The following is a 72,089-nucleotide window of genomic DNA, read 5'->3' as shown; positions in this document are numbered from 1 at the left end:
GCAACAAACACAACACAGCCTTGACATTTTCAGATTTCAGGCCCCATAGCTACAGCATCACCCATAAGATATCTTGTTGGGGCAAAGTGGCATGAGTTACTTAATGAACAGGAATGCCTGTGGCCTTTGAGAGCACCTCTGAAGGCACCGATGCCACTTTTGACACATTAGTTTATTTTAGCTCTCCTACAATATATTAAACCTCAAAAATTAACTCATGACCAACATTAAATATAAATACCATAAAACTGATGATTTTGTTAAAGAGGACCACTTGGCATAATAGAAAGTTTAGGAGCAATATACTTTCCATTTATTCCTCTACTAGGAGGAAGTTTTTACCCCATAACATGAAAATAATAATATTCATGTTGTCAAGTCTCCGATATTCTCAGTATTAACTGAAAACACTTAGTGTCTGCGAACATAAATTTATGTGTCAAATTGGCTAGTCCACAGTACCTAGATTTGGCCAAACACTAGTCTATATGCTGCTGTAAAGGTATTTTCTAGATGCTATTCATATTTAAGCCAGTAGATAGAATAAAGCAGATTGCCCACCATAAGGTAAGGGGGACTCATCCAATCAATTGATGTCTTAAAAGAAAAAAGACACAAGAATCCCCACCTCCTCAAAAAGGAATTCTGTCTCTAGATTGCCTTATGACTTGGGCTGCAATATCTACCCTTCCTCGGTCACCAGCCTACCATACTTCCCTACAGATTTTGGATTCTCACCCACCATAAATGTATAAATTAATTCCTTAAGATCTATCTATTGAATGATGTGTCTACACGTACATAATATTGATTCTGTTTCTCTGGAGAACCCTGACTATTACAGTATCTAGGAATGTACTTGTACAGGTTAGTTTCAAAGTGCTTCTGAGCAGAAAAACAATTGCCTCACTTCCCACCCCTGGGAATAAATGAGAGTTACCTGAGCTGGGAGGGAACAAAGCACAGCAGAGGGGAGTACATATTGTAGGTGATGAGAGTGAGAACAAACCAGATTTGGACACCGTGCAGAGAGCAGCACAGGATGAAGAGATTGCATAGCATCATCATCGAGCAAAATATAAGGGCACTGGGGCTGGCCCCGTGGCCGAGTGGTTAAGTTCTCGCGCTCCGCTGCAGGCAGCCCAGTGTTTCGTTGGTTCGAATCCTGGGCGCGGACATGGCACTGCTCATCAGACCACACTGAGGCAGCATCCCACATGCCACAACTAGAAGAACCCACAACGAAGAATATACAACTATGTACCGGGGGGCTTTGGGGAGAAAAAGGAAATAATAAAATCTTAAAAAAAAAAAATTGCTGACTTGTAATTATAAAAAAAATATATATATAAGGCCACTGGAATCCCATGTTAATGAGTGCAGGTTACATGTTTATTCCATTGAAGATGTGAAGTCCCCAGATGAGGCTACTGGTCACAGTTGCGTGCTACTTAACGCTACTGCATGCATATTGTCTATGGATGATCCTGCAGGTTGGATCTTCCTTATTCCCTGAGATTCTCCTCAGTACACTCAAACTTTTCACTGTGGATGGACATCTGCTTATTGATGGCCCAGCACAGCCCTGAGGCCCCAGAATTACCAGAAGGAGTGATGCTCAGTGGTTCAGAGGTGATGGGGAGAGAATAGCCCTAGAATGGATCTGCACATTGCAAGTCCACACCTGGTATCCACCCACATTTTTGAGTCCAGGATAACTTCTCTGGTTGTTTGCTGAGAAGACAGAGTGTAACTGGGAGCAACTTAAAATTTCTATATTCTCTTTACCAAAGGGCTTCATTTTAGGACCATGAGCCTCTGTTAAAAAGCAGAGTCACTCAGTATGCAGATCTGTTTGGTTGTATATGAAAATTCAGGTCTTTATTTCCTTGTAATTAGGTACTTCATCCTGAACTGGAGGACTGGACATTCCACTAAATGAGAAGATGTGAATGTCCCTGTAGATTCATTTCTCCATAATTCAAGAGCACAGATTTTAGCTAGTTAGTGACAGCCTCAGTCATTGTAACAATGGGGTGACAGGATTGCCGAGGTCAGAGGGAAAATTTAGAAGATCAATTTCCTCAATATTCCGTTGATGAGCATGGAGATATGGATGTGTACATACAGACAAACACACACACACAAACATATACTGGACGTATTCACCTTGGAATTCTTCATTTCAAAAGGTCATCCAAAGATGAGGAAGTTGGGAATTCCTGGGGACAAGCAGGGATGAGAGCAGATACCACTTGACCAATCAGTGCACTTATTATTTTTTTTAACTGTGAACTTGGTTGAGGGAAGAGTTTTGAATAAAAAATACCAGAAGACATGGGGGTCCCAACCACTTGCTGAATGAACATCCACTCAAGAAATAATTCCTCTCCTATCTCACAGAAGGTGGAGAACAGGCTTTCTTCTTCATGTCTGAGAACTTTCATTTCACCGCAAAAGTAAGGCTGACCATAGCCCACAAAACACCTACACCACTCTTAAGAAATTCCACAATTATACTTCTGACTCTTACTGTATCATTGTGACTAATAACTTTTTCAAGTTGGGTAAAGAGAGCCCAAATTGAAATTCAATTCGGTGACATAGAAGTACTTCAGAAAAAAAAAAAAAAAAAGAAAGAAAGACTGGGAGGCTAAACAGAAACATTTATTTACAATAAGCTAAAATTTAAAAAATTGTAATCCTTTAAGTTATTGTATTTCTTTTAAAAAGGCAAGGATAATAATGTTTAAAGTAAACTAATATGAATTCTTAAAATCTTTCATTTCAGTCACAGTGAGAAGGAGGCAAAAAATAATAGACACCACATCAGATTACTGCTTATGTGCTAGAAATGATGAAAATTACTGAAAACATTGTTTTTTAATTTTCACAATACTACATTCAGTAAATTTCATATTTTTTTATAATTAAAAAACCAAATCCTATAAATTTTAGTTCATTTGGTAATGGCAATTATGTAGTAGTACCAGAATTATAATAAAATTCTAATTGTGATACACACAAACACACACACATGAACACACTGCACTTATGTATCACAGGCAGAGTTGGAGAAGTCTTGACAGCAATACAGTGGTATCTGGGACCTGAAAAATGAAACTTCAGTGAAAAGAATCCTGCTGTCCCTGTAAACACAAACCTGTTTCATAAGACACTGACAGAGCTCACGTTTTTCAGCAATTAGTATAGCGAGTATGAATTATTAAGTTGAGACACTTAGGTGCTTTATACTTAATGACATTTATCTGCTCACAATGACCTAAGTATGGTGCAGTTCTTATACAAAGAGTATTCTAAGAAAATAAGCACAGCACTTAAGTATATCATTCAAGGTTACACTGCTAGTATGTGGAGAGACAGACTTGAACACAGACACTCTGGACATAAAACTTCCACTCTCAGTACATATTATTTATGATATTTTCTCTTTATGTCCTTCATGAATAAAGGGCACTGTGGGTAAACATACATACCACTAAGGACTCATTCTTTCGTGGATAACTTCTATACAAGGTCTTCCATAATACAGAAAAATTACTGAAAAGCCTTCCTTCATCTTCTCAGTCAATGGTAGAGGAAATGAGGCAGAAAAACTTTGGCAGAGGTGTTACCTCAATACTTATTTTTCTTTATGAGGCTTCAGTCTTTTTGCCTTGAGAGTAGGGCAATGATAAATTAAAACTATCTCCTAATGCCAATGTGATATTGGGAAAAATATGACACAAGGCAAACTGTACATCCTATGGGTGAATGAGGGATGTTCAAATGGAAAAAAGGGAGGCAACGAGGAAAAGATGATGAGAATGTTGCAAATTAGCTGTGTGTTAAATGCACCCAGGGTAAGAGGCACTACAAAGTGAGTAAGTGTGTAAGGAGCTTCAAGAGCTTGGCAAGCACAGTGTCATGGGGGCAGGACATGTCATAGGATTGAAATATGGAAAAATTCCCTGAGAAAAGTGACACGAAGAGAATTTATAGATGAGAAACCCGTGGTTTGTGACATTGAAAAATAAGACAGTGCCAGCCTCATAGTCTAGGAAAATTCCAACACGAAGGGGAGGAACAGTCAGGGAAAGGGTTAAGATCAAGGGATCTGAGGAGGCAGAGTTCTCAAAAGCATTATATTCAGAGTGATTCTGTAACCCTATAACCCAGTAACCATGTTTAGGTTGATATCTAGAGTAAACATTTTGATAATTTTCACCTGGTCTAAATGAAACCCTCAAGTTGAATTCAGGCAGTATTCTACTATATACCCCCAGCATCCAGGCAGTTTTCCCTGACACATCTACCTCCCAGTAATGTTTCCCTGATCTGATATCTGGGGAACCCAGAACACCATAATCATAATAATCTCCATGCTGATATACATTTGTGTTTGGTCTCAGTTGTCTCCGATCCTCAGAAAAGGAAACATTTGACAACCTAGAGTTGACAGGATCCAGTCTCATGCGAACTGTAGAAAAATTACAAAGTTGAGTTAGACATATGATGTAGCTTTATCACACATCATAAATGTATGACGTTGTGAGAGGGATGTTGAAAATAACTTGAGTGGGAATTGGGAAGAACTTTATTCTCTCCTTGGGGAGATAAATAACACTGCAGAAACATAATGTGTTTGTCTGTGTTAGAGGGGAAACATGGGTCTTAAACATGAGATCTACTAGAAAATGCACAGCTCTGAAAGATGAAGAGAAAAGGGCAGCGTGATGATACTGTGAATTCTACTTACCCCAGTAGCATTGCTTGTCTGTGAACTCTGAAATGACAAAAATCCATAATATTAAATATAAGGTAAGGAGTCTGCACTGAAATCTATTTCCTCTCCAGATTAAGGAAGGGTTGGAGACTATGTCAAGATAGTGAACTGGTGAATGAGAGGATGAACCAGACACTTGTCCACTCTCCATTAAATTTGACCATATAATCAGCATGTGATATCCATCCTTGTTTGTCTATTTTATCCACACCTAGAAATTGTACCGTCTTCCCCATTTATCCCTGCTATCACAAGATTCAAACAGCCACCCACTTGCTCTAGCATTCCTCACCTTTAAACAGCCGCAGTATCCCACTCAGATCAGGAGCTCGGAACACTCTCCTTTGTTTCATAGGAAGAGGATTTGGCTGCCTCAGAGTCAAGGTCTCACTCCTAGGGATGACAAAAATTGACCCACACAACTCTGACATTTTGTCCCTCCAAAACCATTAACTTTCTATCTTTTCACCCACTGATTCATTTGAACCTTCTTCCCTGAAAGCTCTGAGAAAGGAGATAGTAGAGTGCCGACCTGGGAGCCAGAAGAACTGTGCTCATGTCCACCTTCTCATTTACCCTCTGTGTGACCTTGGGAAGATCTTGACCTCTCAGGAACAGATTCTTACTTTCAAAATAATATCATTAGCCTCTCCCTCCCTACTTCCTAGAAATGATGTGAAATTTTATGAAAGAATAGATTTAACAGGTAAAACAAGACATTGTTATTTAAAAAAGATTAATGTATGGAAAGACAACTGCACAGATGTGGCTTCTCAAGGACGTGACCAGAAAATGACGTTGCAGAACCTGGTTACTGGGTGTTTGAAACATATCAAGTGTGGGAATACTGTCTAGAGACCAAGATCTTCACGGTCTGCTCCCCAGTAGGGAGGCCCTCGGCATAGCATCTGAGATTTCATGTTCTCAGGGAACAATTACAAACACTTGGACACTCAACATTATGAACACCAAACTGATAGTCATCTGAATTTCATGTGTTTGGAGAGAGCTCGATGCTGTCACGTAGGTGTGCAAATTACACACAAGGTTGTTGTCTTTCCATTCTGGCTTCCAAAGTATATGACAAAGACAGATCAATTGTTCGCACCTGGGCCAAAAGATTCTTTGAGATTCAAGTCTGTTTTTGGAAATCTAAACAAAACCATATAGAAAGACCTGGTTTATTCAATTGCCAGGACAGAAATTTAAATATAAAAGAAGTGTCTCCTATTCTAGATGCTTGGAAGATAAAGAAGATAGGACCTTCTCAGGAGATGTCAAGTGCCTATGAAATAAGGGAACCTGAGTTAGATATAGGGATGCAAGGTGAAAAAATTTATGAAGTTTCAGGGGTTTGATACTGCAATACCTTGTCCATAACACTGCTATTGACCCAAACTCTGCACTTCCCACCACCTAAATTCCACAGAATCTGGTCCATTCTCAGTAGTTAGAGAACACTCAAGCCATGATTTATGAAGAAAAATTTACAATAAAACTCCACCGAAATTTTCTTACCCTGAGCAATATTTAATCCTAATTGACCACCAGATAATTCTAATGGCTTTAAATCTCTCTACACAGAAGGAAAGGACCATGTCTGGTTTCTCTCACATACCTTTTCATGATGCCATTCACATCCTAGAGAGAAAAGAGGAAATATGAATCAAGAAGTGATATACCCTCCCCACTTACAAAGCTTCATCACTTCCCCACCAATCCCTGATGTGATGGGAGTAGAGATGGTCCCAATGTGAGAGCCAAAAAGTAAAGAAAAACCCAGAGCAATCATTCCTGAAGTCTCTTGAGAGGTTGTCAGATTTCCTGAAAGGTAGAAACAGATTTACCCTGATGGAAGTGCAGCACGAGGTTTCCAGATTCTGGAGCTAAGACACATTTAGGAGGAAAACAAGAGATCCAAAATTTTCTTCCTAAATGCATAAGGCTCCTCATGAGATTACTTGAATAATTCATAGGGTTTTCATTTATTCAATGGAAATTTAAAGTGATATATTACTAATTGCTAAGCATTATGCAGGGCTTTGGAGGTCCAAAGATGGTAAATATTATGATAAATAATCTTAATATTCCTCAAGAGGTTTGCATGGTTTTTGCTGAGGGAGGAAGAAAATAAATGTATTAAGACAGGCATTTCTCAGATCTCTCTTTTCTCATTTTATACACTATCTAAAAGTGACCTCATCTACTCCCTTCACTTCAACACACACATTTGCAGATGATTCCAACTGTTTATTTTTACTCAATTTTGCCTCTGAAATGCAAGTTAATACATTCAGTAGTAAAAAAGCCACAGGAACCAGTGAGTTAGGATATCCAATAGGTAACTTTCTATTCCTCAGCCAAATTGTCTCCTCTCTTATACCTCATTGTCCACGATGTTACCAATATCCACTCGGTCACTGTCTTAAAAACTACAATCTTTACCCTACATATCAGCCTCTCCCAAGCTGGTTTAATCCATATCCTTAGCAGCTGTAGCCATCTGATCTTGTGTATTATGACAGATACTTTTGTCTGTCTGTTTGTTTTATTTTGTTTGTTTGTTTGTTTTTTGCTGAGGATGATTAGCCCGGAGCTAATATCTGTGCCAATATTCCTCTATTTTGTAAGTAGGTTGCTGTGACATGATGCTCATGAGTGGTGTAAGTCCACGCCCAGTATCCAAACCCACAAACTTGGGCTGCTGATGCAGAGTGCACCCAACTTAACTACTAGGCTATAGGGCCAGCCACACAGATATTGCTTTATTTGTTTGAACAGATATGTACCAATATATTTGGTCTCTTTTACCTCAGACTTACTTCCTCTATGTCATCAAAAACTAGGCCAAGGGCTGGGTCTACACATGACATGAAAATGGGTTTGCTCTCCGTTTCAGGGTTTTTTTGGTTTTAATATGACAAAAACCAAATAAAACTAGATGAACTAGAGAAATGGATTTTGGGGGGCAGTTATAGCTTAGGTCAAGGTTAATTTTGATGCTCAAACCTCACCATCAAGATCTGGTCTATGTCTTTCTCCAAACTCTATTTATTCTCTCTATATTGACTTTATTTTCAGTTCATGAAGGATATATGCATCTCTGATATAAACATCAGAAGAAAAGAGACCTTCTCTTCTCAGTTATTACAAAAAACTCTGAGATCTGCATGGCATTTTCTGCGCTGGATCAAGTACCCATATTAACAGCATCACTGCATTGTTGCTGGAAGTCAATGAAGCTGTGTGGGAGGCAAATTTCTATATTTTACTGCAACTAAGTTTGTTTTACTCTGAAGTAGATCGTGATAGGATAGGATGCATATTCTAAGCACAAAAGCAAACACGAGGAAAACATCAAAATGTACAATTAGAAAAGAAAAAGCTAGATTTTGTACTAAGAACATTTTTGTAACACGAAGGAAACTAGTTAAGAAGAAAGAGAAGAATAAAATCTGGAGACATATAGAAAGCAAATAGCAAACTGGAGAGTTTAAATACAACAATATCAATAATTGCATTAAATATCTTTGTCTGAATACCCCAATTAAAAGGCAGATGTTGCTGGATTGGATAAAAAGCAAGATTCAATTATTACTATCTGCAAGAGACATATTTTGGATTCAAAGGCAGGGATAAGGGAAAAGGTAAAAATATAGAAAAATATATACCATAAAGTAGTAATCATAAAATTGCTCATGTGTATATTAAATTAGATGACACAGACTTTAAGAAAATAAATATTATGAGACAATGGAAAGGGAATTTCATAATGATAAAAGATCAGTGCGTCAAGAAGACATAACAATAACAAATATACATACACCTAACAACAGAGCTTCAAAATACAAAGAGTAGAATTGAAAAGAAAAACAGACAACTAAATAATAATAGGTGGAGATATCAATACTGCTCTTCCATAACTGAGAGAATTGCTTGTATAAAAACCATGAAGAATTAGAAGACATGGACTATACTATCAACCAACTTGCCGGAATTGACGTCTTTCAAACCATCTCATCCAATGAATGCAGAATATACATTCTATCAAATTTGCACAGAAAAAATTCTATGTAAAATATTTTAGTTCATAAAAAAGCTCTATATGGGCCAGCCCAGTGGCATAGTGGTTAAGTTCATGTGCTCTGCTTTAGCAGCCCTGGGGTTTATGAGTACATATTCCAGGAGCAAATCTACACACTGCTCATCAAGCCATGCTGTGGTGGCATTGTACATATGACAAATAGAGGAAAATTGGCACAGATGATACCTCAGGGCAAATTTTCTTCAAGAACAACAAGAACAAAACTTCAATATATTTAAAAGATTGAATTAATAAAATATATGTTCTCTGATTTCAGAGGAATTAAATTTGAAATCCACAGCAGAAGAAAAATTAAGAAATCACTAAAATTTTCTAGACAAAATACTTTCTAGTATCCCAAGGGTTAACAGAAAAAACAACAAAGGAAATTTTAAAATAAGTTGAACTGAGTGAAAATAAAAACTAAACAATCAAAATGTATAAAATACAACTAAAGCAATGCATTTATAATTAAACACTATATCAAAAAACACAGTCTCAAATCAGTTACCTAGGATCCACTTTAAAAAAAAAAAAAACTCGAAAAAGAGCAGTAAACGAAACCCAGCACACAAACACATGCACACCTTCATATATACACATGAGGACACAACGAAGAGATTAAAAGATGAGAGCAGAAGTAAATGATATGGAAAGGTGAAAAAACAGATAATAAATCAATGAAATAATAAAGTATGTTATTGAAAAAAAATCAACAAAATTGACCGAACTTTACTAAACTCACCACGAAAAAAAGTGAAAAAGCAAATCACCAAAATCAGGAATAAAAGAGGGAATATTACGGTGAGTGCTGTTGAAATAAAAAAGTTTATAAAGGACTATTATGATTAACTATATGAATACAAACCAGACAACTTAGACAGAATGGACAGTCTTACAGAGACATGCCTTACCAAAACCTGACTCAAGAACTGTAAAAAGTCTAAATAAACTTAATATAAAGAAAGAACATTTTTTACAGCTTTCCAACAAGACAAGCCCAGAGGGAGATAGCTTACCTTGTGAATTCTATTGAATATTTAAAGATAAATAAGATCTATTCTTCACAAATCTTTTTCAAAAAATAAAGAAAGTGTGGGAAAAACTCACCTTCATTCTATGGGGGAAAAATAACAACAACAAAATTCTTGGAATTCAAAGTGCATTTGTTCATCTGTTACTAAGCTGGATCATAAAGAGGTACCTAATAAATGCCTCACATACACCACATATAACAGTGGCCTATGGAATATCACTGTAGAAAAATGATCTTCTTTCAAATGTCAAATTTTCGCAATGCACCTGATACATTAATAAAATTGATGTTTTCCCTTGTTATTCAAGCTTTCAATTACTCCTATAACTTCTTAAATACATGCAGGGATGGGGTACTGAAGGACCCAAGGAAACTTTATGTCACCACCAGAAAGAACACAGCAACACAGAGGAGAAGCAAACAAAGCTTCAGTCTTCTCAGATCTCAGACACCAAGGTTTCTTCCCAAGTTTACCTGCAGCATCTCCAGTGTTGACCCCTGCAACCGATGCTCCACATCTGAGATGAGAGTTGTCATCAACTGCTTCTGCTCCACCAGCTCCTTCTCAGACTCAGCCAGGTTCTGTAGAATAGTTCCCTCCTCACTCGCCAGCTTGTGCAGCTCCTTCTGCTCCTCAGAGTCCAGGATGCCTCTCATTTGGGTAAACTCGGCCTGGACACTCTGTCTCTCATTTTGTATTTGATTCTTCAGGAATGAGAAAGAGAGAAATATACTCAGGTTCTCAGGCAGAGACTGGGAGCCTAAAAAAGAAATATTTTCTTCGAGAAATTTTCACAAGGAAGTGACTTAGAAGCAGGGGAGCAATGCTTGAAGAAGCCAACTTTTCCTAATATTTTCTCTTCAGCATATTCCAAAATAATGCTCAAAAATCTGTGTTATTGAGGTCAACTCTGAGCCAAAGTGGATACCTGGGTGTGGCTGAGTTTTCACACAGCTTTCCAGGACAGTCAAGCCTCCTTGCATTAGTTCTGACTCCCACCCTTAGTCTCTGCCCAAAATTGAACACTGAGGACAGAACCAAGAGCCATTGCCAAAAGTCATCCCCCAGAAGAGTCAAAGGCTCAAAACCATGAGGAAAGAAACAGAATTCACTAGCCATCCTCATCGGAGAGTGCATCTAAGTAAATACCTCCCTCCTGGTATCCATGTCCATTTGGAACATGTTCACTTTTCAACCCCCAACCCTGTCACAGAAAGGATAAGGAAGAGGACTAATCAAATGAATTTTGGACATATCATCTGTCAGGAACAAAGAGGAAGGGAGCATCTTCTGAGTAACACCGAAGGTCCTGCCCAGATTTCAGTCTAACTCACTCAGGAAGTGTTTCCTCCTACCTTCCAGGCAGTTCTCTTTTCTCTGATGTCAGCTTCCAAATCCTCAGCTTCCCGCTGCCTCGCCCTCAGCCCCTGCAGAGTAGCCTGGAGCTTGTTCTGTAAGAGAGGAATCAAACCAGAGTCAAGCACTGGGCTTCTCAACATAAAATTATAGGATAAATGAGGATGAAATCAGGCTATTCTCCGGAGAAACTAGAGTTTACAGGAACTGTGAGAATAGCGATTAGAATCTATGACTTGGAAGAAAACCTGAGGTGGTGAATGTGTTCTTTAAGACTTAGGTGGTGGAAGTCAGCATTCCCTTTCCAAGAGAATACTGATTCTCTTTGTCCTAGAAGAAGAAACGTGATCCCAAGGGAAGGAAAGAACATATATCCTTATACACCCAGTTGCTCAGTTAACCCTCCTGTTCAAAGAGATGATAAGAGCTCTTCTTGGGCACCAAATCTCCACCTACTAGCACAAGGTACAAAAATATCTACTTCTGGTTAAGAGTCTGTATTGTAGGGTTATCCTTTTGTAATTGGAAGGAATGCACAGAAATGGCTTTCAGGCCTCGGAAGGTGAACATAGGAAGAAAAGAAATCACAGGCCTCAGGGCTATAGTGACAAGGTCATTAAAGTAGACTGCAAAGTGGATATTTTCCATGAAGTATCATTCTCTGCCCTCTCTTTTCTCCATCCTGGTCTCTTACCTGATATTCCTGGTCAACCTCCTCCCTGAGGAGCACATGGTGACCACGGTGTTCCTGAGACCGCTCACAAAGCCAGCAAATGACCTTCCCATCCTCCTTACAGAAGAGCCGGAGTTTCTCTTCATGTTGCACACAGAGATCTCTCTTCTGCCCCTCTTCTGGGCTCAATTTGACCTCCTTGAGCCTCTCCACTATGTTGGCCACATGCCGATTAGGCCGCATGTTAACAGGTTGGTAAGTGATTCTGCACACGGGGCAGCTGCCCTCTCCTCCTTGGTCGATCTTGGACTCTTTGTTCTTTGCAGTGATGCAGGCTTGGCAGAAGCTGTGGCCACAGTCTAGGCTCAGGGGTTCTGTCAGGAGCTCCAGGCAGATGGGGCAGGTCACCTCCTCCTTTATGTTCACCAGGATTCCTGAAGCCATCGCAGCTGCTCCCCTGTCCTATTTGACTGACTTCTGAGGCTCCTCTACTCACAGATCTCTGCATGATTGGGAATGTGGAAAGGGACAAAAATACAAAGTTAAGAATAAAATGATACCAGCTGTGTAGAAACCAAGGACAAGCCAAGGCCAAAATATTGAAGGACAAAAAGAAAAGGTAGAGAAACAAAGAAGCTTGTTGACCTGGTAAAAAGGACTTTTTACAGTAATTTCAAACACTTTACTCCTATTCAAACCATAGGAGAAATTCCATCCTTATCCGTGCAATGATTGGTATTTTCCTTTAATTTCACTGAATGAAAGGATGATCTGAAGACTTTTCTACCAAGATCCTTGTGTGACACACCATCTATCCTGCTTGTTCTTTCCCAGGCCAAAAGCACATCCTCAATGGTAAGAGCCCCAAACCACTTATGCCTCTGGGGTTTCACACTTGCTCTCTGCTCTAAGCATGGAATGCTGCCCCTGATATCAGTATGACTCTCACTTATCCTTAAGTGAACTCTCTCTAGACCTGTTCTCATATCTGAAAAACTTGCTCTAACTTATTTATAATGTAACCATTGCCATCACTTGCTATACATTTGTGATTTTTCGTATCATCATATGACAATGTATGTGTGTACATGATAAGATCAAACTCTTTATCAGATGTGTAAATAGAGATAATAAGTGACTTACAAACATTATTTATCTTCAATTCACAGAGCTGGAATGAACCTATTATTTGGGGTCCTACTTCAGAGGTCTGTCATCTCCTACCTCACCGAGTTTTTCAAACTCGAACAGAGGAAACTTCATGGACTGAATTAATATCCCGAGGAATCGGGCCTGTGGAAGTGAAGAAATCCACACTAGCTGGTTGTTTCTGAGGAGCTTTGTGTTTACAAATGGTGAGATTTCAACTTGACCTGGAAATATGCCAAGGACATTGATAGGAGCCTAATTGTGTGTGTGGATGTGGATGGTAGAGAGGGAGATGGTATGGATATTCTCAAAGGGTCACACATGTTGTATGCGGAACAATAAAAACACAGGTGAAATGAATTTGATTCTTCAGAAAGAAGGCTCAAAATTTTTGTCAAGATGATTCTACAAATTATCATTGATGATGAATTATGTTAGCATATTTAGCTCTGCACTTGGTGTATGAAATGTTAGATTGATCCAAAGTGGAATTGAGGAGATCAGTTAGGATGCATGCACATTGAGGGACAAGGTGATGAAGGGAATGAAGAGTACCAAATGAGTGAGAGACAAGATAAGGTAGAAGGATAGGACTGCGACTTAATTGGATATGTGGGAACAAAGGGTTTCCATCAGGCCTGAGTTCTTTCTTCTTATAAAGATGATATTGGCTTACTTTTCTCCTAGTAAGTTTTTTTATTTATTTCTTACTAGGAAATCTACTGGGTTACAATAAAGTGGAAGTTCAGCTGCCTTGATCATAAAAGTGGCCTGATCTAAAAAATGATTTGTACTGGGGAGACTTTGTATAGACCTTAAAAGCCAGTGGTAAGCATAGACCTCATTTTTTCACAAATGGAATGTGACTGTTATAATCAAATATGTCTGTTTTAGGTGCATGGAAACTATGCTCACGGGCTTTCACAAGGTAATCAGTCCTTTGTAGTCCTAGGCTTATCTAACCTAGCTTTACATGTGTTCACCTAGTTTGGCTTTTCATAAAGCTGAGATGAGAGGGATAAAGCATTTCCTGTACCACTCTAATATCCATCACTGAGACCCACCTGAGGAAGCAATGTAGGCATGCTGTGACTCCTATCCTGTATCCCCCAGGTAAGCTGTGTGAACTTGGAAGCTTATGTCTTATTAGGTCACATAGATCTAAATGGTTATCCAGATTGCAAACTGCTGCTGGTGCTCAGTCAGAGGCAGGATCACAGAATGTAGCACCATTATGCTTATTCTCTGCCCTGCACTCAATATGGCCCTGTGGCCACTGGCTAGGATTAAGAGTTCTGTCAGGAGCTCCAGGCAAAAGGAGCTATGAGGCAATAAACAATTAAACAGAAGATCTCAGTAGATATTAATGTCTTGATAGTTTCCAAAGTTTGATGGTAAAAGAAAGATCTCCAGCATGAGGCAACCAGTAAATTTTCGCTTTGCTCCGCACAAAGGAAGGAAAAGCTATGAAGGTTGCATAGAGATAAATTTAGACCTTCTGAAAGTGTCTACCTGTGCCACATACATCATAAATGAAGGAAACCTGATAAAGAATGAGGTTGAAGGTGAACCAGAAATGTAATCCAGCTAATAGTACAGATACTAAAAATAATCCAAGGTCATATGCAGTTAGACCCTGGCTGCAGGGACTATGGCTCAGATCAGAATCTGATGAATAGCAAGATCAGAGATAGTCATTATACCAGGGGTAGATATTACGTGATAATGCCTACATCTGTTTATGACTCAAGCTGTGTTGCAAACATGGGGGTCAGCTCTAAATTATTTCTCTTCCCACTGAAGATCTAACCAATGCATCAAGAGCCTATAGTGCAGGAAGGAGCAGAGCATGCTTTCTTCTGTGGGATTAGAAAATACTTTTCCTATTGGGCTACAAGGAGCTAATGACAAAGAAGCTGCTACGATGGACACAGAAGGGCAATGTGCAGAGGAGCTGGAGTCCTCTCCTTTGGAAGATGACCCCACCTCTGCCTAAGCAGTGTCCCAAGGGCTCCACAGCAATCAGGGAGATAGAAATGGGAACATGAGTGGTGTCTGCCTGATAGAATTCACAGGTCGGTTGGCTGACATAGGTGTCAGGTGATTGCACCTTACACATGGATCTTCTGACATCTGAGCTTATTAGAATACAAACTCAAAATGTTCCACAGAAGCCAGCTAAGAACAAGTGAAAAATTGCATTAAATATGTAAAACTCCAAACAACAAGGATATGGACAGAATTTCCTTGTTTTGTCATTGAAACTAAAAACTTTCTGTAACCATGATGAAATCACAAATTACTGGTGTTAAACGGAAGGAGTCACTTTTCCTAAATGAAATGCAAAGACAAATTTGCCAGGTAGTCATCTAACACTGTTTAACATAAACTCCTTATAATCCCAGCGAATGAAATATTGGAGCAGAAAAGTAACAAATCAATCATAAATCCCCGGGAGAACTCACATGACAGAGGCATACTGTACCAGATCAGATGACAGGTGCCTGGAGCTGACTTATGGCTGAGAGGGGGACAAGATTGTGCAGCAGAGGTGACAATCTCCAAAGCCAACTTTGATAAACTAACATTGGGTCACATGAGGGGAATTCAGAGGGAGAAAACAAATTTGACTGGTGTCCTCCATATGCCTGAGTAAGATGGGTGTAGCCGTACCTTCTTTAGGAGGTGAAAGTGAACACAGAGACTTCCATACTCTAATTTCCTTCCTTCATGGGTCTCAGGATCTTGTTGTCATACTACTTCTTCTGACATCTTCTTATATCATTAACATTAATCAAGTAACTCATTTTGTTTATTAAAGTTGGAAAAGATACCACTTCTGGACATTCTACCTTCATTTTCCTCTCACTCCTGATCTCTCTCTAATCTGAGATTTGTTTCTTTGTGACAGGTGTGGCTCATGGAGAAGAATGAGCAAGGTTAGTGATTTTTTAAGGAACTGCACCAATTTCCTGTTTCTGGACAAGTGAATCCATGCCAGGTGTGCTTCTGTCATGGTTCCTACGCACAGAAAGGCCTAGGTGAGGAGAATTTATCTACAGAGTCATACAGAAACACTAGATTGTTATACTGATAGACATTAAACTACTAGGATTCAAATATCCCTCTGCCTGTGCTCCTGTTGTTGGGGGAAGGGACTTTCTAACTCTGGTAAAGCCAGGAGTCTGGTTCTCCTTCGCAAGGGACAATTCAAAACTATAGAATGGGGAGGAGACATATAAATTCAGCTTGGAGATATAACAGTCTCTCCATGAAACAAAGAAAGTTTTTCACTTTTCCTTTCTTGCTTTTTTATTTTTACTTTTTGTGAGGTAGATTAGCCCTAAGCTAACATCTGTGCCAATATCCCTCTACTTTATGTGCGATGCCCCCACAGTGTGGCTCGAGGAGCCATGCAGGCCTGCACCCTGCCAAAGTGGAGAGGGTGACTTAATCACTAACCAACTGGGCTGGCCCCAAATTTCCCTTCTTTTAAGACCACATTATCCCAACTGTACTTCAGTCAGCACTTTCTGCAGGAATCCTGTGAGCTGAACCTTTCTCCTGCTTCGGAACAGCTCCCTGAACACAAATTAAATTCACCCAAGCAAATTCAGATCTTTCCTCTGAACTCTCCCAAACTCTGCCCTCTACAAACTACTCAACAAACCTTCAGACACCAATGGAGAAGTTGTGATTCCTTGGAGATGAGTGAAGGCAGGCCGCCGGCAGACACGGTCGGGATTCACTTGGCAAACCAGGGTCCTGATCTTCAGGAAGAGAGCCCAAGGAGCCAAGTGAAAATGAAAGTTGAATTCTTAGCAGATTGAGGAGAAGAAGAGAAACTATGGACCAATGAGTGGACTCCATAAAGTGCCCTTGGGAAATGATAAGGTTTGTGCCCGGGCCAACTGAGTCCATGAATGCTTTCTTATTCCTATCTCCGTTTTAGTCCTGGAAGCTCTTCAAGGTAATTTGACCTTTGGACACTAGGCTTACCTAGGCAATAGAATTTCACACACACCTACCTGCTCTTGTTTGCTTACAATGAGCTGTCATGAGAGGGGAATAAATTACCTCCTTCACTACAGAGCAGACACTTACTGGCCAGGTAGCCCATTATTTCTCTGAGCCCACAAGTAGGTTGAGAAGAGTTGGAAAAGAAAATGCCAAATGACACTAGGACACCACCAAGTGCTGCAGGAACCCTCAGTGCTGCAGTATCTGCCCTGCTGTCTCACTGAAGGAGGAGAACAGGCTTTACTTCATTCCTGAGGACTGCTGTAGCCTTTCAGCTCACTGGAAAGAGTGAGGCTGATGAGAAAAGGAAGCACTGACCTACAGCATTGCTGAGGGAGCCCATGACCGAAGTCCTGGCCCTTCCTCTATCACTGTAAAGTCATAATGGAAACCAGCAACCTAAGAATGGAGATTGATCTGGGAAAAAAGAGAAAAGGTTATCCGTTGAGAGAGAATTCCTGTGGAAGTAGAAACGAATGTCAAATCAAATTGTACCTAGTATATTCATTTAGATTAAAGAGGCTGCTCCCATAATTAAAATAAGAAAACAGGGTAAGTAACTTCGAAAAAGATAAAACCTTCTTTTCTAATGAAGAGATGTTTTTTATGTGCATAAAACAGTGTTGCTAACTAAAGTCATGTACCACATAACAACGTTTCAGTCAATGATTAACCAAACATATGACGGTGGTCCCATAAGATTACTACCATAGAGCCTAGGTGTGTAGTAGGTTACCATCTAGGTTTGTGTAAGTACACTGTATGTTCACACAATGACAAAAGCACCTAATGATGTATTTTTAGAAATTATCCCTGGCCTGAAGCTATGGACAACCGTATAGGCAGAATGTTGTAGAGTAGATCTCTAAGACTTATTTATCTTGCTAACTGAAACTTTAAATCTATTGAACAGCAAACTGATAAAAACTTATGTGGTAGGATCTCGTGTGAAATGTCCTTACCACAGTTAAAAAAAGTTTGATTGATAGCAGACTATTAAATAGCAAAGTGAAAAAGAATGTTTAGAGAAAAAAATTAGAATTCTGTACTCAGATAATTATCTGTAAGTTTAAATAGAGATATTTGAAGATTTAAAAAAAGAAATATTTATTATGAAAAAATATGAAATTAAGAAATGATCTCTGATGCTTTAGTCAAGTTAGTCTGTTTCAATGCTAAGCAAATGTGCTAATATTTAAAGAGGTTTAATAATTCTTCTTAACATTAATTATTTCAAATCACAGAAAAAATTAATCAACACCAATCTGGATCAGTGCTTATGTGCCAGAAATGAGGAGGCTACCACAAACATTCTATTTCCTGGCATCTGAGATTTTCCCATAAAGCTCCAGGCAACTTCTGCAGATCAGCATCCCCTGCATTCTCCCTCCCACATCATAGGGAATCTGGCTCCTACTTTTCTTTGGGGCGTACACCACAGCAAGGGCACCTGTACTTGAGAAACCCAGATCTAGTTCTTATCCTGCCTCCTCCACTCTTTAACCATGGTACCTTGGGGAATATCTCATAAATTTATATATTCTTTCAACTTCCTGATAGGAATTCCTTCTTCATGTGACATTTTTGAGGCTAACTGTGATAATGATATGCTATGTATATATATTTACATACATAAAAATATATATACCTGTGTATGTGTGTGTGCATGAGTGCATATGTGTATACCATTCCCAGACCAAGTACTTTTTTTTTCATTCCACTAGGTTAAGCTATCGCTGTTCCATATCTTGATGTGGGTGCTAGGCAGCAGGCTTCCCTAGTTTGTAATGCTTATTCTGTAAGAAAATTTGTAGCTTTGCTATCCTGGATAAGTCTACCCGTCATCCTATTTAGAAACTTATTAAAAAAAGAAAATAAAAGTTCATAAGATTTTATACATGGTTAATACTCAAGTGTTTTACCATAAAGAAACAGCCTGAACACCAGAAGCCTGTCCCTTACAAAAGCAGCTGTCCCTAGATATGGCTCTGTCTGCAGGACAGATTTTGGGAAACCCCTGCTCTGGCAGTTTTCAGACCCATTTCCAATAAAATGTCTTAAAAACCATCCCAGCCTTGGTGTAAAAAGTTCTACAGAAGAAGACTGGAACTGGAGTGGTCTTGACAGTGGAGTCTAGAAACTTGAGAAATGAGACTTCAGTAGAATCAACTATTGTTCCTCTGAAGGGCACAAATCTGAGGCAGAGGATATTGACAGAGCTTGTACTTTTCAGTAATCATCAGAGAAAGTATTATATTGTGCAGGTCACTTAAATAGCTGCTTTACACTGAGTGACCGTTTTGCACAAGGATCTAAGTGTTAGATATAATTATAAATCCCAATTTGTATTTTAGGAAAAAGGAACCCTGAATTTATTCATTATTACACATCTTGTAAAACAAGAGACAGGATTTGAACTCAAATACTCTGTACATAAAAGCTTCACTCCGGGTACATGTATTGCTTATATTTTCCTTTTCTTGACACCCTGATGAATTCCATGTATCCTGGGCAACATATGGACAGAGACTCAAAGACTTCTTAGTTGGTGGTAGTGGGTGGAGGGTGATTATGGACTGTTGTAGATAACAAGGATGGAGGCAGACAGGCTTTGCCACGTCTCTTCAGATCAATGATAAAAGGAAATATGGAGAAATTGGGGGGGGGGGGCAAACATGTTATATCAATACTGCACTCTCTTAAGGGATTAGATGTCTTTCTTTGAGACTACACAAGAGGATAAATGATAAATAAGCATCTCTCCTATCTCAAAACAGATACCCTTTTATCACAAGGATGTGTAAATGTTCTAAAGTAAAGAAGATAGACAACAAGGAAGAGATGGTGGAAATGGTGGAGCTGAGTTCAGGTGTAGAGATGAAACCCAGGGTAAGGGGCACTACAAGAAGCAGGTGAGGGAAGAAGAAGGTTCAGCAGCTCTGTAGGAACCAAGTTACGGGAGCTGGAAACTTCCAAGGATTGCAATATGGATAAGATCTGAGAAAAGTGACATTTAGAGGACTAGTAGATACGTTACCCATGGTTCGTGACATTGAAAAATGAGACAGTGTCTATGGGCCTGGCCTGGTGGCATAGCAATTGAATTGGCGTGCTCTGCTTCTGTGGCACAGGGTTCACTGGTTCGGATCTGGGGTGTAGACCTGTACACTGCTTGTCAGGTCATGCCGTGGCATGCGTCCCACATATAAAGTAGAAGAAGACAGAAACAGATGTTGGTTCAGGACCAATCTTCCTCATCAAAGAGGAGGATTGGTGGTGGATGTTAGCTCAGAGTTAATCTTCCTCAAGAAAAGAAAGGAAACAATTTCTGCTTCATAGTCTAGGAAAACCCCAACACGATGGGGAAGAACAGCTATGGAAAGAGTCAAGACCTTGGGGTCTGAAGTGGAAGAGTCTGCAAAGGCATTTTACTCAGCTTAATTCTATAACCCTATAACTCAGTAGCCACATTGAGGTCTGTATCTGGATTAAACATTTGGATGATTTACATTTGGGTCAAAAACAGACACAGAGATCTTATTTCTATTTAGGTTTCTTGCTATACTATATAACCTCAGGTTCCAGGCAGTCTTCCCAGAAACATCTACTTCCCAGTGATATTTCCCTGATGAGAAACATTGGAAACTCAAGACATCAAAAGCAGAAAAATCACATGGATATATATTCCTTAATGTAAAAGAGTTCACAAGTCTCTCTTGTCTGATCCACAGACACGACAATACTTCCAATAGCGTTGACCGGATTTACTGTTACACTGACTCTAGGAAAAATGACAGGATCAGGTGAGGGATAGAGAACGGGTGTGTCTTTTGACGTTATGAAGAGTAATTCTGGGAGCTGAGTAGGAGGAACTGGTGTTGATGGGTCGGAGATGAGTAGGACACTTAAGAAGTGTTGTATTATGTATGTTCGGGGAAGAATACATGAAGCTAATATCATGGGACCTATTGGTAACCACAACTTCTGAAAAAGGATCAGAACATGGAGATTTGAAGACCTCAATTTATTCTTACCCCAATAGCATTGGACCTCTGTCAGCTCTGAAAATACAAAAGTTGCAATGATTTTGTCAGAAGCAAAAGAGTAAACACTGATACCTATCTCTCTCTAGAGGGGGTACAGGGAAGGGAGTCCCATGAGGCTATCAACAGGTGATGAGAGGACAAGGCAAACACCTGGATGTTCTCCTCTACATCTGATCACATCTTTAGCATAAGATGGCTCTCTTCTTGTCGGGCCGACTTCTTTTCTTTACCCTCATCTAGAAACAACATCCACCCCTCCCCATTTTTCTCTGACACTACAAGAATCCCACACCCACATCCTTCCCCTGGCTCATATCAACTTGAAACTCTTGCAGTGTCCCACTCAGTTCTGGAACAGGGAATCCATGCTTCAGTTTCTTGGAAACCATTTTTGTCTCTTTCAAGGTTCAGATCTCACTCCTAGAGGGGACAAAAATTGATCATTTCAGATTTCTGAACCTCCATCTCTCCTAGACCACTCTCTCCCTCACCTATCACTTCATTCATTCACTTAAATCCTCTTCACTGAGGAGCTTGAAGAGGGAAGAGGGAGAGCCCTGGCACTGCAACAAGAAGAAATATCCTCTTATCTGTCTTTCCATTTACCTTCTGTGCGATCTTGGGAAGCTCTTCACCTCAAAGAAACTCCATGCTTTTCCTTCTAAAATGGAAAAGTTATCCCCATACTCTACTTTTAAAAATGATAGAATATTAGATGAAATAATGGTGGCTTTAAAAGGTATCTGATGTTTCTAACTAAAGTATTTGATACATGTCAAAGTCACTGCCATCTCAGTGGTTCTGCTAGGGTGAGGCCAGAGATGTGAGGTCCCAGGAAGATGGTCAGTAGAGAGGCTCCAGAACCTGGAAACTGGGGGGTTAAGGTTGTCATGTATGGGACTCCCGTGTTGAAAGTCTGAAGGGTCTCCTGAGCCTATTATCCCAGTGCAGACGCCCAGAGATTAACATTTAAGGGCACATTCTCAGGGGACACTTTACAAACATTTGGAAAAGAGGAAGCTGTGATGACCAAATTAATAGTGGTCTGAATTTCATGTGTTTGGGAAGACTCTGATGCTGCCAGGTGGGTAGTCAACTTTTGACATAAGAAAACCATTTTCCCTACAAGATGCTAAAGTGTGTGAGCAAGAAGAGATTAATTATTGGCACCAGGACAAAAGTCAAAAATCTCAAAGACTTGAGACTAATTTTTGGAAATCCAAAGAAAACCACCTTATTTTTTCTATTCTCAGGAAGAAAAGTGAATATAAAGGAGCTGTCCTTGTGAATAATTTGGGGGCCTGGGAGAGAAAGAAGACAGGCTGCTCCCTGTGATAAGACATGCATCTAAGAAATATGGAAACAAGAGCTGAGGCAGAGACTGAAGTTTGGCTAAGATGAGTGAAGTTATGGAGTTCTGATACAGCAGCATCTCATTTCTTATGCTTCTCTTGGCCCTAATTCTGTGATTGTGACCTCCCACCACCCAAATTCCCTATTACTGACAGCTCTCGTCTCTGCTCAGCAATTTGAAACAACGTAATGGTCAAATTTCCAAGCTCTGTGATTTTTTTAAAAACTCTGATTGATCTCATAACACTCATGCCTACAATTCTGTCTTCACAAAAATGGACCATACCTGGTCTCTTATGACGTTAATAACATCCTGGGGAGAAGAGAGAAAACGTATCAAGTATAGAATTGCTAGATTTACAAAAAAAATGGCTAGTAAAATTTTAATTTTGGATAAATAGCATTTTTTTCAGTCTAAGCATGAACCCTGCAATATTTAAGATACCCTTCTACTAAAAAATGGTACGTCATTTATCTGAAATTCTAATTTAAGTACTCATGTCCTATTTTTTGTGGCATCCCTCGAAGGAGTGATAGGCCCTCCTACCTTACAAAATTATACCCACCTTCCTCCTCACACCCCTAGAACTCTTTGATATGGTGTGAATATATAGATGGTCAGAATATGGGGGTGAAAATGTAGACATAAGGCCCAGACCAACAATCCTTGAGGACTCATGGGAGGATGTTAGAAAGATGCTTCAAGTATGTGGAGAGGGGATATATTTAAAAGGAAGAGAAGAGGCCTACATTGTTTTAAATATATTCATGAGAGACTTCCTTAATTCATTATGCTTTTATTTATTCTAGAGAGAAATAAAGGTGAAATCGACTATTTATCAGACATTGTTCTAGGCTCTGGGGAATCAAAGATGAATAATTCATAACAGTCCTCAAGAAGTGTGTGTTCTTCTGCTTCAAGTAAAGGAAATAGCACTTCAGGTAAATGTTTCTCTGGTTCCCCTCTACTCATTCTATACACCTCCTTTATACTACCTATAGGTGATATCATCAATTTTAAGTATGAAATAAGCCATAGGAACCAGTACCTGAGAAAGTTTAAAATGTAACATGCTATTTCCCACCTATTTGCATGCAATTGTCCAGAATGTTACTTATACCCTCTCGGTCATTGTCTTAGAAACTATTGTAACAAACCCTGAATTCCAAATTGTATTAAGCAGCCCAGTCCATATTCTTAACTTCTTTTAGCCATTTTCTTTTCCCCATCATAATCATCATTTCCTTTACTGTTTTGGACAGAAATGTGCCAATATATTTGGTTTCCCCCTCTCCAGCCTAACCTCTTTAATAGCAAAGACTTAGTCACCAGTGGACTCTATATCCTCAAAAAAGGTTTCCTCTCTATATTAGGCTTTTTCTGTTGTTATTGTATATGACTAAAACTGATTTAAATTTAAAAGAAAGAAGAAGAAATTCAGGAAGCAGGTAGAACTTTAATCATAGCTGCATTTTTTTACAAAAATTTTATCATCTGAATCTGTCCTTTGTTTTCAAAATTCTGTTTTCTATCTGCGAGGTTGACTTTCTTTTCAGACTCTATATGGCATCAATGTGAATGTTTTGGTTGAAATGAAAATCTCTGATATATCCCCTCACAGAAAAGAGAATTTCTCTTTTTATTCATGACAGTAAAATTCTAAGGCATAGAAATCATTGACCTGAATTGGGTCAATGATTAAATAATTGAAATAATTACTGCATCAGTGGTAAACATATAGGAATTAGTTATGCTGATTTACCTAGAATTGAGAGACACGTACATCCTGGATGATTCTGATTTTATCAACCTTAACCAAGTGCATGGACTGAGGGTAGAGATGGCTCCACAAAGGGTAATTCAAGAGGTTGTTACAAAAAAAAGGTATTTGAATTAAGGTGGGACAGGCAAATGTCCCATGCAGTCCATCACTTAGCTGATTGTCACCTCTTTACTCATTTTACCAAATTATTTTTTAAAAATGGCTAATTATATTACAATGGTTAAAATAACATTAAAAATGGATGACTTGCATCATATATAATTTACAACTTAAAATCAATTAAAGATATAAACTTAAGATCTTAAACTATAAAATTGTGAGAAGAAAACATGGAGAAAACTCTTCATGATATTGGGTCTGGTAATAATTTCTCAGATTGACACAAAAAGTACAGGCAATAAAAGAAAAACAGATAAATTGGACCTCACCAACTGAAAAAATTTTGTTCATCAACGGGCACTCTGAAGAGACTGAAAATACACTACACAAAAAGGGAGAAAATATTTGTATTTGATAAGGCATTAAGATAGAGAATGTACAAACAACTAGTACAACTCAACAACTAAAAACAAATAACCTAATTCAAAAAATGAGGAAAGGGTTTGAGTAGATATTTCTCCAAAAAGATATACAAATGGCCAATAAACACATGAAAAATACTCATCCTTATTGGTCACAGGGATAAGTAAATCAAATATCAAATCAAATGAAATAAATAAGTAAATCAAAAGCACAATGAGATAATGCTTCACACTCTTTAGGATGACAACCAAAGTCACAAGAAATAATAAAAATTGGTGACAATATGCAGAAACTGGAACCTTTGTACATAGCTGGTATGAGTATAGGATTATGTAAACACCATGGAAAACAGTCTGGTGGTTCCTCAAAAAGATAAACAGTTACCATTATGATTCAGCAATTCCACTTTGAAGTATATACCCAAAGGAATTGAAAGCAGTGATTCAAACAGATACTTTTATGCCAATGTTCATTGTATCATTATGCATAATAGCCAAAAAGAGGAAACAACTTGTGTTCATCAAGAGATGGATAAACAAAATATGGTGCATACACACAATGGAATATTATTCAGCCTTAAAAAGAAATGAAGTTCTGATACATGCTACAACATGGGTGAACCTTAAAAATATTATGCTAAATGAAGAAGGTCAGGCATAAAAGGACCAGTATTGTGTGATTCCACTTATAGAAGTACCTAGAATAGGCAAATTCATATAGGCAGAAAGTAGATTAGTGGTTATTAGGAACTTGGATAGAGGCAATGGGGAATAGGGAGTTATTGAATAATGATTATAAAGTTTCTGTTTGGGTTGATGAAAAAATTTTAGATATAAGTAGGAGTGATCTTTGCACATTGCTGTAAATTTAATTAATGCCCATGAAACATACACTTTAAAATGGTTAAAATGACAAATTTTATGTTATATGTTTTACCACAGTAGTTTAAAGTAGAAAGCACAGGAACACAGAAAGGAGGAAAAGTTAGTGTTTTCCCCTGAATCTCCTATGTATTAGCTCCATCCCAAGTCTTACCTGCACTGTATCTATTGATAATCCCTACGTCTGATGCTCCAGATCTGAGATGCACTCTCTCATGTACTGACTCTGCTGGCCCAGCTGGTCTTTAACTGCTACCAAGTCTGCATCACATCCACCTCAACTTCCTCCAGCTTTTGCAGCTCCATTTGTTCCAAACTGTCCAGGATGCCTCTCATTTCATTAAACCCTTTCAGAATCCTCAGTCTCTCAGCCTACATATGATTCTTTGGGGAAGAAAAAATAAAGAGGCCATCAGTATGGCTCAGAGCCTACTTTGTATGGGCCCAGGAGCCAAGATAAGAACTGTTTTTCACAAGAGATTCTCAGAGAGCCAGGAGGTGAAAGGCAGTGAGCAATTTCTGGGAAAGCCATTTTTCCTGCTGTTTTCCCTTGAACTCCTCCTGAAGCAATATATTCAAGTCCATTTTGTCAAGGCCCAATGTGAGACACAGTGTGACATCTGGAGGGGGCTTGGATTGCAGACAACTGTCCTGGATAATCACGCTGCACCATGTATTTAAGCGCTGCACCCACACTTCCTAAACAGGGAAAGCTGGGCCCTTCTCAATGTGTTCTGGGAGTATCCCAGCCTCAAAGTTGATGATGGAAATGGGACATAGGAGTCAGGAGTTATTTTTATATTGCTTCTGTTACAGGTTCTTAACATCAGCCCTGATATCAGTTCCCCACATTGAACCCAGCGTATATGGGGTTAAAACTAAAACCCACCACCCGCTTTCCTGCTTCTCTAGCTCCACTCATATGTAAATACCTGTTTCTTTAAACTTGGACTCTTTGAACTTTACAACTAAATGGGAGTTACAAATTATTAAAAGCCCAGGTGGCCTGGAGTTGGAGGCACACTAAAGTTTAGCTAATCCTGTGTCCTTGAGTTTGCCAGGAAAGCCGCTGTCTCAAGAGTATCAAGGAGTGGAGGCTTCCCAGACCTCAATTCCTCGACTCCAGGCGCTCGAACCCGCCTCAAACAAGAAGACGAGACAACAGCGAAGGACGCCCACCTGCCATCCTCCTATCTCACCATCCCCCATGCCTTGCTGCAAGCAGCCTCTCAAGGCCAAACGCAGGCTGGTGGGAGAGCACCGAGCTGCAAAAGCTACATGTTCCCCCCTCCCCTACCCAAAACCCCAAATAAAAATCCCTACCCATTCCTCATGGGGAGCTAGCAATTTTTGAGGCATGAACCCTTGCTTTGCTCCCTGTGCCTGGCATAGTAAAAACCTTTCCTCTTCCACTCAAGACTCTGTTCTCGTTATTCAGATTGGCATTGGGTTCAGAGACCGAACTTTCGGTTACACTTCCCTCTATGCGTTTGTCTCCAAATACGTAGATTCACTTTTGATATGACTACTGTCTAGCCCCAAACCCCAACAACGGAGGAATGAAATGAGGACTAAGCAAATGTCTTCCAGACTCATTAATTCTGAGGTAACAAAGAGAAAGGAGCTTCCTTGTGATTGGACCAAGGTGCCGCCCAGTTTCCTATCTCAGAACTCCCTCAGGAAAAATCTCTTCCTGCCTTCGACGTAACTCTCTCTTCTCTGTCAGCTTCCAACTCCTCAGCTTCCTGCTGCTCCTCTTCAGCTTCTTCAGAGCTCCCTGGAGCTTCTCCAGTGAAAAGGAAATCATCAGAGTTAAGCTGTGAGCTTTCTCAACACCTGGATAAATGGAGAAGAAGTCAGGTTCATCTCAGAAGAGGCTGAAGTTCACAAAAATGAGACTGGCAGTTAGAATCTAGGATGTAGGCAAAAATCTGAGGGGGTGAATGTATTCTTTAACCCTGGGAGATGCAAGTATGAACCTTCATCAAGACTAGCCTGCATCTCTCTTTTCCTAGAAGATCCTGAAGCAAGGAAAATCCTTTCCTCTCATTGACACTTTTCTCACATCCAACCATGTTTCCAAAATCCCTTCTGCTCAGAGTGTAAATCAGATCTTATCTTGGGAACCAGCACTCCACTCACCTAAATTCTCTTTGCTGAGACTTCGTAGTCTAGGCTTGTTCTTGAAGCAAATGGGTGAAAGCACAGGAATGTCCTTCAAGCCGCAGAAGCTGAGCAAAGGGTATGGAAAGATTTCAGGACTGAGTTCTATGATGGTAAGGGTAATAAAGTAGGATTAAAAAATTTTCAATTTAGATACCATTGTGCCCTATCTTCCTCCACTTTGGGGCCTACCTGGATTCCATGACCACCGCCTCCGTGAATAATATTTGGTGACTATGTTGCTCCAGAGACAGTACACAAAGCCTGAAAAGGGCCTTCTCATCACCCTTGCAGAACTTATGGAGTTTTTCTCCATGGTGCTCACAGAGATCTCTCTTCTGCCACTTGTGTGGGCTCGTGTTGCCCTCCCTGACTCTCTCCACTATGGTGGCCAGGTGCAGATAAACCAGAGATTCCCAGGCTGGTATCTGCTTTGGCACACAGGACAGCTGCATTTCCCTCCTGGGAGCATCAATGACTCCTTGTTCTTTACAATGATGCAGGTTTGGCAGAAGCTGCAGCCACAGTCCAGGCTCAGAAGTTCTGTCAGGAGTTCCAGGCTGATGGAACAGGTCACCTCCTTCTGTAGATTTAGCCATGCTTACAAATCCTTTGCAATGCTCCCTTTGCTTCTTCCTGTCTTGACTTCTGAGGCTTTTCCTGTTCATAATCTCCTGTAGGGATGAAAATGTTAAAGGGGGAAGGATAAGAAAGGCAGCAGTAGAAAGGATATTGGTTGTGCAGAGATTTAGAACAGGATAAAACACTTTAGTCTTAGGTTATGTTGCTTGGCAAATTTCTCCTCATCAGAAGAATGATTTTAGTTTTTCTTCTCCTTCTAGAGGGAAGGACGAACCTAGGCCCTTCCTATCAAGAACCTTGTACAACACATCATTTGTTTACCTTTTCTTCCTCATCCTAAAAACACATGTTCCACGTTAGATACATTAAACCCACTGAGGCCCCTGGGCCTTTGCACTTGCTCTTCTCTCTACATGGAGTGATCCTACCCCTTATATTTGCATGACTCACTTTTTAAAAACAGTTTTATTGAGCTATATTTACATAAAATGTATTTATTTCAAGGGTACAATACAATAATTTCTATGCAATTTATGGAACTGTATAACTATCATCACAATTCCATTTTCCAGCATTTCTATCACTTGGAAATAAACCTATTGCCATTAGCAGTCCCTCCCATTCTGAAGCTGAGTTTCAGGCAACCAGTAATCACTTTTGTGTTTATATAAATTTAGCTTTTCCCATAAATTCACTAAAAAGAATCACAACACATGGTCTTTTGAGTCTGAATTGTTTCACTTGGCATAGGGCTATTGAGGCGCCTCTATCCTGCCTTTCTTTCCCTATGTCAAAATGCATCCTCAATGTTAAAGGCACAAAACCTACTGTTGCCTCAGAGAGTTTGCACTTACTTGTCACTGCATGAAAGGATTCTCCCCTGATGTCAGCATGACTCACTTCAAATTTCATTCAGTCTCCTTCTACATGTCCTCTTATCAGAAAGACTTGCTCTAACTCATCTGTAGCATAAATGCCGATACTCTCGCTTGGTGTACATTTTCCATATTTATCTTATTTTTACTACGGAATATCTAATGTCTTTCTTTAAACATCTACATCTTCCTCCTAAAAAGTCATCCATACATGGATCAGGCATGGTTTTATTCACTATCTATCTCAGTACCTAGAACAGTGCATCACATACTTGAACACAATGTTTGATGAATATGTAAAGCTATAATCTTTTCGTCTCTCCATAGATGATTAGATCTTTCTCATCACTTCTCATTTTTTCTTTCCATCAATTAGCAGTTCTCAATGTCTGAGAAGTATTTGCCTCCTAACATACCTGTCCCACACAGAGCCTTCTCCTGTGCTCAAACTTATTCCCCAGAGGCACCTACAGAAACTGCAAGGAACATAATATGGAAGTAATTTTATCACTAACAAGTATACAATGGTTACAATTTAGAAATCATTTTGACCTAATTATTCCTCATATAAAAATCCTTGACAAATAAGAGTACTCCCTTTCTTCAAATGTTTAAATAGAATCAAGTGACACAGATCATTCTATATACAGAAAACTGTCTATTATAATATGTAGAGTTGGGGTGAACATACTGAAAACAGTAAACAGTTAGCCGATTCTTAGGTAGTTAGTAACTAAAGATTTTTTTCGTTTTTGCAATTACCGATTATAACTTTTAGTTTTTCACCACCCCTTGTTAACTGTGCTGCTTAGGCAATATGCTATCTGATTCCAACTAGGTTCCTATAGACAACATCTCCCTGGTGCCTAGGTCATCCTGGTGATGAGTGTTTGAGCTGTTTTTCAGGAATTAGGACCCTCTTGTCCAGGTCAGGCCAGTTGAGACCACCAACACGTAAACTGGGCCTATGCAGATGCCCAGTAAGTGACCTTTGACATCAAGAGGCTAAAAATTCCACTGTCAGATCATACTAACACCATCATTTTGTGAACATGCACAAGAATGAAGAGGCAAGAATTTTGACCATGCTTCAGCAGATCATCAATTACCTCACCTCCAATCATCTATCTCTACACTACAGACCACCTTGTCCCCACCCAATAAATATCCTTGAGTCCCCATTTTCAAGGAGGTGCATTTGAGACTCGTTCTCCCACTTCTGTGCTTGCTGTATTGTGATTAAAACCCTGTCTGTGCTTCAATCTCATCATCTCAGTCAAAACGAAGATGGTCAAAATGAACCATCTTCGTCAAAAACGAAGCTTGTTTGGTAACAATTCCATCCCAAAGATCCTCCTTTAGATTTCTTTCCACAATTGCACATTTTTTAACAAAGACAAATAGAGGTAAAATTTGCAAGTTACTATATTCATATCCAATGCAATGGGCATGTAGAAATGCAGAGACCTGAGGAAACTCAGAAACACTTCAACTCCTCCCCATTCCTCCATGTTCAGCACTCCCTCTTCAATCACCCATTAGAGTCCAGCATTTAATCTGCCCCATGTTAAGGAACCTCTCTCCAAGCTCTCTAGCTCCCAGGTCAATCAGTTTCAAAGAAGTCATTTGGTAACAGAGGCCATCTTCACAAAGCTAGCCCTAGTCTCATCCCTTTTTCTCACGGTCAATTCCTCAGAAAATAATATAGCTCTCACTTTAAATGACAGTCTTTTACTCAGATTCCAGGAAAAGTTTCCCACTGGTCTTCCTGATATTGTCATTATTCTCAAAGAGTCTGCTCTTATCACTGTTCACACCAACAACCAGAATGATTTTTAAAAGTATACATCAATCTTGTCATTCCTCTGCTCTGATGAACATCATTCAGTGTAAGTTGGTCTTTATTGTGGTCTCCTTAGATGCAAATTTCACATCCACAGCTATTGCCTCATCCCAATCAGCCCATCTCCTTCTTTTCCTCAACCCACACTGACTGCTTTTATGTTCCTTAATTATGCTGGACAAAAATCCATCTTAAACCAGCGATTTCCTTGAAAACTCTGCTCAAAGTTCCTTTCCCACACTGAGACTTAACCTGAAATATATTTAAAATCCAAAGCATTTTCCCAGAGGACATAGATCCTTTGCCCCATTGCAGCCCTTTTTGTTTGTTTTTGCTGTTGTTTCTTTGTTGTACATTTGTACCATAGTGAGTTTCATCTTTTTGCATACTACATTATTATTTTATTCTTTGTTTATTTCTCTCTCCTGACCCAGAATATAATATTTTTTAGATATTTAATATTTATTTTACGTTCAGTAGATGTTAAAACAATTTTTTTCACCATAGCTGAATGCTTTATTTTTCTAAATTTAATCAAAAATATTAAAAATTAAAAAAAATTCATTTCTCTATGTTTATTGAACCCTGTAGTAACCACTGAGTAGACAATTAATGTATACCATCTATAGACCTTGTCCAGGTATAAGGCACAGACTCATGACCTCTGAAAGTGGGAGGAAAATAAAGTGCACATCAAAATAAACATAACGTAGAGGTCAATGAACAGATTGTTTAGAGGTGAGATTAAAATGGAATTCTTTCTGAGAAATGAACAACTCCTTGTCTCAGCTCTGTGCAAGGGAAAATTGAGTAAGTTCTTGAGGTAATAAGAAATGTAAAAGTGTCTCTAAGATGAAGAAGAAGAAGTTCTAAAGCAAGACCTCTCACCAGAGAGTCATGGGGCGTTACTGAAGTAAGAGTTATCCCTGGCACTCAGCAGAGAACAAAGTCCCTGTGCCTGGAGCTCGAGAGACACAAAAAACCACAGAGGATCTACAGATATGGGCAGCATCTGATCATCCAGCCTCTCTCATCATGCCAGCCAAAGGGCTGGTAATTTATCAGAAAGGTTGTGGACAGTTTCCTAGATGTTACGAGGATTAGAGGAAGAACGTGAGCTTCAAGAGAGTCATATCCCTGCCAGAGTCCCTAAGATCCCTTTCCCTCCAACATGAGTACACATAAGGTTTCTCGCCTCTGCTGGCTCTCACCAGGAGCTTGGGCTTTTAGGAAGAAGGAAAACAGGGCTCCATCTCACAGCCTTCTCTGGAGGAAAGGAGGAAGGTGTTCTCTACCTCTGAAATAAAAGACTATTCTGGCTCACCTTGGCAGAGTGGAAAGTCAAAACTACAGAACAGGAAGAATGTGAAGGTAACAGCCTGGAGAAATAATGGTTCCTCCAAGAAACAAACAAGTCTCTTTGCCTTCTTATAACTCATTTTTTAAAGGTCGCTCCTCCCCCTGACTCACTGCTTTCCTCTTCTGCAACTTTAGCAGAAAATCTATCAGCTGCCTCTTTTTGTTAATTCAGAGCAGCTTCGGAATCACAGCTAAACTCACTCAACACATTCAATCTGTTCCTCCCAAAGCCTGCCTCCTTTTGCCCTCACACAGTATCCTACACAACTTCAGGTGAAGTGAAGGAGTCTTGACTAGGTAGAGAACTGGTGCATGCATGGTCAAGATTCACTCACCAAACCAGAGGCCTGCTCTCCACAGAAAAGTTCCCCTACAGTAACTGGGTGAGAAATCAAAGTTAAATTCTTAAAATTTGAAGTGACAAAAAGGAAACAGAGCAGAAAATAACAATACAAGGCCTCTAGTCAAAACACCAGAGGAGGGTCATGCTTCAGTATATTCCAGGGCCTGTACCAGCTAGGCACCCAGTCACTACATTCTTATTCCTCTTTCAATTTACCCCAGCAAGAATATTTGAATAAGAAAGTGTGAATTACAATGATACATTCCACAGCTTGCCTGAATACTCAGAATTTCAGTTCAATCCTTCAGTTATTAATAAAGCTTATCCTATATTCAAATCCTAAGAAAGTCACTAGGGATAAAATAATGATCCAGAAAGGCTTGGCACCTGACCTCTTGTAACACAGAGTGTAATGAGGAAGATAGCCAGATATAAAGCGTTGTACATTTTAGCTAGAACAGTGATTATTTGTGACTGTCATTGTGAATAGTGAAAGTAAAATTTAAAAAAGATTCTTCAATGTAAGCTTATTGAGAAAGTATTTCCACACGTCAAAGAACCTTAGAAGTCCATTAATTAATTACCAATTTCTGCTCCTTTTTCAGGCAGGCCAGGAAAAGAAGGCTTCTAGAGACTAATCATAGTAAAACTGTATGAGCGCCATGTTACCCAACAACTAGGAAGCAAGTGAGAACATGGAGGTGAATGGACAGTGCTGTTCCACTACAATCTTTCACTGAGTAACACTCACACCTCCAAAATTTATCCACTTCCCCCTGCTTCCTTTGGGAAACACTTTTTAATCACCAATCAAATGCAGAACTGAAACATTACATATTTCCTACACATACTTTCATGTCCTATTATGTATTATATTCTCATGCTGACTGCATGTTCCAGATGTTGCAGCTACAAGATGGTGTAAGTGCAATAACATGGGTCCCTGACAGACAGGACAGCAAAGCATGTCAATCTTCACACATTAACTGATATGAGGCATGTGGGACACTGAGAGGTCGATGTTTTTCCAATTAAAGCACGTATATTTTTGTACTGTTTGTAACCCACAGAAGAGTAAGCTAATTTTGGCTCATAATCTCCTCTTGACTCACTTATATCTATGAGATAGGAACCGAAAATAACATAGACATCATTGCTGAGCCATATTGACAGCTTCAGTTTTTTAAATATGAATAAAATTTGTTGTAACAACAAATAAACATATGCTTCTCCAGTGCAATGTAATCCTTCACATTTTGTACAAATCACTTTCTTTTCCTTTAACATCTTTGTTATCACATAATACTGTCATAGAGTAACCCTCCTCATCCATACCTGAGCCTAACAACAGTAAGTTGTCTGAAGAAAGAAAGGTAGCATTTCTATGTTGTTCCTACGTGTCTCAGGTCCATAATAAAGTATTGTATATAGGGAGTGATATTGAAATAGAAAGACATGCAGTTATATAGCTATAGATATTTTAATTTCGTTGAACACACTGATGATAATCACAGTTATGTTCTATTATTGTTGTTGCAGTCAACATAATTGCTGCAATACATAATGGAATTCTGGTATCAGTTTTAGCATTTATATGAACTCCCTTGACAAATTTTTACCAACACATTTTCATATCTTCTCTGTTTTGTTCCTAAGATTGATTCAGATACTTACCACAATGCCTATTGTTTCATCTATCTATATCAACACACTCTAAACAAGATGCTTCCTGCATTCTTTGTGCTTTTTAGACTGTAAAGAGTAAGAGATTGTGGGCCTGAAGTGGGAGATCTTTCACTAGACTCCTTTCCAATAGGATATATAGGGACTGGAGGGAAACACAGAACCCTAAGGAGGATTTATTATTTCCTAATCCCACTGAACATAATGTGGAACATAGAAATGTGGTTAGCTCTGGGATAGACTTTGGTTAGTGGGAGAAGGAACATGGTTTCTTCAGGTTTCCTTTTGGCCCACATTTTCTTGTACCCTGACAACTTCTGATTTCTTCCCTGGTTTCTCTCCACCTTAAATCTAATGTCTCAGAAGAGGTTCCCAGAACATCGGTGGCACTCTCCCTGCCCTCCCATACTCTCTTGTGCATCTGATTCTCAACTACGTTTTCCAGATGAATTTTTTTATAATCTCTTCTAAGACAAGCTCAAAAACATCAGGTTCTCTTTGTACCTGCAATTTTCAAATTATAGCTTGATCCAAGGCTTTATAGGCCAAAGCTGCCCTATTTCAACCTACTCATAAATAGATACTGTGTACTGGGGCTTGAATTTTAGAAGAAAGAGTTCTTGGGTGCTAAAGAGAATGGATACATATCAGCCAGCATTTATATCCCCTACTACCAAACAAATCTCTTTCTTCACATTCCAGAAGCACTTGGACCTCATACAAACATCTCACAGAATGTGGAGGGAACTGATTAGTTCTCTGGGGCCCAGGGTCTGAGGACAGATGAGCAATTCAAAGTGAATAAAGACTATAGGCACACCTCACTTTATTGTGCTTCACAAAAAATAACACAGTTTGTTATTTTACAGCTTGAAGATTTGTGACAACCCTGCATCATGTAAGTTTTGTTGTGATATTTGCTTTACTGTGGTGGTCTGGAATTGAACCTGAATATCTCTGAGTTATGCCTGTAAAAGGATGGATATGAGATTTGTGGGAGGCATGAGAAAGGAAGAAGCATAGGAGAACAAAGAGATCCCTGGATAAGGCAACTCATCTCCTTTGTTCCTCACAATAAATTCCCCTTCCCCACCCTATGCATGTCACACAAACACATTCACACACATGATGACTCCACTCCCCTTCAGCTGTCAACAAGATTTACAGATCAAAAATAGATTATACCAAATGTCACATCTACTGTATTTCTCTGCCTTAACCACCAGACTCCATACTATCCTCTTCTCCTTTCTGAACTCTGAGAATAAAAATTCGGACAGCCACTTTGAAAGAAATCTGGCTGTTTACAATGACATTAAATATACATTGACCCTAAAACCCAATAAATCACCTTATTTTACTTACTCAAGATTAATGATCTGTTTCTATTTCTAGAGGGCTACATATGGGGATCCCAACAAGCTCTGCATAAGCAAATGCTACAGAAACAATTCTTGTCCCTTCTCACTGTGAGAAGTGAGATGGCATTTCTTCGTTCCTGAGCAGTGTCATAGTGTGTCAGCTCGTGGGAAAGAATGAGGCAGACCAAGAGAAACAAATGTTTGGCCTAAATAATTGTGGAGAAATCCCACAAAGTACTCTTGACTCTTCCTGTATTGCCATAAATAATAATTTTTTGAAGCTAGACAAATGGAGAAAAGATTTCCAATGAAATAATTACTGCAAAAATACAAAATAATATTAAATCAAATTTAATTAATATATTAAATGAAATAGGCTATTATTATAAAATGAGATGAGACAGCCAGGAAGATGATAAGAAAAATATTTTACAATGCTAAAATATTTATTTTACAATTAGATAAAATTCTCTAATATGTCTTTAATTAATTAAGCAGGTTATTCTATACTTGCTACAAACTTATCACTTAAAACAATGGCAAAAAATAATCAAGCTGGAGTGATTTGTTCCCTCTGTCTCTCCCTGCTAAGTCACAACTAAAATGACATTCCTTTTCCAATAGAGGATTCCCTACACAGCACTACAGGTCACTTGAGAGATCGACACAGCCATGAGTCTTTTGATGAGTGGACTGGATCCCCAGGAAGCCATGAAACTAGGTGAGTGGATTCCTCCTCCTCGCTGCTGGCAGTGGTCCAGGTCACAGGTCCTCACACAGAAGCTGGCACAACTCTAGGAGGAGGCAGGGGCAGCCTGGCCTGCATGCAAACACTCTTAGAGTTGTACCTCAGCCCACGGGAATGCTCACTATTACACTGTGGCTCCACCCATGGGAATATTCCCTACTGCACAGCAGCAGCTCAGCCCCCACAAAGGAGCCCCACCCACAAAGTGTAGCAGCTTCTCTGACCCACCCATGAGTGCAGAGCCAGCTTGTGAGAAAGAAAATGCCCTTCCCTTGCTGAGCACAGCTGTATCGCCTGCACAAGACTTGCCCACTGGCTGTGCAAAGAGGCCCTGCCTGTGTTTGTGTGCATGACCACCAAGTGTCTGCAGCCAGCCCATGCAAGTGCAGAGCAGCCTTACTGGCACAAAGTCCAGCAGATGGGGTGCGATCAGAAAACAAGGCTCCCACCCCTCCCTGCAGTGACAGCTGGACTCTGTAAACTGATACCACCACGAATGTGCCAGCAAAGATCAATTCATCAAACACTTTGAAGAACTACAGTAGCACTTCAGAGCAGAAGGGAAATGACAAGTGTCCAGAAATTAATGCTGAACTCACAGAAATTTACAATCTAAACACCAGAGAATTCAAAATAGTTGTTTTAAAGAAAATCAATGAGTTCCAAAAATCTCAGAAAGGCAATTCAATGAGCTCACAAATAAAGTTAATGAGCAGAAGGAATAATTCACAGAAGAGATTGAAGCTCAAAAAGAAAAGCACCAAACAGAAACTTTGTATATGAAGAACACAAGTAATGAGATAAAAATAATCTAGGGGCCAGCCCAGTGGCACAGCGGTTAAGTGAGCACATTCCGCTTTCATGGCCCGGGGTTCACTCATTTGGATCCTGGGTGAAGACATGGCACTGCTTGGCATGCCATGCTGTGGTAGGCATCCCACATATAAAGTAGAGAAAACTGGGCATATATCTTAACTCAGGGCCAGTCTTCCTGAGCAAAAAGAGGAGGATTGGCAGCAGTTAGTTCAGGGCTAATCTTCCTCAAATAATAATAATAATAATAATAATAATAATAAAACAATCCAGAAACCATAAAAAAAAATAGATCCGAACATATGGAGGATAGAATTAGTGAATTAGAGGACATAAATACAGAAATGCTTCAGGTGGAGGAGGAGAGAGAAATAACATATTTTAAAAAATGAAGAAAATCCTTTGAGGAATATAAAATTCAACTAATAAAAGAAATATGAGTATTATAGGTATTCCAGAGTGAGAAGAGAGGACAAAAGGAGGAGAGAGCTTGTTCAAAGAAATGATAGCTGAGAACTTGCCAAACCTCAGGAAAGAACTGGACTTACAAGGATGTGAAGCCAACAGAACTCCTAATTGCATCAATGAAAAAATCCCTTCTCCAAGGCATATAACAGTAAAACTGGTAAGTCCAATGACAAAGAAGAAATATTAAGGGCAGCAGGGCAGAAGAAAATAACCTACAAAATAACCCTTATCAGCATTTCAGTGGATTTCTCACAGGCTAGGAGAGAATGGAATGAAACATTCAAAATACTGAAAGACAAAATATTTTAGCCAGGAACACTCTATCCAGGAAAACTGTCCTTCAGATATAATGGAGAAATAAAAGCTTTCCCAGATAAACAAAAGTTGAGAGAGTTTATTGCCATTAGGCCTGCCTTACAAAAAATGTTGAAAGGAGCCCTCACATTTGAAACTAAAAAGCAAAGGTTTACAAAACCTTGAGCAAGGACATAAATAACAGACAGAATCAGAAAATTGCACCTCTCTATCAGAATAGGTTAGGAAACACAACTGTAACATAAAAGATAAAGAGAAGGAAAACATCAAAAATAAATTTAAACTTCAATTTAGTCACAAACTCATAATACAAAAAGGAATAATTTGTGACAATAATAACTCAAAAGATGTAAGAAGAAAGGGATGGGGGCTGGCCCGCTGGAGCAGCCATTAAGTTTGCACATTTCGCTTCTGCGGCCTGGGGTTCACTGGTTCTATGCATGTTTATTTTGCAGCACATGGGTTGGTTAAAAGCATCTGATATGGTCCTTTCCTATGGGGCTGCAAAGAGTCTTCTGTGTGGTGTTTATTCAATAAACAAAATCTCCAGATTATAGTCCATAATCTTTAAGGTCTTCATCAGGGAGCTTGCTGTGAAAGGAATCAGTTATCAACCTTTCATTTCCTTTAAGTGTCTCAATGAGATCTTGACAATAATGTAACATATCTCTTTTAAGGAAAATTGGTTCACACATTTCTTCATCTAATTGCATAGGCCGTCCAGTTATCATTTTAAAAGTAGGCAGCCAATGTTTACCAAAGAGTGTAGAACTAAGGTGGAGGAGCACTAATGGAAGAGCTTTTGGCTGTGAGAGATTAAATGCTTCTGAAAGTTTTGCTATTTGAGTTTTGGTTGTGCTGTTAGTTCTTTCCACCAATGATTGGGGATGGTAAGTGCAGTGGAAATGCTGTGTTGTTGGCCAAATTCCACAAATAGATTTAATTGTTTGTCCAATTAAATGAGCTCCTCAGTCACTGTGTAACTTGGTAGGAATTCCCCAAAAGGGAATTATCATTTCCAGTACTAATTAACCTACTGCTAAAGCCGCTGCTCTTCTCCAAGGACAGGCCTCAACACAATGTGAGAACATACAGACCATTACCAAGATACAGTTAGATCCTTGAGATGGTGGCATTTGAACAAAATCTAATTGTCGTACCTCAAAGAGTCCATTAGGAAGGAGAAGTGGCCTTGTGACCCAGGAAGTGGTTTCCCTGGATTACATTTTGGGCATATAATACAATGAGTATCGGCTTGATGAGTCACTGTGGGAGAAAGTTTCCAGAAGTATTGTTTTCCCCACAGTCATCTTTTCAGGTGCCCAATGGGTTAACTGATGTATGTGCTGGAGCAGTGGCAGCTGTCCTACAATAGGCACTATGGGCTTTTCCTCTGGCCTGAACCACATCTGTGAGACGGTGTCAAAAATTCCCCCTGTTAGTTGCCACATTTCTTTCTCTTCTTCTGTGGTGATTTCTTGAGCCTGTAGAAGGAAATCTTTTACTAGCTTAGCAGAGTTAATACGAAGTAGCTGGCATTCTTGAGACTGGACGGGACAAGTCTTCAAGGCTTTTTGCTTAGCAAGTGCATCAGCAAGTCAGTTTCCTTTAGCTTCCAAAGCATCATATTTGGAATTCCCTAGTATTTTAATAATTCCTAATAGCCTTGTTAACTGTATAGCATTTAATAATTCTGCAACCTGTTTCCCATCATTTATAAATTGGCCTGAAGAGGTTAAAAATCCTCATTACTTCCACAGCATTCTAAAGTCAAGTGTTACTCCAAAAGTGTAACCACTGTCAGTATAGATATTGCTAGCTGGTCTCTAGCCAAGTGACAAGTTCAAGCTAAAGCCATTAATTTGGCTTGCTGTGCTGATTTTATCTCTGGTAAATAAGAACTCTCAGTTATGTCCAATGAGGACATTACTACATATCTAGCCCGGTAATGTCCTTACTCATCCTTTAAATCAGACCCACCTATAAGGCAAATTAGATCAGCATTATCAATGAGAGATTCTTGCAAGCCATTCCTAGGAGCTAGAAGGTAATAATTAATAAAATGCAGCCATGGATATCTTCCTCCTGTGGTCCTGGAAGTAAAGTTGCAGTGTTAAGATTATTTCATCGGGCTAAGGTCATTTTAGGAACAGAGCAACAGAACTTCATAGGGGGCGAGTCAGCTTACAGAGGAATGTTGAATGTGATGAGAATTTAGGAGAGACTCCACTGAGTGAGCAGCATAGATGATTAATGGAGACCCCATCACTATTTCTTCAGTGGCCTTGCATAAAAGGGCTGCTGTTGAAATGGCTCTCAGACAAGGTGGAAGCTCTTTTGCTATGAATCTAATTGCTGCCTATAACACCTTATAGGTCAGTGTTGATCTCAGTGTTTTCGAGTTAATGTATCTAAAGCATTTCCTTTATCTTCGTGCATGAAGAGGAAAAACAGCAAGCAGTAATTAAGGTGTCCTAAGGCAGGTACCTGAGTGAAAATAGACTTTAAAGTAGTTACTGTTTTCTCTCCTTCTGATGTCCATTCAATTAAATCAGGGTGGTGAGATTTTGTAATGTATACAAAGGTTGGGAAATAAGTGAAAATTTAGGTACCCAGTTCCTGCGATATCTGGTTAGTCCTAGGAATCCCCTTATTTTTATTATTTGTTTTTTTGTCTTAGGGAGAGAAAAAGCAGAGATTTCTTTAATCCTTTCATAATCAATCAATAGTCCAACTTAGATATTGCGTCCTAGATAATTTACAATAGGCAAACAAAATTGAAGTTTATCCTTGGACTCTTAATGCCCCTTAGATGCGAATTGTTGTAACAAATAAATCACATCATTCTGAGAGTCCAGCTTAGTCTTTGAACACGAAAGCAAATCATCCACATATTAAATTAAAGTAGAGTTGTTACACAAATCTACATTAGCTCTATCAGCCTTGAGTAGCTTGGAAAAGCAAGTAGGGCTTTCAATATAGCCCTGTGGTATAACTGTGTGGGTATATTGTCATTCTTCCCACGTGAAGGCACAAAAATATTGACTATTCTTTTCCACAGGAATAATAAAGAAGGGACTTCATAATTCAACTACTGAGAAATAGCAGCTGTCCGTGGGAATGGCTGAGAACCAAGGGTGTGGATTTGGAACCACAGGATATCTGGGAATCACAACATTATTTATAGCTCTCAGCTCTTGAACAAATCTATAGCCTTTACCATTCAGCATTTTTACAGGTGAGATAGACGTATTACAAGGACTAGTATAAGGAATTATAAACCTTTTTTCAAGAAATTCCTGAATGATAGACCTTATTCCATTTAATGCCTCTAGTTTAAGTTGATATATATTGCCAAATATCAGGTAGAGGCTTAGAGTTGACAACAGTCATCTTAATAGTAGGGGCTGATGTAATTTTTTCAATATCTTGAAGAAGATGATGACTGTAATTCTCCAGGTACTTGTAATAATAGGTCATCAGTTTCCTCTTCTATTTGAGTCATTGATTTTACAAGCATCAACTACCTAGTAACTACATTCTGGTCAGCATCCTGATTTTCTAAGTCTAGAAGCATTTGGCCCTTTCATGAAAAGGAAATATGGGCATTCTGTGCTTCTACAAGATCTCCTCCTATCAAATGAATTAGAACACATTTTACCAGGAGAAATACATGTTTTCCTGTGATGGTTCCTAGTTGAAAACTTATTGGGTCCAATTTAAAAACTTGAATTGGTAAATCTGAAATTTTTACCATTTGAATTGTCTATTTACTCCAAGGGAGAGGGCAATGAATAAGAATAGAGTTAAGAACAGATCATTCAGCCCTGGTATCTACAAGGGCCTTTTAAGTTTCCTCTCTGATAGTTATTTCAATTTCCTCTAAGTTATTAGTGAGGAAGAGGGGAAATGCCTCTCATAACCCTGGGAGCACTCCTATTTCTGTTTATTGCTGCTGCACTCCAAATCCCGTTTGAGCTTACAGCAGTCTCATTTGCAATGACCAGGCTTTTTGCAACAGCAACAAGTGCAGTCATTCTATTTCTGGTTATTTTTTTAAAGGATGGTTTTCATTGGATCATTAAGCTGTTATATTTGTAAACTCATAACCTTAGTGACGTTTTATTTCTTTTGTAAGGTTTTAGACAGCTTATCTGCAATAGTGACAAGAGCACTATTGTGTAGAAAAGTTCAATCCAAGAATCCAATTCATGTCTTTTAATTAACTTTGTCAATTCTTCATCTAATTCTTCTAAGCAGATTGAATTTAAAGTTGGATCGTTTTGATGATCCTGAAAACTTTTAGAAGCCATTTCAGAGTATTGTGTGAAGGTTTTCTCAAGCCTTTCAAAATTATCAAAGATAGATTTTTCCAGTCTCTGCTACACTGATGGACTTTAGTCCAGTGTATTCTCCAGGGAAAAATCACAAGAATGGCTCTATGTAAGTCCTGAGCCATATCTCTACAATTCTTGTGGTCATCAGGCTCAAATTCATGAAAATCCTCCACGGTATTTTTCCAATCTGCCTCTTTTATCCTTTCCTTTGCTTTGTTTGTACACACCAACAAATGCACAAGCTGATATAAATCTGAATACCCTGGTGCACATGTCCTAACAATTAAATCAAATGCTCCAGCAAACCCTAAAGGATTTGCAAAGGGTCTGGGAAATCCTTCATTGAATTTCTAAGTTCATTTCAAGTCCAGGGAGTATACACAAGCAACCAATTTCTCCTTAAAGAGAGCCAGCTTAACTTTAGGACTCTCAGTATTTGCTCCTTGAGAGTTACTCATTGTTTCCTCTAGAGGTGGAGGAGGAGGAGGATATAAAGTGGCCAGGTCGGGGTACAGAAGTTCAGAAAGGAAACAATATAAAGGCGCTAAGGGAGAACAGGAAGATGTGCTCCGAAGTGCCAAAACCAGAAGCAGAGGAGGTGGGAGATACGAAGAGGTGCAATACCAATTGTAATAGGCGTCTCATTCTTTTGTTTTAATTTTACAGCTGACTTTTTCAACTTGTATGCAAATACACAAGTTTTAACAGGTCGAACCTTCCCCACTTCGGCTTTTTAAGACCTAAGTCATCCTTAGTTAATTCTTCCCATTTTGTCAAGTACTTGCAAGCATTGTTCCCATACACATTGTACATGAAACCAGCTGAAGTTCCAGGGTGTGGTTGTCTATCTGGAAGCTGGTCAGCTTTAGAAGCATGATTTTCAGTTTTCTCATAGTTTTTCTTCTTTGTTGTAAAGTCTGAACAATTTCTCAGGACAGTATAATAGGTCAGAAATGTGGTGTTTGTGAGTGTTACTCTCTAACGAAAGGTCATAAGCAATCTGTTATGTGCCTCGATTTCTCCCGCTAGCAATCTAACACTGCCGTGGGGGCTTGGAGTGCTAGAAGACTACTCCTCATTTACCCATCCTTGGATGAGTCTTTAATTATTTAGTGTGGAATGGAGTTCCCTTTAGGACAACTATTCATCACAAGGATTGATCCTCCAACACTTCCACAAGGTTCTCAGTCACCTGAAAATGCCTTTCAGCTGGAAGAAGTTGGCGTCCCTTCTCTTCACAGCTGAACAAGTTCAGATTCTCATTTCTCTATTACACAGTTTGCTCAGGCTTTATACACACAATTCTTTGCAATTTAAGGCCAAATTAAAAGGACAATGAATTCAGTTCATTCCAAAGTTTCACCTAGGTTCCTCTGGCCTAGGAAATTACTGCTAGGTTCCTCTTACCTAAGAAATGTACCGGTACCACTCAAATTTTCTAGTATTAAGACCTAAAAGATAAACTCTTGGACCTTAGTCTAAAAATGAGGAGATCTGGGGTTGCAGGAGAACTCACTAGGATCAGCTGAAGAATTCAGTGAATCAAGGGGAGTTCAATTGGCCCCTTTGGTACAAAGCACTGGTTCAATGTAGATTCCAGGTGGTCTCCAGTGGGTTTCTATGAAATCCTGCCATGACTACACCAAGAAATGATCAATGCAAATACTCCATAATCAATCTATAAAGCAAACTGTGGTGAGTCTATTATGATCCAATCCTAAGGACCGTATAGCCTGGGAGAGAACATCCACTAAGGAAGGAAGCACTCGGAAGAAGTGAGGTGTACAGAGTGGTTATATACCATCTTTGAACAAGGAATATACTTCTCATATGAGAGGAATATCTCTTTTACTACAGTCATGAGATGCTTTGATAGCACAGCAGGTCAATGGTCAATGAGATGAGCACAGGTCAGAAATTAATCCTTAGTTTCTGACTGGAAAGAATTACCCCTAAAGAAATGTTGATATGGAGGGAGATAACAGTCCTATGTTTAAGACATCATTCTTAGCTTTGAGACATTGTAAATGTTTAAAGGAGATATACAATACATGCTGAATGGGCAGCATCAGGCCTTTCTGGAAAATCGGGGTCGGGATGAATTAGTTCTAAACCAAATGCCTTCCTCATATATGCCAATATATCATATTGCTTTTCACTTTTGATCATTTGTTGTGCAGCAATGGAAAATGGATATACCTTTTATCTAGTATATTGAGTTAAAGAGGCCATAATAATTGTAGAAGAAGATGATGAGAATGAAGTTATTTTTACAATAATGTAATATTTATTTTATAATTGGAAAGAAAAAATTGTAAAGACTGTGATTCTATATTCAAATTATTTTATTTCTTGAAATGAAGCAAAGCTAATTATCTTAAAATGAATGAATATGCTTTCTTAAAATCATTTATTTCAAGTCAGAAAGGAAGCCAAGAAAAAACTTGAATAGACACCACCTTGAGTCAGTGCTTATGTGCTGGAAGATATCAGAAGTTATTACAAATCTACTATAATAATTCCCACAATATCCCCATCAGGTAAGTTTTATTATTTTTATTTATTTTATAAATGAGAAATTGAATTCCATTGAAAGTAGTTAATTTGATAAGGACAACTAAGTGGTTATAACATTATACAAAATTTGGTCTACTTTCCTGTTGCGGCCTTTTAACCATCTTATTACAATGTTCACCCTCTACACTGAAGAGAAGAGATATTCTCTTCATGTCATCTGCAGTAGCATGCTAGTCCTAAAGTAGCTCAGCATAATATTATCACTTTTATGTCTTCTCCCATCTCATGTATGGCTACAAGAATTGAGCATATCAACTTACATTTCCTGGCACCTAAGGTTTCTCTTAATATGTCCCAGGCCTCTCCTGCAGGTCAACATTTCCTGGCAGTCACTTCTGCCCCACATCTTTGAGAGTCAGGCTGCTGTCTTCACTGAGGTGTGGTACAGAAGAGACAGCTCAGGTGCTGGAGTGACATACACTTGGTAGTAATTCTGCCTCATTCATCAGCCTTGGGGCCACAGGGAGAAATTCTAACAGTTGCTGAACTCTTTTAACCTCCTGATATAAACTTCTCCCTCTTATGATGTTTGTAAAGACCAACCAGGAGAATGCTAACGTATATACATATATTTATACAAATGATTACATATATAACTATATGTGTGTATATATGTATATATGAGTGTGTGTGTGTGTGTGTGTGTGTGTGTGTGTATACAATTAGAGAGTGAGAGAGAGGTACAGATATTTACATTGATCCCAAGCAAGGCACTTTCATTTTCATCCAGCATGACCAAGGTACACATCCTTTTCTAAAGTGCCACGTATGTTTTTTTTTCAGTCAATGTTTAAATATAGTAATACTCGTTATGTTTGAAGAGTCAGCAATGCACAAAGAAAAAACCTTCAGTGATGTTTACACACAGAGTAAATATGGGCTTTAAATGTGCAGTGCAGAAGGAGTGGTGAATTCAGAGTTAACAGTTAATTTCTTTTTAACTAAAAGAAAAATCCTTGTTATAAAATACACAAAGCATATAAAAGTATTTCTCTGAATGCATAGAGTAAGACTTTAAACTCAGCTACCAGCAACTGTGCAGTCTTATCCCACTGCGATAGGCAGGAGTCAGTCGACCATAGAGGACTTTATAAAGGTAGGAGAGACCAGTGTTGGCCCGTCTCTCCCTGGAGATGCCAGCCCCTTGTTAGCCTGTTTCCAAGCCCAGGAAATGCCTGGAGCTGTTCCTATACAGGCAACCTCCCAGCCAGGGGCCTCCACTGCTTCTGAGAATTTTCATTGCTCTGGATGGCTGGAAGAGTTTTAACCTTAACGATTTAGACATAAATTAATACTGAATTTATTTATTCGAGGATAGAACTAACCTTAATTATATCAATAAATGTAACTTTTTCCAAAGCGAAGGGAAAAAAATGTTAGAATATCTAGCTAAACTAGCTACTGAGTGGTTGAAAGACCAGTGAGCTTTCTTCTTTAAAGCGCTTTGGAGTTAGGGGTTAATAAGTCAACTTTACTCTGCTGTGCAAACACTGTATGAGGGGGAATAACTCATCCTCAGTCACTCGTGGAATATAATTAAGTCACTGAACAGAGTGACTCTGTGAAGTTGGCCTTGAACTCACCTCAACATCAGCTCTGTATTTAGGCGGAGCAGGAGGCCATTATCTTAGCACAACATTCTCGTTCACTGACATCTTCTGCATCTTCTCTTTCAGTCCTAGTGTCCCAATAAACTTAACCACTTAGGAAGTTAAGCTTCTCTGGAAAATGTCAGCACTATTGGGAAAAATCGTCTTAAGACAGTAGGGATGCTCTTCAACGGCCCACCTCAAATGGCTGGTCTCCTGTTTGTCTGAGTGGGTTAATTCTTATTTCCAAAGATAAGCTGTTTATTTCAACAAAAGAGTGGGTTTCTGTTAACATTAAAGACATTGAAAGAAGAAAAAGAATTCTTGAATGCATTCTTAGAAAAAAACTCTTATGCTATGCTCAAGAGTTCAGTGAGGTGTTTGTTTTTCCAAAACAAGGCCTGGTGAACTCACAGTTGCCTGTGTTTAAGTGGATTGGTGTGGTAGTGGGGGATCACTAAGATGAAATTATTTGTTTACAACAGCAAAAGATTTCAGAATTGTGTAAAAATCCCAATAATTTCACAATGAGCTTTATCTTTGACCTAAAAATAAAGACACTCACATCTTTAGCTCAGTTTCTCACAATAACCTTTAAAATAGCAACACAGTCTGTCTCAAAAATTGCTTTTCATTTCTAGTAGAAAATGAAAGTGGAGAACACTGAAGGGCAATGTTTATTCTCTTAGCATATGGTGCAATTAAGCACACAGATGACTGGAATCATTCAGAGTTTAAAAAAAAAAAAAAACTGAAGGCTGTTTCAGAAATTGTGAGAGATTTCTCTAGAGACCACTAAGTGGAGGTAATGCAGAGATGACTGTCTAGGCCTTGGCAGACTAGAGTCAGAAAAGCAGGCATGAGTATTGACAAGGGGAAAAGTGGAAGACGGAAAGCTTTTTCGGTTTACAGCATATTTGAAATTAGGTAACTATATTCTTAAATATGTTAACTCCTGTAACATTCATAACTACATTCTGTGAAATTTAACAGCGACAAGTCACACTAAAATCCCCTTGTCCAGTACCGGTGCTTTCCCTAGTTCTTTTCTCTAGTTAGGTCGCATTTCAGCAGAGTTGAGAGAATCAACATCAAGAAAAGCAGATCCGCATCTGGCCCTTCGGGTGCACTGTCAACAGCAGTATCTAGAAACAGCCTCCACTCTGTCTCAGCTCCAGCTTGCACAACTCTCTTTCATTCTGCAAGTAAAAGACACTGCATATAGAACCACTGGCTTCTGCCTCTCCAGACCGATTCTCAGCTGTCCATAGCTTCAAGCAACAGGTTCCCTGTGCATGAAGAGGTTTGGACGTGTGCCACATGCTTCTTGGGGGCCAAGGGCTTCCTACTTTGGCAGGGGCTCTGCTAAGCATCCAAGGCATTTATATCAGTAGCTAGTCCTTGGCCCAGAGGTGACACACACTGTCACAATACTCACTGATAAAAGTCGCTGCAGGACTAATGAGTGAGTTTTGAAGCTCTTTTGTTGTAGCAAGAGTTTTCAGTCAGTGTAGATGCAGCATTTCTGAACAGAAAATTATTTTCACTTACCATTAGAACCTGTCCCATGGGAAATCTTGGAGTTGAGAGACATCTTCGTCCTTTCTTATCAGCGTATGGGATAAATTCCTGCTATTTTTCACTTAATCTGGACTAACACTCAGCTCCAAGCAACTCATTCCAAGCAGTTCTTGGAGGGTGAACTCCAGTCAGTCCTGTTCAATTTCAATGAAATCACTTTCTCTAGTAGATGGGTTCTGAATCCTCACCTGGAATACCAGCTTTTGCTTATTAAGTGGAAATGCTCCAGTGAAGACAAATGGATAGAATGCTGGCAATGATCTTTTACACATCCCATTTTGAGGCTCCAGAGACACTGGTGCTTGCACAGGACAGAAGAGAACAGTGAGTGACTCTCATTCCATGGTGGCTGACAAACAGGACCTAGTTTTGTGCTTTCTCATGTTCTGAGCATGGCAGAGAGGAGAGGCATCCCAGTTAGGAACAAGTGCCAAGAGGTGTGGTCTCATGGAAAGGCTCCTAGCAGGGGCAAGTTCCCCAGGGGGCAGTAATGGAGGTGAACCCTCCACAGGTGTGATTCACAAGGTTTGGAGAGGCCTCCATTCTGCAACTTGCCTGAATTCTCTGCTGTGCGGCTATAGACAAATGGAAAGAATGGTTTGGCCAAATAGTTGAGAACAAAGGGCCGGTCTCACTCCTTCTTCAGCTAGGGTAGGTTTTTGTCTTCACATCATCCTCTTCCACTCCTATAATCTCATTGATTCCTCTCCTTGATGTTACTTAAACTGGCATTTCTCCTTTTGTGGTAATATTCACTTTGTCAGATCCTAACTTTGATAATTGACTCCCTGGCTATGATTGTGTTTACCTGACCAGTATAAACAGACCAGCTGTTGACCTCATTTGGGGAATTCACATTCACTTCACTCTCCACTAGTATCTGCTCCTCTCAAGTGTCCCCCTAGGTGCAGCCACCCACCACTCCCCTGCTACTCTTGGTCCACAGGCCCAAGCCTTCTCCAGTCTTGCAAATCTTGATTCAAATTTTGTATAGTGGCATACCCTTCCTTAAGTTATAATGCATAATTCCATAAAAAGAATTCATATTTTTCCTATCAAAAGTATTTCTATTCTTTATCATAATTCAAAAATGATTTCTTTTTTTAAAAAAGAAGAAAAGTGCTTAAGGTAGTACATACTCTGTTAAACCCAGGTGTTTCACCACAAGGACAAGCACGGATTGCCCAAGGGCTGTCCCTCACAAGGACAGCCTAGACATGACCCTCTCTATAGAATGGATCATGCTAACTTATGCTGTCTGCATTGAGGTTTTGGAATGTGAAAAATGAGACCTCACTAGAGCCAATTATCATTTTATTGAAGAAAAAACAAACCAAAATAAAACTTTTCCTCAGGACATTAATGTAGCTTACACTTTCTCAGTGATAATAACAAATATTTATTCCCACAACTAAGACTCTTAGAAAAGAACTTTACATTTAATGTAATATACGTTCTCAAAGTTATCCTAGGAATTACGTACAATCTTTCACATCAATTTTTATTTTAAGAAAATAATTCCAAGACATGTTAAGTAGCTCATTCCAGATTAAACAACTTGCAAGCAAAGAGACTGAGCGCCAAATATCTATCCTTGGTAAATATTTTATTTACGTACTTCTTGCTTTCCCTCTGTGATAAACATGGGGAGCCATTGCTAAAAGCAACAGACTCTTAAGGATTCATTGTTTAGGGACAGATTCCATGAACTCTCCTAGATAACATGGACAGGGCTGACAAGCATTCCTTTGCTAATTTGTTAAGCAGCAGAGGGAATGAGGGAGAAAACAAATGTCAGATGAGTAACAGCAATACTATTCTTTCTATGGGAGGGATTAGATGTGTTTCCCTTGGAAATACAAGGAAAAAAGTATTCTCTCCTAATGGAAAAAAGATATTAGGAAGAAAATTTCAAGCTTTCACTTTATGGTAAGGAAGTGTACAGACTTTTATGCATTGAATTGTGTTCCCTCAAATTCATATGTTGTAGTCCTGACCCCTAATACTTCAGAATGTGGCCTAATTTGGAGATGGGGTTGTTATAGAGGTAACTAAATTAAAATCCTGTTATCAAGATGAGTCCCATTCCAGGATGTCCAGTGTCCGTATAAAAAAGGAATTTAGGGGCTGGCCCCATGGCATAGTGGTTAAGTTTGCGTGGTCTGCTTTGTCAGCCTGGGGTTTGCAGATTCGGATCCCGGGTGCAGACTTAGAAGCACTTGCTAAGCCATGACGTGGTGGCATCCCACATAAAGCAGAGGAGGACTGGCACAGATGTCAGATCAGCGACCATCTTCCTCAAGCAAAAAGAGGAAGATTGGCAACAGATGTTAGCTCTTTGCCAATCTTCCTTACACACACAGAAAATAAACAAACAGAAAGTAAATTTAGACACAGAGCCATGCACAGTGTGAAGATGATGTGAAGGGACACAGGGAGAAGACAGTCATCTACAAGCCAGAGAGAGAAACCACAAACAGATCCTTTCATTACAGCACTCAGAAAGATCCAACTGTACTGACATCTCGATTTTGGACTTTTAGCCTTCAGAACCAGGAGAAAATAAACTGCCATTATTTAAGTCACCCAGTCTCTGATACTTTGTCAGGTAGCCCTAGCTGACTAATAGAAAGACTTTATAAATAAATGAATGGGGAAAAAAGGAAGAGGCAGTCAGAATGGTGCAAATCAACTCAGGTGCAGGAGATGAGCCCCAGGACAAGGGCACTAAGCGAGGTGGGTGAGGGATTAAGAATGTTCAGGAGCTCGGTGGGCACAGGATGATGGGGCCTGGACAGTTCCAAGGATTGAAATATGGACAAACAGTCTTAGGAAAGTGACATTCAGAGAACTTGTAGATAAGTGACCCATGGTTTGAGACATTGAAAAATGAGACAGTGCCTGCTTCATAGTCTAGGAAAACCCCAACACGATGGGGAGGAACAGCCATGGAAATAGTCAAGACATGGTAATCAGAGGTGGAAGAGTCCTCAAAGGCATTGTACACAGATCCATTCTGTAATCCTATAACCCAGTACCCAGCTCGAGGTCTGTATCTGGAGCAAATATTTTGACGATTTGCCTTTCTGTGGATCAAGTAACACAATAATACTCTGCCGTGGTAAAATTCATCATCGCATACACCCAGGATCCAGGCATTCTTTTTGGACACATCTACTTCCCAATAATATTTCCCTGAGGAGAAACTTTGGAGGCCGACAGCATCAAAAACAGAAAAATCATATGAACCTGTATCCCCAGATGTAACAGGTTGCATAATTCTCACTTGTCTCTGATCCGCAGATACAACAATCTTTCTAGAGCTAGTTGGACTCAGCATCATGTCCACTGTAAGAAAAATCACAGGGTCAGGTGAGGGACATAGAATGGTTGCATCTTGTGACATTGTGAAGAGGAATATTGTGAATTGACTGGGAGGAACTTGTGGTGATGTGTCAGAGATGACTAGGACACTTAAGAGCTGTTGTATGTTTGTGTGTTTGGGGAAGAACACATGAAGCTAAGATCATGGGACCTATTAGTAACCACAACTTCAGAAAAGGGATCAGAGCATGGAGATTTGAAGACCCTGTAACTTCTTCTTACCCCAGTAGCATTGGACCTCTGTGAGCTCTGAAATGACAAAAGTTGCAATGATGTTGTTAGAAGCAAAGCAGTAAACATTCATCCCCGTCCTTGCTCTAGAGTGGAGGCAGGGGAGGGGATCATTGTAAGGCTATGAACTGGTGAATGAGAGGACAAAGCAGATAGCTGGGCATTCCCCCTTAGATCTGATCATCTTCAGAACAGAATCTCTCTCTCCTTGTCTGGCCTGCCTCCCCTCTTTGACCCTAATCTAGAAACAGCATTCATTCTCCCATTTTTCCCTGATACTACAAGAATTCAACACCCACACTCTTCCATGTCCCTCCTCACCTTTAAACTCTTGCAGCATCCCGCTCAGATCAGGAACTCGGAATGCACGCTTCATTTTCTTGGAAACCTTTTTTGGCTCTTTCAAGGTCCAGGTCTCACTCCTAAAGAAGACAAAAGTTGATGATCACCACATTTCTGACCTAGGTCTCTCCAAGACCTTTGCCTCCCTCACCTTTCATCCACTGACACACTGAAATACTCTTCACTGAAGAGCTTGCAGATGGGAGAGAGGAGAGCCCTGATGCTGCAACCAGAAAAAACATGCTCATCTCTACCTTTCCATTTACCCACTGTGTGACTATGGGAAGGTATTGAATTTTCAGAGGCATAGTTTCTTCCTTCCAAAATAAAATAATTAACATCTCCCTCCCTATCTCCGAGAAATCATGTGAAAATATATGTAATAATGGATATATTACACCAAAAAAATAAACTTTGGTACACTAACAAAATTAATTTCTGGTGAAGCCACTGAATGGATGTGCGTTCCAAGAGAGAGAATCAGAAAATGGGCCTGCAGAAACTGGCTGCCAGGTGTATAAGACATGTCAAGTGTGGGAATACAGTCTAGAATGAACCGAGATCTTCAAAGTCTGCTCCCTAGTAGGGAGGCCCTCAGAATAACATCTGTGATTTCAGTTCCTTTGGGAAAAATTATAAACACTTGGAAAAGAAGATATTATGAACAACAAAGTAATAGTAGTCTGAATTTCATGTGTTAGGAAAGAGCTTGATGCTGCCACATAGGTGTACAATTTTAGACACAGAGATGTAGCCTCTCCATTCTGGCTTCAAATGTCTGTGACTGAGATGGATTAATTGTTTGCACCAGGGCAAAAATATTCCCCGAGATTTAAGTCTGTTTTGGAAAACCTAAACTGAAGCACATAGATGGGCCTGGTCCTCTATTTCCAGGGCAGAAATTTAAACATAAAGGAGTTGTCTCCAATTATGGGTGATTTTTGGCAGATAAAGAAGACACTACCTTCCCACGGCAAGTAAAGCTCCTGTGAAATACAGGCACCTGAGTTAGATACAGGCACACATGGTGAAGAAAACTGATAAAGTCACAGGACTCTGAAAAGGCAACACATTATCCCTAATATTGCTATGGACCCAAACTCTGCAACTTCTCACCACCTAAATCCCCTACCAATGAATCTGGCTCATTCCCAAAAGTTATAGAACACTCAAGCCGTGTATATGAAGAGAAATTCAGAATAAAACTACTACTCAAATTTCCTGCCTTGAGTGATATTTTATTTTCATTGACCATCACATCTGAAGACTGTAAAACTCTTTTCAAGGCATGGAAGGACAATCTCTGGTTTCTTTCACATACCTTTGCAGGATGCCATTTACATCCTGGGGAGCAAAGAGAAAATATTAGTGAAGAAATAATACGTCCTCCCCACTTACAATACTTCATCAAACACCCACCACCCCGAGATGTGGTGAGAAAAGACCTGGTCCAAATTGAGAGCCCAAAGTAAAGACAAGACCCAGGACAAACACTCCAGAACATTCGTGAGATATTGTCATGTATCTTAAAAGTTAGTAACAGCTTTGAGACTTTTGAAGTACAGAATGAGGCTTCCAGAATCTGGATGTGAGACATATTTATGAGGAAAACAAGAGGTTCCTACTTTTTTTATCCAAAATACATAACGCTCTCCATGAGAAGATTTCAATAATTCATTGTTCTTTCATTGTTGAATGAAAATGTACATTGATGTACGTTTATTTACCAAGCATTATGCCAGCCTTTACACAATCAAAGATGAGTAAATGGTCATAATATTCCTCAAGAAGTTTACATGGCTTTTGCTGAGGGTACAAGCAAACAAATGTACTAATGTGGCATTTTTCAAGTCTATCTCTTCTCATTTTATACACTGTCTATAAGTGACATCATCTACTCTCTTCACTTCGACACACATGTATGTCTAGTTAATTTCCAACACTTTACTGTTACTCAATATTTCCTCTTACATTCAGGTTAATATATTTAGTATTTAAAAAGCTACAGGAACCAGTAACTTAGGATGTGTAAAAGGTAACAGTATTCACACATCAAATTGTCTCCTCTCTTAGACCCATCGCTCATAATATTAGCAATATCCAATTAGTCACTGTTATAAATGTACAATATTTACCCTCCTCTTCAGTCTCTATCATGCCAGTTTAGTCCACATTCTTAACAGATTTTAGTCATGTGACCTTCTTTATCATCACAGATATTATTTTATTTGTTTGAACAGATAAGTACAAATATATTTGGGCATTTTTATCCTGGATTTACATCCTCCATGTCACCAAAAACTAGGCCAACAGCTGGGCCTACACATGCCAAAACAAGAGTTTTGCTTTCTATATTAGAGCTTTTGTTTCAATATGACAAAAACCAAATAAAACTAGATTGAGTAGAGAAAAGTATGGGAGGTAAATATAACTTTGCTCAAAGATTATTTTTGAAGCTCAGACATGGTCATCAGGATCTGGTCTATGTCCTTCTCCAAATTCTATTTATTCCCTCTATCTTGACTTTTTTCTCAGTTCATGAAGGGAACATAAATCTCCTGATACAAGCTACAGAATAAAAGAGGACTTCTCTTGTCAGTTATCATAACTAATTCAGAGGCCTGCATGGCATTGGCCTGCACTGGATCAGATGCCAATATTGAAAGCATCACTCTGTTGTTGTTGGAAGGAAATGAAGTAGAGTTGAAGGCAAATTTCTATACTTTACTAGAATTCAACTATTATTTATCTGATGTAGATCATGATAGGACAAGGTCCATATTGTAACCATGAGAACAACCACTATGAAAAGAACTAAAAAAAAACAAAAAAAAACAGAGAATAGGAAAACAAAATTTTATATTGGAAAGATTTCTTTAACACAAAAGAAGCTTCTTAAGAAGAAAGAGGTGAACAAAAACCACAGGATACATAGATAAAGCAAATAGCATATGCTAAATTTAAATACAGTAATATCAATACTTGCATTAAATGTCATTGTCTTAATACTCTAATTAAAAAGCAGAGATTGTTTCACTAAATAAAAAGTAAAATTCAATTATTGCTATCTGTAAGATATATTTTGGATTCAAAAACACAAATAGGGCACTTGTAAAAGTGTAGAAAAATATACACCACACAAGCAACAATCATAAGATAGCTCAAGTGCCTATATTATTATTACTTGATAAAAGGAAATTTAATACAATAAATCTTATGAGAGAATGAGAGGGAAATTTCATAATGACAAAAAGATCAGACATCAAAAAGGTATAACGATTATAAATGTATATGCACCTAACAAAAAAGCTTCAACATACAAAAAGCAAGATTAAAAGGAAAAATAATTCAATGATAATACACAGAGAATTTAATAACTCACTCTCAATAATTGAGTGAACAGCTTGCATGCAAACTGTCAAGGATAGAGAAGACATAGAAAGTACTATCTACCAATTTACCTAACAGACCTCTATAGACCATTTCACACATGAATGCAGAATACACAGAATTTTCAAGTTCATGTGGAAAAACTTTCTGGACATACAATATTTTAAGCTACAAAACCACTGTCAATATATTTAAAAGATTGAAATAATAAAATACATGTTTCTGATTTAGGAGAAGAATTGCATTTGAAGTCCACAGCAGAAGGAAATGTAAGAAATCAGTAAATATGTTTTAACTAAACAACACACTTTCAAATATTCCAAGGCTTAACAAAACTATCACAAAGGAAATTTGAAAATAAGATGAATTGAGTGAAAATAAAAGAGAAATAATCAAAAAGTATGCCATACAGCTAAAGCAATGAATTTATATCTTCGAACACTAGATCAGAAAAGATGGTCTCAAATCAGTGATCTATGTTTCCATTTTAAGAAAAGTACAAAAGGAGCAGCAAACTAAAGTCACCACACACGTGCACACTTGCACACACACACCCGATGAAACATTAATGGTGAGAGCAGAAATAACGGATATAAAAGGTTTAAAAATAGATGAAATCAATGAAAGGAAAAGACTGTTTCATGAAAAACATTAACAAAATTGACTAAACATAACTAAACTGACAAAAAACAAAGAAAAAAAGTAAATCAACAAAATCAGGAATAAAAGAAGGGACATTACTGTGAGTCCTGTAGAAAGTGAAGTGTTTATAAGGGATTATTCTGATTAACTTTACATCTAGAAATCAGACAACTGAGACAGAATGGACAAGTACCTAAAAAGGCATACATTACCATAAACTGAAACAAAGACTGTAAAAAATCTAAATGAACCTAATATAGTAAAAATAAGATTATTTTAAATATTTCCAAAAACAAAAGCCCAGAGTAAGAAGGTTTCACTGGTGAAATCTATTGAATATTTAAAGAATGAATGAAACCAGTACTTCACGGTTTCTTTTCAAAAAAACAGAGAAGGGGGGCATATCTCAAATGCTTCTATAAGGTATAAAAAGATAAACCTTTTGGAATCCAAACTGCATTTGTTTGCCTATGATTAAGCTGGGTTATGATGAGGTATCTCATAAATGCTTTACACCACATCAGTGATAACGGGGGCCTACTGAATATCACTGGATACAATGGATCTTCTTTCCAAGGTCAAATTTTTGTACGGCACTTGATAAATTAAATAAAAATGAGACTTTTCCCTTGTTATCCATGCTTTCAGTTATTTCTATAACCTCTGAAATAGATGCAGGGAAGATGTAGTGCAGGACCAAAGGAACCTTAATGTCACCAGCACAAAGAACACAGTAATACAGAAAAGGAAACTAGTCTGCTTTTTCGCCAAATCTCAGATGCTGGGGCTTCTTCCCAAGTCTTACCTGCAGCATCTCCAGTGCTGACCCCTGCAACCGATGCTCCAGATCTGAGATGAGAGAGCTCACCAACTGGCTCTGCTCCACCAGCTGATTCTCAGCCTCTGCCAGGTTGTGCAGAACATCTCCTGCCTGATTCTTCAGTTTTAGTAGCTCCTTCTGCTCCTCATCGTCCAGGATACCTCTCAGTTGTTTAAACCCTGCCTGGATACGTTGTGTCTCACTTTCTATTTGATTCTTCAGGAATGAGAAAGAGAGAGGAACTCAGGCTCTCATGCAGATATTAGAAGCTGGACAAAGAAGTCTACTGTTTGGGAAGTTCTCACAGGGCAATGAGATAGAAGCAAGGGAGAAATTCTTGGGGACACTGACTTTTCCAATTATTTTCTCTTCATCACATTCAAAACAACGCCCTCAAGTGTGCAATATTGAGGCCAACCTTGAGCCAAGAAAGGGATAGCTGTATGTGGCTCAGCTTTCACACAGCTGTCCAGAACAATGCAGCCTCCCTGCATTACTCCTGACCCTCACCCCACATTGTTCCAAAAGTTGAACACTCAGGACAGAACCATGAGCCACTGCACAATCTCTTCCCGTAGAGGAGTCAACATCTCAAAAACGTGACGGGAAAGGAACACAGCATTCACTAGCCATCCTCATCAGAGAGTCCATCTATGGGAATACCTCCTCCAAGAATCTATGTTCATTTGTGACATACTCACTTTCCAGCCCCACCCTACTAGGGAAAGGATAAAGAAGATGACTATTCAAATGACTTTTGGACATATCAAATATCAGGAAACAAAGAGGAAGGGGGGATCCTTGTACCTAACACCCAAGGTCTTGCTCAGAAATTCAGTCTAACTCCCTCAGGAAGTGACCCCACCTACGTTCCAGGAAGTTCTCTCCTCTCTGACATCAGCTTCCAACTTCTCAGCTTCCTGCAGCTCCTTTCTCATCCTCTCTAGAGCTTCCTGGAGCTTCTCCTGGGAGAGAGGAATTAAGGCAAAGTCAAGATCTGGGTTTTCTTGCATTGGAATAGAGGATAAGTGGGGAAGAATTGAGGCTGATCTCCAGATAGACTAGAGTTTACAGAAACTATGAGAACAAAATTAGAATCTATGACTTGGAAGAAAACCTGAGGTGGTGAATGTGTCCTTTAAGACTCAAGTGATAAGAGTCAGCATCCCTTCCCCAAGAGAAGATTGATTCTCTTTGTTCTAGAAGAAGAAAGGTGATCTTGAGGAAAGAATATACATTTCAATCCATGCAGCTCCTCAGTTCACCCTCCTGTTCCAAGAGATAACAAGAGCTTTTCTTGGGCAGCAAATCGCCATCTACTAGAACAAGGTACAGAAATATCTATTTCTGTCTAAAAGTCTGTATCATAGGCTTATCCTTTTATAATTGGATGGAATGCATAGAAATGTCATTTAGGCCTTGGAACGCGAATATAGGAAGTGATCTCAAGCCTCAGAGTTGTTTTCAAGATCACTAAATTTGAATGCACAGTGTATATTTCCCATGAAGTACCATTCTACCTTGTCTTTTTCCATGATGGTCTCTTACCTGGTACTCCTGCACAACCTCCTCCATGGGGAATGCTTGGTGGTCACGGTGCTCCTGAGAGCGCTCACAAAGCCAGCAAATGACCTTCCCATCCTCCTTACAGAAGAGCTGGAGTTTCTCTTCATGACGTACACAAAGATCTCTTTTCTGCTCCTCTTCTGGCCTCAACTTGACCTCCCTGAGCCTCTCCGCTATGTTGGCCATGGACTGATTAGGCTTCAGGTTCCCAGGCTGGTAAGGGATTTGGCACACAGGGCACCTTCTCTCTCCTCCTTGGTCAATCCTGGAATCTTTGTTTGTGGTGATGCAGGCTTGACAGAAGTTGTGGCCACAGTCTAGGCTCAGGGGTTCTGTCAGGAGCTCCAGGCAGATGGGGCAGGTCACCTCCTCCTTTATGCTCACCAGGATTCCTGAAGCCATCACATCTGTTGCCCGGTCCCACGTGTCCTAACTTCTGAGGCTCCTCCTATGCACAGATCCCTGCGTGATTGGGAAGGTAAAGTGGGGCAGAATAAGAAAGGAAGTAATAAAATGATACTAATTGTGTAGAAATCAAGGACAAACCAAGACATATATCAAAGGGCAGAAAAGAAAAGGTGGCCAAAGAAGGGAAGAAGGTTGATGATCTGGTAAAAGGAATTTTTCAAAAAATCTCAAACACTTCCCTTCCAATTCATCACCCCTGTAAAACCCATCCTTATTTCTGCAGTGACTGATATTCCCCTTTTCTTTCACGGAAAGAAAGGATGACCCGAGGTGTTTTCTACTAAGATCCATGTGTGACCCACTGTCTACCCTACTTTTTCATTCCTATGCCAAAAGCACATCCTGGATGTTAAAAGCACTGAACCACTTATGCCTCTGAGCTTTTACACTTGCTCTTCTCTGAGCAAGGAATGCTGCCCTGATTTCAGTATGACATCCTCTTATACTTCGGTGATCTCCCTCCTTACATCTTCTCTGATCAGAAAGATCTGCTCTAGCTTATTTACAGTGTAACCATTGTTCTCACTTGCTGTTTGTTTGCAATGATTTCTCTTATTACTATGACATAACATATGACAATCTGTGTTCAAACCCTTTGTCAGATGTATAAATAGAGATAATAAGTGACTTACCAACCTCATTTATCATCCATACACAGACTTGAGATGAAACTTATGTATCTAGGGTCCTTAAAGGGCCTTTCTCTGCCTACCCTACAGAATTACTCAAAACAAACCAAAGAAACTTCATCTATCCAATTAATATCGAGAGCAATGGGGTGTGGAAGTGAAACAATCCACACCCATTGAGAAGTTCTGGGGAGTTTTGTGTTTGTAAATGGTGAGATCTCACCTTAGCCTGGAAACATGCCAAGGTCATTGATAAGAGACTAAGGATGTGTTTTATGTGGATGGTACAGAGGGTGATGATATGGATATACTCATAGGGTCTCACACATCATATGCCTGGAGAAAGGGAAGCACAGATGAAGTGAATATGAATCTTGAGAAAGAAGTTTCAAAATACTTGGAAAGATAATTCAACAAATTATAATTGATGATTAATTATGCTACCAACTGGACCAATATCTAGAAACACAACAGCCTAAACAGAAAATTTAAACGGCTAGGCACTTGACATTCACAAGGAAAGTAATAGTAAATTAAATATTCAGTATTGTGTGTCGAAAGAAAAGAGGTGTAAACCACTGCTAGAGAGATGTCCATGTTGTTGGGAAGTCAAAATAACGTGGAGAAATGGAGGGTTATCCAAGAATTCGGACGTGAAAACATAAGAAGATGAAGGAAATATGGGAGAAGAGAGGACAAAATGTATTAGGTGGATGAAATGACGTGTTCATGGAAGTCATATCATCTTGTATGAGTTTCCAAGTACCAGTGTGGCTGCTGTGGAGAAAACCGCTGGGCCTTTGGTTTCATGTGAGCCTGCGGTGACCACAAAATATGACACTTCCCAAATTATGTAACCTTGAGGGACTGTTTTCCAAGAGAAAGTAGAAATTATCAATGTTTTCCCATCAGAGAAGAGTGGGGACATATTTAGCTCTGCATGTGAGCTGTGAAATGTTGGATGGATCCAGAGTGGAATTGGGAAGATCAGTTAGGATGCATGCACAGTTGCTCAGGGGAGAAACGGTGATAGCTTGAGGGACAAAGTGATGAAAGTAATGAAGAGCAGCAGGCGAGAGTGAAAGACAAGATGAGGTAGAGAGATAGGAGGGGGTGGTACACTGGATAAGTGGGAAGAAAGGGTGAGCATCAGAGCCGAGCTCTTTCTTCCTGTAAAGATGATATTGGCTTACTCTTCTCCTATTAGGTTTTTGTTCTTTGGGCTTTTTTTCTGGGAAACCTACTGGTTACCGTGTTACAAGAAAGTGGAAGTTCAGCTGCTTGAATAGTAAAAATATCCTTATGTGTAAACTATATTTGAAGTGGGAAACATTTAAATTGACATTAAAATTCCAGTTGTTAAGCATGGACCTCATTTTTCACAAGAGGAATGTCATACTTATAATCAAATTGTGTCTTATTTAGGCCCCTGGAAGCTACGATAATGGGCTTTCCAAAGGTAATGAGTTCTTTGTAGCAGTAGGCTTATCTAAAATATGGTAGTTTTATACACATTCACCTAGTCTGGCTTCTTAAAAACTTGAGATGACCAGGATACGGTATTTCCTATGCCACAGTAACATTCATCACTGAGAGTCAACGGATGCAGCCATGCTGCATGCTGTGTCTCCTGTATCCCCCAGCTAAGCTAATTGATACTGGCAGTTTATGTCTTATTAGGTCACATGGATGGAAATGGCCATCCAGATTGCAAACTGCTGCTGGTGGTCAGTCAGAGGGGGGATCACAGAGTGGAGGCACAGTGATGTTTATATTCTGACCTGGACTCAACTATGGCTCTGTGGCCACAGTCTATGATGAGGAATTCTGTCAGGAGCTTCAGGCAAATGAGGCCAAGAAGCAATAAACAAAGAAAAGGCACATCTCAGTAGGTATAATGTCTTGACAGTTGCCCAATTAGATGGTAAAAGAAAGATCTCCATGAGACAAGTAAGTTTTCCCTTTCTTCTGCACAAGGGAGACAAAAGTAAAGACTGCATGGAAATAAACTTAGACCTACTGAAAGTGTCTATTTGTGGCATGTTCATCATCCATGAAGGGTAATTGATAAAGACTGAGGCTGAATATGAACGGGAAGTGTAATCCAGCTAATGGTAGATATTGAAAATAGCCAAAAGGCCATTTCAAGTTAGCCCTTGGCTGCAAAGACTATGACCCAGATCAGGCTCTGATGCATATCAAGATCAGAGATAGTCATTATACCAGGTAGATATTACAAGATAATGTCTAATCCTGTTTATGACTCATGCTGGGATCCAAATATGAGGGTGGGGCCTCCACCATTTTTCATCCCATTCAAGATCCAAGCTATATTGAGAGGTGTCAAGACCCTATCGAAGAAGGAAGAGCAGAGCATGCTTTCTGCCATAGGAATACAGAATTTATTTTCACAGCAGGGACACAAGGAGTTAATGTCAAAGCATCTGCTACACAATGCACACTGAAAGGCAATGTGCAGAGGAGCTCGAGTCCTCTCACGTGGAGGATGACACATCCTCTCCCTAAGCAGTGTCCCCCCTGAGGGAGATAAATATGGGAACGTGAGCGGTGTCTGACTGAGAGAACTCCCAGGTAGGTCGGCTGACATAGGAGTCAGGTGATGGCACCTCACACATTCTTCTGGTATCTGAGTTCATGAGAATACAAACTCAACATATCCCAGAGGTGACAGTGAAATACAAGAAAAAAGATATTGAAAGACAATAACTATGTAAAATTCCAAAGAATAAGGACACGGACAGAACTTTCTTCTAGAGTGAGTGGAGTAAAACTGTTTCTCTAAGTATAGTGAAGCCACAAATTCCTGATGTTAAATAGAAAGAATCAGTTTTCCCAAATAGAATGCTATGTTTTATTTCCCAGGTCGTCATGTAAGAGCATTTAATATGAACTCCTTGTAAGTCTAGCAAATTAAAGACAGAAAAAGAAAAGTAGCAAATCAATTCTAAATCCCTGTGATAAATGGCATGACACAGGTATACTGTATGAGTTCAGAAGACAGGTGCCTAACACGGACTTATGGCTGAGGTGGGATAAGGATATGTAGCAGAGGAGATAATCTCCTAAATTGTCTTCAACAAAGGAAGATTGGGTCACATGAACGGAAGTTAGATTGATAAAAGACATTTCCTTGATGTCTTCCACATACCTGAATAAGGTGGATGCAGCTTTACTGTCTATTAGAGGGCAGAGCAACCACAGAGACTCTCTTGCTCTAACTTCTTTCCCTCATGGGTCTCAGGATCTTGCTAGCATACTGCTTCTTCTGAAATCTTATGTGTGTGTGTGTGTGTGTGTGAGGAAAATTGTCCCTGAGTTAACATCTGTTGCTAATCTTCCTCTTTTTGCTTGAAGAAGATTGTTACTGAGTTAGCATCTGTGCCAATCATCGTTTATTTTATGTGGGATGCCATGACGGCGCGGCTTGATGAGTGGTGCTAGGTCTCCTCCCAGGATCTGAAACTCAAACCTGGGCCACCGAAGCAGAGTGCATGAACTTAACCACCACTCCACCAGGCTGGCCCCGTCTGACATCTTTTTATATCATTAACACTAATCAAGTAACTCATTTTGTATGTTAAATTGAGAAAAGATACCATTTCTAGAAAATCTTTCTACATGCTCCTCTTGCTTCTGATCTCTCAGTTGAGCGCTGTTTCTGGGTGGCAGATATGGCCCAAGGGGAAAGATGATAAGAGCAGCAATTTTTAAGGACCCGCAGCAATTCCCTGTGTCTGAACAAGTGAACAGGGAAAGGCTACAGAGCTTGCCAATAGTCACCCCATCAAGGCTCCTAAGCACAGAGAGGATAAGTGATGAGAATTGATCTACAGAGACATACAGAAATACTAGATTGTTACACTGATAAGCATTAAACTTTAGGATTCAAAGATCCCTCTGCTTTTTCTTCTGTTTTGGGGAAAAGACTTTCTACCCCTGAAAAATCCAGGAGTCTTACTGTAGGTGGCAAGCAACAATTCAATCTTATAGATCTAGTAGGAAATGAGCATAAATTCAGCCTGAAGAAATAACAGTCTCTTCTTGAAACAAATAAAGCCTTTCACTTCTCTAAAGTTCCCTTCTTTTAAAACCACTCTTCCCCAAACAGCACTTCAGTCAGGAAGCACTCTCAGCAGGAAGCCTGCATGCAGGGCCTGTATCCACCTTCAGAACAGCTTCCTGAGGACAAATCTAACTCACCCTTTCAATGCAATCTCTTCTACAGAAGTCACCCAACCTCTGCCCTCCAAACCTACTCAGCTCACCTCCAGACACCAATGGAGAAGGCGTGATTTCTTGGAGAAGAGTGAAGGTGAAGACAGGCCAAGGGCAGAAACAAGCAGGATTCACTCCCCAAACCAGTGGCGTGAATTATCCAAGGAAGAGCAAAATGAGCCAAGTGAAAATGAAAGTTGAATTCTTAGGGTGGGGTAGAAAAGCAGAAGAGAAACAATGGAGCAATGGCAGCTCTCCATGTCAGGCCTCCGGGAAATGACAAGGCTTTTTTGCCAGGACCAGATGGGCTAGAAACTACATGCTTATTCCTATCTTAGTTCTGGTTCTGGAAGCTGTTTCATGGCTCTTCAACATACTTCCTTCTTTGGAGCACTAGGCTCACCTAGGACTTCAAATTTCACACACATCCACCTCATCTGGCTTCCTTAAAATGAGCTGTCTCAAGGCTGGAATAGAGTACCTCCTTCACTCAGCGAGGACCCACGCCGAAGGTCCACTTCACATAGCCACACCAGCACTGTCCTGGATTGCAGCTGCCGCCAAGGTAAATGCATACGACCAGTCTGTGTCCTGTTATATTACAGAGAGAGAAAAGCTATCTAAATCTGAAATTATCTCAAGTGGTCAGTCAGAGGGCTCTGGCAGTAGAAGCACAGTACTGATGACTTTCAGAACTGGGTTTCAATAAGGCCAAAATGACACTTTTCAAAAATAGCCTGGGAAGATGAAACTGTCTGAACTGTCATATGTTTGACAATGCCATGTAATACTATTCAACATGGAACCCTGTGTCAGAGCATAATAAAAGTAAGGCTGGAAAATAACCATGAAGGCTAATTTTCAGTGTCAATTTGACTGGCCACAAGGTGCCCAGATTAAACATGATTTCTCAGTATGTCTGTGAATACGTTCTTTCCAGATAAGAATAGCATTAAATCTGTGGACTCAGTAAACTAGATTTTCCTCTCCATTGCGGATGTCCATCGTCCAATTTGTTGTGGCCTATTTAGAACAAAAAGGTAGAGGAAGAAAGAATTAGCCCCTTTTGCTTCGTGCGTGCCTGTTGGACCTGGGACATGGTTCTTCCCCTGCCCTTCAACCAGGACTTGCACCGTTGGTTACCCTGGTTCTCACACTGTCAGACAGGGTCTGATTGCACCACCAGCCTCCCTGGGTCTCCGACTTGCAGACAGCGGATCCTGGAAGTTCTTAGCCTCCAGAATGATGTCAGCCAATATATTATATATATATGTATACATAATTAATTGATTTATATAGTTTGTCTCTATATTAAAATATGTATAAATATTATCTTTATAAATATTTATATATGTTTTATAAACATATATAAATATTTATAATTGTACATTATAAATATAACTATTTATATATTATAAACGTTATACAAATAAATGTAAATATGATATTTATCACATAAATATTACATTTATAAATATATAAAATATATATGTAAAATATTGGTTCTGTTTCTCTGGAGAACAAAGTCTAATATAGGAAAGAGGGAATTCTGAAACTGTGTTAAGCGGCACACATGAACTGTGATAGCGACACAGATGAACTGCACTGTTTCAAAAGCCGTGTGCTTAGAAAAGACTTGGAGGGCTTAAGGGTACAAGGAGGATGTTGTAGACATGACAATGCCTAAAGTCAATTTTAATCCATAAAATCACATCACATAAATGGATGTCAGCTTCAAAAAAGAAAGAACTTTGACTCGGATGTACCATCTGAGTAAGTGTATAAGCGGTGCAGTCTGCCTTTCACAGCAAGAGAGACACACCTATTTTAACCCCTTTTTCTCATGGGTCTCAGGATCTTGGTATCATGCTACTTCTTCAGATATCTTTTCACATTAACACCAATCAAGCCTCTCATTTAGTTTCACTAAAAGTTGTAAAGATGCCTCTTATGGAAATTCTTCCTACCTATTGCTCCTGCTCCTGATCTCTCCCCTGAGCTCGGTTTCTGGGTGCCAATATGGCCCAAGGAGAAGGGGGAGCAAAGTTAGTGGTTTTGAGGAGCTGAGTGGATTCCTGAGTTTGTACTTGGAAATCTGCTAGGACTAGTAAACACAGGAGAAGCTGCAGAGCAGGGCAGCTGTCACACCATTCAGGCTCCGAACCCAGAGAGGACAGGGAACTAGGATTATTTTGAAGGCATGCAGAAATCTTACCGTATTACACTGATAGAACTTGACTTACTAAGGTTCAAAGAACCATCTGACTTTCCCCTATTTCTTCCTCACAGGATCTTTGTCATCCCTGAGCAGGGCCAGTTCTAGCACTCTTCTCTGCTGCTCTCTGTGCAGAACTGGTCCAGCTGCCTGGGCTGTGGCCCGTGGAGACACCACAGGCTCTCTCTCTCTTGAGAATCCTTTGCTAAGATTTCTCAGGAAGTTCTTGCTGGAATTAGGACTACTGCTAGAGATGAGGTATCAGTGACGATACCGTGACTTAAGAAATGAAAACGCGCAAGTGGAAGGCAATCGAGAGAACTGCAGTGGGGAGTGTGGAGTTCTCACTAACACCATCATTAGTGATCTCAGCCCCACCCCTCATTTCACCCCCAACTATAAGTGTCATGAAGTCAGGTAGGGACTTTCCCTATTAAGTTGCTTAATGCTTCAGATCTATTAGAAGTTGTTACATATAAGCAGTGACAAAGAGGTAGATATACAGATAAAGCTGTAAACATCATTTTAACTGAAGTGAGCATCTGGATGACAAATCATGCTTCTACCATTCTTGCTATGAACACAATTGCTGTGTCACATAATGCAATTCTCCTATTCTTATGGTATTATTAGCAAATATATTATTCCCCTTTAACAAATTTTAACGAGTACTTTTTTATATTTGCTCATTTCTTCCTAAAGTTGACTCAAATTGGTGTTCGATCTGTCTCAAGTACCACACTTTAACCACATTAACTCTTCTTTTGTTATAAGTGCTCTCTACCAAGAAAACATTAATCATCCATGGGCTGAGGGGAGATATTTCATTACATTCCTTTCTAACTAAGAGCTGTAATTACTGGAGAGGAAACAGAACCCTAAGCAGGATCTTTTTCCCTTGTAACTCAGAACATGATAAACTGGAAAGCCTACCACGTAGCAACATGCTCAGATCTGGTGAACACTTGTGTGTGATGAGAGGGGCATGGTGAATTCAGGTTTCCCGCTGGCCCACGTTGCCAGGTATCTTGACAGGACATGATATGGCACAGCTGCAAACCTAATGCTTTTTAGGAAATTCCCAACATATCAACCAAAGATATGGGATCAGCTCAGAGATTCAAAGGGAGGTGAGAAAAAGGGTGAATATTGAGGAAGGATTGGGAAGGGAAGAAACATTGCACAGAGAAGAGGTCTTTGGAGAAGGGAGCTCATTTCTTAAGAACATTGCAATCAATACTGCTAATATTGTGCTTGTCACACAACACAGTTACCCTCTGAGATCTCCAATCTCCTCCAGTTTCAATCATATAACATGCCTAAAAAGACATCTATCTTAATATCTCTGCATTAACTACCATACTTCATGCCATTATTGCTGAATACGCAAGAGAAGCAAGACTGATGTTCCGTTTCCACTAAAGGATGTATTCATTCTAACAAACCAGGACCCTAAACCAGAGATCAGCATTATAAACCGTGGACAAATGCAAAAGAAAAGAATGAGAAGAAGAAGAAAGGGAAAGGAAACTAAACGTAAAGGCACTAGAAAGTGACAAAAGTGATGAGAAACTACAGTGTAATAGACACTTGGAAGAAGGGAACAGTATTAGAGGAGTTTTCTGGTTTTATGGCTTTTCATATGAAGGCAGACCTCAATTGGTGGTGGATTGCACAGTTAAAATTCAGTTAGCAACATACAGACTTGCTGGCTTGAAGAACAAGAAGAATGATTTGGGACTGCCATCAGCTGGAAAGTGGTGGATAATATTAAAGCGAGATCCAGAGGAAAAGACTCCAAACTGTCCATGTAAACTATGACCAAATCCCTGAACCACATATCTGTGAGAGAGACGCCAAGCAGGGCTAACAGTACTGAACAGAGATTTCGGCTGCTGCAAAATGCAAGGGAGAATGAAGAATTTGAGTTTAACCAAGTTAAGCACCTGAAAAAAAAATATCCATCAGACAGATGAACAGAAGCCAGAGTCTCTAAGTCTCATTCACAATTCCCCTGGGGTATTTTAGATCCAATGTAAACCGCTCAACTTACAAAGAAACTGGACAAGACGGCTCATCCTCAAGACACAGGCAGTTAATGGAGACCAACTAAAAACAAGCTAATGTTGTATTTCATAGGCACGGACTTCACAGCCACTATTATATCTGGGGTGACTGATGTAAAGGAAAATATGCTTACAATAAGGAGCAAATAAGAAATGCCAAAAGACAAATAGAAATTGTTGGTTTTTTTTAATTGAAATACCAAACTAAAAACTGCAACGACTCAAAAAACAAATCCAAGTTTGGCTTAGAGGAACTTCAGGATCACAAGAGAAAGCATAAGTGAACTTAGAAGTAGATTAATAAAAACGATCCAATAAAAAAATAATGAACAGAGCCCTAATTCTCCACAAAAAAAAATCAAGGTTATAATATAGGCTTAAACTACAGAACAACTATTAAAGTACAACAATACTAAAACTATGAAAGTAGCTGAATTAGATGAGAAACAAAGGGTTAAAAGTCAAGTTCCTTTAAATATATGCAGAAAAGCATCACACAAAATCCAATACTCAGTCATGATAATAATAAATTAGGAATATTAACCTGATGAAAGGAAATAAGAAAAGCCTACAGTTTACATCATGCTTAATGGGTAAATAGTGAAGACATTCTCTCTATGATTGGAAAAATGTCAATACTCACCATTCCAATTCGTCCTTGAGCTATATATATCCTAGCCCAAAAAATTAGGCAAGAAAATCAAATTAAATCATAAATATTGGAAAAGAGGAAATGAAGTCATCTCTGTAGGTGACACAATAGTTTATGAAGAAAATCCAAATCAATCTAGCATAACCTACTGGAAACTGTTAGTAAATTCAGTCAGGTCATAGGGCACAAATTCTATATTAAAAATCATTTATATTTTATAATCTAGCAGTGGTTAATTGGAAAGTTAAATTTAAACATCCATTTACATTAATGTCCCCATATAAACTACTGTGGAGATAAAGAATCCTTCCCTTTCCACCTCTGGGTGACTAGATGAGTCACCTGGTTTGAGAGGGTTCATAGCCATGGGAGGCATGGTGAAGTTGCAACAGGTATGAGATCAAAACAGACCTGGGATTGGAGGCTATGGAGAGATTAGCAATCAGAATCAATAGTCCCCATCATCATCCTTGAGCCAAATGTTTCATCACTGGAATCCCATATCATTGAGTACAGATCATAAGTCTCTATTCCAGTAAGGAGCTCAGGTCATGAGGATTTAGAAACGTCTGGTCCACAGCTACTGAGGGCTGTGTGTACCACTGCCTGCCCATTTCCCATAAGTGAACCTGCAAGATGAAGCGTGCTTATTCACTGAGATTCTCATGAACCAACCCCCCACCCCAAACTTCTCATTGTGTAAAGTTATCTCTCAAATTCATGACCCAGTACAATCCCAAGCTCCCAGAAATACAACATGGAGTGACTGCGCTCAGAGTACTTGTTCATGACAGAACCCACACTGATGCCCAATGAACTGTTAATTGTGAGTCCAGAATTCCTTATCAGGACACTTCCTGAGGAGAAGCTACTTACAAGCTTCAGACTTTTGTGAGGAAACAGCTTCATTTTGGGGCAGGAGACACTGTCAAAACAAGGATGTTTTTGGATAACTCAGGTACTTTGCTCTTTAACTCGTTTCACATCTTGAATTGGTTTCCTTCATGAGCTATGGCCTCAGTCATTGTAGCCATAGTGAGAGGTAAACAGAATTTAAAGGGAATATGGATAAGAGTCAATTTCCCCCAGTCTCCATGGATGAGAGTTTGAGGGATATGCGTGTGTGTGAAGAGAGACAGGATGCATCTAACCTGGAATGGTGAACGAAAGAACTTCTGGTGAACAGGGACCAAGGCAGGCATTGTTTGGCCAAGTAGCCCATTATTTCTATTATTCTGAGCTCATAAGTAGGTTCAGAAGAGTTGGAAAAGAAAATGCTAAAAGACACTAGGACATCACCAAGGGCTGCAGGAAACCTCAGTGCTGCCGCATCTTCCCTGCTGTCTCACTGCAGGAGGAGAACAGGCTTTACTTCATTCCTGAGGACTGCTGTAGCCTTTCAGCTCACTGGAAAGAGTGAGGCTGGTCAGGAAAGGAAATGATAATCTACAATATTGCTGAGGGAACCCATGACCCAAGTACTGACCCTTCCTCTATCACTGCAGTCACAGTGGAACCAGCAACCTGAAGAGTGGAGATTGACCTGGGCAAACAGAGAAAAGCTTTTCCACTGAGAGGGAATTACTGTGGAAACAGAAAGGAAGGCCAACTCAACTTCTGCCTGGTATATTCATTTGGATTAAAGATGCTGTTCCAGTAATTAAAATTTTTAAAAATCTAGGTAGCGTTGAGTAAGCTAAAACTTTGTTGCATAATAAAGAAATATTTATTATGTGCACAATAAAGCATTGTTGACTACAGCCATGCGCCACACAATAATGTTTCAGTCATGGATGAATTGCATTCATGACATGGTCCCGTAAGATTGGTGGCATATAGTCTAGCTGTGTAGTACTCTATAACATCTAGGTTTATGTAAGTAGACTCTATGATATTCACATAAAGATTAAATTTCCCTACAACACATTTCTTAGAATGTATCCCCGCCCAAAAGCAATGCATCACTGCATAGGCAGAATGCTGTACAGTAGGTGTATAAGACTTATTTATCTTGTATAACTGAAACTTTATGTCTGTTGAACATCATGGCATAAAAATTCAAGATGTTAGATCTCATGTTAACTGTCTGTACGACAATTAAGAAAAGACTGAATGATAGCTGACTAGTAAATTGCAAAGTCCAAAAGAATGTTTAGAGAAAAAAATTACAACTGTGTAGCCAGATAAATATCTGCAAGTTGAAATAAAGATATTTGAAGATTTAAAAAAAGAAATGTTTATTGTGCAAAAGGTGATATTAAAAAATGATCTATGGGGCCTGGCCCAGTGGTGCAGCGGTTAAGTTCGTGTGTTCTGCTTCAGCCTCCCAGGGTGTGCCAGTTAGGATTCTGGGTGCGGACATGGCACCGCTCATCAAGCAATACTGGGGCCGGCCCAGAGGTGCAGCGGTTAAGTTCGCACGTTCTGCTTCTCGGAGGCCCTGGGTTCGCTGGTTCGGATCCCAGGCACCGCTTGACACGCCATGCTGTGGTAGGCAACCCAAGTATACAGTAGTGGAAGATGGACACAGATGTGAGCTCAGGGCTAGGCTTCCTCAGCAAAAAAGAGGAAGACTGGCAGTAGTTAGCTCAGGGTTAATCTTCCTCAAAAAAAAAAAAAAAAAAATAAGCCGTACTTTGGCCAGCGTCCAACATTAAAGTAGAGGAAGATGGGCGCAGAGGTTAGCTCATGCTCAGGGCCAGGCTTCCTCTGCAAAAAGAGGAGGATTGACAGCAGATGTTAGCTCAGGGCTGATCTTCCTTATAAAAAAAATAAAAAGATCTACGATTTTTTAATCGTTATTCTATTTCAAAGCAAAGGAAAGGCAGTGATATTTAATGTAGATTGATATGCATTTTTAACATTAATTATTTCAAAGAACAGAAAAATTAATCAGCACCAACCTGGATCAGTGCTTATGTGCTAGGAAGTGAGGAAGCTATGACAAACATTCTATTATCTAATTCCCATAATATCCCTATCAAATAACTCTTAACATCTCTATTTCTGATGGTGAACTGAACCAGTTAAATTTAATTGATAAGGGCCATTAAATAGCAACATCACTAGATAATGAAATCCTATCTGATTTCAAAGTCCAAGCTATGAACTGTCCACAGT

General features: G+C 39.4%; 2 protein-coding genes and 2 pseudogenes across 4 annotated transcripts in view; all 4 read right to left on the bottom strand.

Annotated features, from left to right (window-relative positions):
- The window catches only part of LOC106830232 (tripartite motif-containing protein 5-like), an 18,602-nt gene extending 1,614 nt beyond the window's left edge, over nt 1-16,988 (bottom strand). Inside the window, exons 1-8 of one of the 3 annotated variants that reach the window (XM_070490919.1) lie at nt 16,756-16,988; nt 11,958-12,438; nt 11,263-11,358; nt 10,381-10,611; nt 6,405-6,427; nt 5,079-5,179; nt 4,760-4,786; nt 1-3,110 (exon numbers count right to left, since the gene is read on the bottom strand). The exon at nt 1-3,110 is cut by the window's left edge and continues 1,413 nt beyond it. In XM_070490919.1, the coding sequence (XP_070347020.1) occupies nt 2,977-3,110; nt 4,760-4,786; nt 5,079-5,179; nt 6,405-6,427; nt 10,381-10,611; nt 11,263-11,358; nt 11,958-12,380 (1,035 nt within the window). In that variant the 5' untranslated portion in view covers nt 12,381-12,438; nt 16,756-16,988 and the 3' untranslated portion in view covers nt 1-2,976. Of the gene's footprint in view, nt 4,481-4,759; nt 4,787-5,078; nt 5,180-6,404; nt 6,428-10,380; nt 10,612-11,262; nt 11,359-11,957; nt 12,439-16,755 lie in introns of all 3 variants that reach the window. The other 2 variants (XM_070490918.1, XM_070490920.1) reach the window with 2 other exon arrangements.
- A 3,150-nt stretch (nt 16,989-20,138) lies between these two features.
- Nucleotides 20,139-21,540, bottom strand: LOC106830184 (E3 ubiquitin-protein ligase TRIM22-like; annotated as a pseudogene).
- Nucleotides 21,541-44,979: 23,439 nt separating this feature from the next.
- On the bottom strand, nt 44,980-50,852 carry LOC106830183 (ankyrin repeat domain-containing protein 40 pseudogene; annotated as a pseudogene).
- A 237-nt stretch (nt 50,853-51,089) lies between these two features.
- On the bottom strand, nt 51,090-64,237 carry LOC106830227 (E3 ubiquitin-protein ligase TRIM22-like). The gene is given in 9 exon segments (XM_014839657.3): nt 51,090-51,268; nt 51,270-51,676; nt 51,935-51,961; nt 52,265-52,365; nt 53,607-53,629; nt 57,123-57,353; nt 58,007-58,102; nt 58,686-59,165; nt 64,087-64,237. Coding segments are annotated over 8 exon segments (1,332 nt in total). The 5' UTR covers nt 59,106-59,165; nt 64,087-64,237; the 3' UTR covers nt 51,090-51,241.
- Between the last annotated feature and the right edge of the window lie 7,852 nt (nt 64,238-72,089).

The sequence above is a fragment of the Equus asinus genome, chromosome 20, assembly GCF_041296235.1.
Source record: "Equus asinus isolate D_3611 breed Donkey chromosome 20, EquAss-T2T_v2, whole genome shotgun sequence".
NCBI lineage: Eukaryota > Metazoa > Chordata > Mammalia > Perissodactyla > Equidae > Equus > Equus asinus.
The sequence above is the reverse complement of the archived record's forward strand: the minus strand, read 5'-3'. Positions and strand labels throughout refer to the sequence as shown.